Here is a 61,912-nt window from a genome sequence, read left to right as displayed (position 1 = left end):
TTAAAATTATGAAATTTTGGTAACACTTTTGGTTTCATTTGTTAATGTATATAACTAACCATGAGCAATATTGTTACAGTATTTAATCTTCAGTAGCCTAGTGAATAAAAATCCAGCAGTTCATTGTTTGTTCATGTTAGTTTGCATTGCTTTAGGCCTAACGAATGTTAACAAATACAACATTTCATTTGAATCATGTTTTAGTAAATGCTGAAATTACAATTGCTGAAATCAGCCTATAACATTACATGTATTTATTAGATTAATAAATGCTGTGGATTTGAAGTTCATCATTATTTCATGTTAACTAATGTATATGTCTATAAATCCATAATGAAACCTTATTGTAAAGTGTTACCGACATTTTATATGAAATTTAAATATATATCTTAAATTGAGGCCAAAATATTTTTGAGTCCTCATCAATTTCAGCAGTCCGTCAAAAAGGTGAAATTTTCATTTAGAATAAAACACTTTATTTGATTAAAGTAATACTACTAATCTCATTTCAAAGTTTGAAGAAATTGAAAGCTGGGGTCTAAAAGTGTGAGACCACTAGTGAAATGCAAAATTATAATGTTATAAGAAATAATAATATCAACATAACAGTTTGAATGCAGAGTTTACTGAAAAAAATATGTTTTATGTTTATTTTGAAGTGTAGGTTATATTAGATTTCGAATGCCAGATTTTTAGTGTGGATGTTTGAGGCACCGTATAACTGAAAAAGACACAAACATGTGACTTTAAATTTGAGGTGATGTTATCCTTATCCTTACCATTATTTTTTTAAGTAAAATTGGGATTCCTTCTGATGTGTTTTTAAAAAAAATCACTTTATATAAACTATTGGCACAATCATCAGAGATGAACCACTCGAAAGACGTTTCTAGGTGCATCCCTTATTGCATGTTTGTTTGTTTTTGTTGTGGATCACACGAGGGGCTACGGAAACTCTAAAGGGACATGATGAAGAGCGGAAAATATGAAATGGGAGGAAAAATGAATTTTAATGCTTTTGCGTTCTCTCGCAAATGTTTTGTGTTCCCGGGGGAACTTTGCATTCACTCTCAAAACAAGTTTTCTTTCTCTTCAAATAAAACACTTAAAGTGATATTGACTCTTCATATACTGTGAGTGTGACTCGATGGAACGGTTGTTCTTTACATAGCTGGCAGCCATTGTGAAATGTAACCCCATTTGGAGCACTGGTATTGCAGATTTGGTAATTACAAGATTAATCTGAAAAAGTGTGTATCTGGTTTAGGGTGATCCAATCCTATTTTTCCAACAGGTACTGTATTACCTGATCCTGGATAGCAAAACATGTGATTTCCAAATCTATATAGGCTATAGGCTATAGCCTAATTCTAAACAACTGAGCCCTGGTGTCAGATATGACACTTTATTTTAAAGTTGTTTTTGAAGTATAATGAGGAATGTTATTCCCCTAATAGGCCTACACACAAGAACCGGATCATACATGCTGACTCCAAAAACAACAGTTCACTAGTTCACACTTACAAATAAGTCAGATAGAAATAGATGCGTATTTGGCGTGCTGTCCGAGGAGAGGGCTCCGGGCTCGGTATTCGGCCCGAACCCAGAGTACTCCCCCCGTATTCCTGGCTGTAAAAGATTGAGCCAAGAGTGAGGAGTCGGGGTGGTGGAGGGATGCTGGAAAACTGTCACGGAATATTAGGTGAGTTGACAGAGTGGATATATATATAGGGTAAACGTACCTATTAAGCTCACCAAAATCTACATTGAGACATTTTTAGTGCACAAGATATTGGTTTTAGTACAAGAAGTTATTTTAAAATAAAATATTAATCTCTCACACTATAAAATTTCATTTTATTTTAAATGACAAAAGTATTTCAATTAAGATGTACATCATTAAATATAAAAAGTCTGGCTGTGCTTAATGGGTACGTTTTGTACCCTTTAAGCACACCCCTGTTCCCAATAAGCTCACAACAAGTTTTATTAAAAATTCTTGTTTATTTTAAACAACCTTTTTAAGGAATAATTGAAAAAAGTCAATCACAAAAAAAAACAGAACACTAAAATCAAGCAACAAGGCATTCAATTTGATCAGGTAGCCTATCCTATTCATAGTGACGTGTCATTCAAACTCAATGCAACATCTAGACTAGTCCACGTTCAGCTATGTAACACATATTGAAAAATCAAATAACAAAACAAACCAATGTGCTCCTTAAAGGGATACTCCACTTTTTTTGGAAATAGGCTCATTTTACAACTCCCCCAGAGTTAAACAGTTGAGTTTTACCGTTTTCGAATCCATTCAGCCGATCTCCGGGTCTGGCGGTACCACTTTTAGCATAGCTTAGCATAATGAATTGAACCGGACAAGACCATTAGCATCTCTCTCAAAAAAATGACCAAAGAGTTTCGATATTTTTCCTATTTAAAACTTGACTCTTCTGTAGTTACATCGTGTAATAAGACCGACGGAAAATGTAAAGTTGCAATTTTCTAGGCTGATATGGCTAGGAACTATACTCTCAAAATCGCACCTTTTCATTTTCCGTCGGTCTTAGTACACGATGTAACTACAGAAGAGTCAAGTTTTAAATAGGAAAAATATAGAAACTCTTTGGTCATTTTTTTGAGAGAGATGCTAATGGTCTTGTCCGATTCAATGATCTATGTTAAGCTATGCTAAAAGTGGTACCGCCAGACCCGGAGATCGGCTGAATGGATTCGAAAACGGTAAAACTCAACTGTTTAACTCTGGGGTAGTTGTAAAATGAGCTTATTTCCAAAAAAAGTGGAGTATCCCTTTAACTCTCTGGGTCAGAGCTTTCCTGTCTACTCCAAACTTCTTGGACAGATACGACAGGTTTCTGATGGCTCCTTCTTTGTATGACATGCCTCTTTCATCTTTGGGCATACACTATAGTTTCGTCTAGCTTTTGTCATCTTAAGACTGTGAAAATAAGTTTATTAATCATTTTTTTGAAGATTAACATAGTGACAACCATCAGTTAATATTTAAATTCTGATTATGAAGTATTTACATAGACGTTTAATGTGGGTGAGCTTAAAGGGAGCACACACTGTGCTTAATTGGAGCAAAAACAATTTTTGAATTAATAAATATTAAATTAAATTTAAAGGAAAATATTTAGCTAAATTAATAATCTAGGTAATGTATTACGTTTATACCAATTTTAATATGAACAACTAGTATTGACAATATCTATGAAATTATGCTTTTTCTAATTGATGTCACACTGAAGCTGTGTGATTGTCATAGTAGTGCACCCTTTAAGCTCACCTAACAATAATATGAATTCTTTAAAAATTACAGCAGTTTAAAACCACAGACTATCAATAAAATGTAAAATTATAATATTATGGATTTAAAAGTACAAGCCATTAATGCCTGTGAAGTAATATATTAGTGTAGCACACAATCTTATACAGCTAGTAAGCTAGCTATGTTCGTAGCATCTGGGCTATGTTGCTAAAACTATCTTTTAGATCTAACTGTAATTATTTCCCACATCCAGGTTCCAGGTTATAATATGCAAAAGTCTAAACATTAATCTCTTAATTTTGCAATAAGATGATGTACTTCTTCAAAATAAAGGCTTAAACATATAAAAAATGCACATTTGAGGGGCTCCTCTCCTGGTGAAAGTTTTCAGACAGCTTTGAAAATAGCCGCCAGACAGTGTGAACACATGAACACACATATCTCAGTGTGCAATGGTCTGATTGGTTTAAAATTACAGGAGGTATATAGTAACAAACACATCAATTGGTTAATACATCAAATAGGATAATACATTGCTGTTTCTTTTTATAATCTGAGCTCCAAGATGGTAGTGTGCTTAATGGGTACTTGAGCTTAATAGGTACGTTTACCCTACTTCTTGTCATGCTGATTAGGGTAGACATAATTGTTTGATGACGAGTAGATTGGATTGATTATTTGAATGTGCTCCTCCCGAACTTTGTTTATAAAACATCATTTAAGAAAAATGTCAGTCTCTGTGCCAATTTGAGCTTGAAAGCACAAGATGAGCTTATGTCATTTTAGATCTTTGTCTGAAAATAACTAACCGTGTTATTATGTTTTTCATGTTTTTGAAGCAGACCACATCAAGTATTTTCATAATGCTGAGAACTGCACAACTACTATAATGAGGTGCTCATCAGAAAATACATAACTGCCTTATTAAAATACTTGATTAAACAAAATGCGGAAAAAAGCTTGGCCTGGGTCTCTGTTGTGTTTAGATGCAAATCTGAAGAGGCTTGTTAAAGACCACAGCTATTAAGAGATGAAGTGTGCTGTAATAGGTGCCACTTGGGAGCAAAAAAAAAAAAAGAAGATAAAGGAAATTTCAAGCATCTAATCAATGAAACCTGCAAAGACACACACACACACACACACACACACACACACACACACACACACACACACACACACACACACACACACACACACACACACACACACACACACACACACACACACACACACACACACACACACACACACACACACTTATATCCCCTAATCCTACACCTACCCATTACAGAAAACTTTCTGCATTTTTACATTTTCAAAAAACACCACTTAGTATGATTTATAAGCTGTTTTCCTCAGACCAAAAAAAATAAATAAAAAAGAATGTGTCCCCACAAGGACAAGGATGAATAACATCTTTGTGGGGACATTTTGTTCCCATAACGTAGGGTTTACCTGAAACACACACGCACCAAGTAATCTTCGTGGAAACTGTGAGGGCACAATGCCCTGTGTAAACTCTTGAACTTAGACAAAAAGCTATTAGTTCAGCAATTTATTCATGGTGCAGTGCCATTTTTATTCAAGGTAATAACTGTGTGACGAGGAAGGATTTAGGAACCAGCACAAGGAGAAATAAAAAGCTATATCAAAAGTAATTGGTTGCTAAATTTCCCTTCACACAGTATAAGTAAATTGTCTATTTGCTGCGAGTGCATTTTGACCATGTCTTACAGTAACCCTTGAACATACGAATAAATCCAATTGAAGTGTTCACTCCAAGGTCCTTTTGGGCACAGAAAGTAGTAATTGTTTTATTGATTTCAAAGATTAATATGCATGCGGTTTGATGCCAGACATTGACACACACACACACACACACACACACACACACACACACACACACACACACACACACGCGCGCGCACACACACACACACACACACACACACACACACACACACACACACACACACACACACACACACACACACACACACACACACACACACACACACAACCGTTTAAAATATAGAATCTGTTTCGATGTGCACTTCAAACTGTCTTGAGTGATTTTCTGTAAGATAAACCTGCTACAGAAATTATTTTGTGTGTCAGCACGTACAGCTTTGAAAGCTACTATTATTTGTCCAAATGGCAGAAGATATGTAGGCTTCTTTTGTACTGGAAAAGCTTGAAAGCCTCTGAAATTGTTGAGCTGAAGTTATGTGAACAGCAAAGAGAGCAATCGAAAAGAAGACTTAATTTTTCTGTCTTTCAACATGAAACAAAAAATGCTTGTTTTGATTAAAAATCAGGTAAATATTAAAGCAGTGATGAGAAGTAAAGGTGTTTTTTTCCTCACACTTTCTGATTTACCTAATATGCAACATACATTTTCAAAAAAAAATAAATAATTATAGTATTATTAAAATGGTAACATTTTACAAATATCTGCAAGCAGCAATTATCGGTGTCAAGCGCAAATAAGACAAAAAGACATGCCAACATGTCTGGGTGTGTCAGACCAACTGCAACAATGAGAAATTAAAGACATTTAAAGATGATTTCAGGCAAAATGGCTGAAAAATCATATATACAGTAACTAAAATATGATTTAATAGATCATCAAGACACATACCGAGTTTTGTAAGGGTACACCAATGCATTCGTAAAAGTGTTGCATTTAATATCATGATATTATATTGTAATTAAAGGAGAACTCCGGCCAATTTTAACATTGAGCTCATTTTTTTGTACATTTGGAGTGCTGTCAATACAGAGAACAACGACAAAAATCGGTGTTGCCTACACCGTGTTATCCTCTTTTTAAAATTTGCACCCTGTTGACTTCAATGGGGCAAGTTTTAAAGCTGCTTTTAGCCTCTTAACATCCTTGATGTGTCATTACAAGTGCCCAGCTAATGTGAGTGATTCCTTCAGAGTGAACACGAGTGAATCTGACTGCAGTAGATGTGAAAGATATGAATAAAAATGATGTTTATTCAGCCAGCGCACATACCTGTATTTTCTTCCTGTTTTCGGTCGAAGTCCATAGTAATCGATTGCCGAGTTCACACGCATAGGTTTAGTTACCTGATCACGCGCGTGAACTCGACAATCGATTACTATGGACTTCGACCGAAAACAGGAAGAAAATACAGGTATGTGCGCTGGCTGAAATAACATCATTTTTATTCATATCTTTCACATCTACTGCAGTCAGATTCACTCGTGTTCACTCAGAAGGAATCACTCACATTTTCTGTGCACTTGTAATGACACATCAAGGATGTTAAGAGGCTAAAAGCAGCTTTAAAACTTGCCCCATTGAAGTCAACAGGGTGCAAATTTTAAAAAGAGGATAACACGGTGTAGGCAACACCGATTTTTGTCGGGAGTTCTCCTTTAATGGCAATGTCCTTGTTTTGTTCTATTATAGTGCCACCAAGTGGCTCAGTTCCAATGCTTTTTTTATGTGTTCTCAGAGTGAACCCATGTGTGTGTCAAATTTGGTGAAAATATCTCTTTTAGTTTTGCAGTTATAGACATTTATATGTACGAGAGCATAAAAATTACCCATGGGTGACTTTGATTGGATTTTTTTGCCACTTACTATAAACATTTTGACATTTGGGCATTTGCAAGTAGCCAACGACCTATGTTTCCAAACTTCCTATGGTGGTTATGTCTCAATCGTACTAACAACGGTTTCGAAGATATTGGCTAATGTTTTTTAAGCGTTAATTTACAATATTGCAAATGTTTGGTATTGTCAGGGGGGCAGGGTTTTCTATTATTTTGAAGGTACCCCCGGGCGCCGCCATTGATTAGCGGACCCCCACCTGCTGTTAGCATCCCATTGACTCCCATTCATTTTGGCGTCACTTTGACAGCGAATAACTTCACATCTGAGGCCTTTGAAGACTCCATTTGTCCATTATTTATTTCTAAAGAAACACGAAAATGTATAAAAGGCTCCATTACCTTGTATCTTACGTTATGGCCCCGTAGAAGCAATTTTTGTAAAATTAGGCTAACGATTGCATCATAACCACGCGACTCTCTGTCGCACAGTAGAGAATTACCGTATGGACAGGAGGAGAAGCTCGCGGGCAATCGCGGGGACGAGGAGGCAAAGTGACAAAATAATTAATCAGAATACTTAGCAAAAGTTTCTCCTGCTCCAAGATCATGGACAGCTCCTAATCACACTCTCCGTCTCTGCAAGTTTCGGAAGGGAATGATTCAGATTTCTCTTGGTACAGCTAGAAGACAGACGGTTTGCTTACGTGACATCTACGTCGTCAAGCTCAGTTTGAGTCTGCGCAGTACGCTCGACCCCCAGGAAGTAAGAGTTTCTAATTGACTTCACTTTGTCTCCGTTGAATCCAATGGGGTCGCTGTGTCCATTTCTTTTACTGTCTATGGGTATTGTTAGACTCGGCAAGGATTCAGGAATGTAAGGAGATGACTCCCGTGAAAATAAGTCAACCAAATCCAAAGTTATAAGCATGTAAACCATTTTTTCACCACTAGGTGGCGCTGGTACAAAACTTTCAGACTCTTTCAGAGCATCGTGCTGATGACCCATACCAAGTTTTGTAACAATACGTTCATGCGTTCATAAAATACAGCATTTTAGTACAAAATTCAAAATGGCCGACGCAAAAAAAATGGCCAAAATGGAAAACTCAGTCAACTCGGCATGACGCCCTGAATCTAACGAGACTACTTTTATGTTTTTTGGACTGTTCAGAAGTTATAACCAAAAATAGCCAGTAATAGCCGAAACGCAGCATGTAGCCTCAAGTCATGTCTGAATACGATAAAGCGTTGCGGAGATAAAGCCTTATGTCTGTTTTTGCAAGCGCTACGTAAAATTAGTTTGCGCTGTATTCAAGAATGCTTTGACGAATCAACTTTTTGTCGCCATGGTCTGAAGATGATCTGATTCAATTTTCGTAAAAATCGGATCAAACGTCTTGGACGAGTTCGAAAAAGTACGTTTTTAAAAAAATCCAAAATGGCGGAAGGATTTTCATGATGGAAAATAACGTCATATGATGCAATCGAATCGTCTAGAGCCAAGGAATCAGTGGGAAACTGAATTTTGTTCAAAAGTTATTAGCATAAACATGAGTGAAACTTTGGACAGTTGGTGGCGCTAGAAGGATTGAGTTAGAGACTCCACATTTGCTATGGTGACTGTTCAGACTGTCCTCTATTAGTGTGCCAAATTACCTAACTTTTCCACAAGCGTTCTGCCATAGACTTCCATATAGAAGAAGAAGACGAAGAATAGGAACGCCAACGATTTCAAGAGGTGCCTACGCAACGTTCAGTGCTTGGCCCCTAATAATATTTCATTTGTTAACACAAGTTTAGCGTTTAGCATTTATTAATCTTAGTTCATGTTAATTTTAACATTCACTAATAATACATTCAAATCCAAAATAGCATTTGTTAATTTAATGGAACTGAGCTACCATGAACTATGAACAGCTGTATTTTTATTAACTAAATTCAACAAAATAACAAATGTATGTTCATTGTTAATGCATTAACTGATGTTAATGGAAACCTATTGTAAAATGTTGCTTTTCAAATTAATTGCAGATTCTAAACTTATTACAATTATGTTAGATCATATCCCTCAACATCTGTTTATGCATTAGCCCTGTTGTACTATAACTAGTATTCACATTATAGCAAACAAAAACAATATAATTTATTATCATTGTAAAGAATGACACAAACAAGTTATTTTAAACTGCAGTGCACAGTGTGTTTGAGTTGTTTTGTCAGAGCACTCTCTCTCATCTGTCCAACAGCAGGTCTATAATGGATTTAAAAGTGCATCACGATCCCTAATATAGCGGCAAAATTGGAACAGTGATGCATCTACACTTCATAATCACCCTTAATGTTATTATTCTTATGAATGGTGTAAATACAACGTAACAGAATATAAAAGGTTAAAGCCTCTAATACTAGAACTCTTTGCCAAATGAGGACGTGCTCAGGGAATTTCAGTAGCAGATGCATTACTATTATTCCGTCCAGACTCAATGGAAAACACCCCATGGCATGAATCATAGGAAAAAATAATGATTTATGCAGTTATGCAGACATTCAGTTTCATTATTCAGAATGTATAGCAGTTACGTTGATTTCTTTTCATTATAACATCCCTTATGAATTTAACAATATTTAAAGTGTTTTTTGGCCAGTAGGTAGCAAACTCTGTCAGGACGATGTGGCAAAGGCACATACAGAATTTGGTTTGATATCTTCAGCAAGTTTGTCAAGATTTTTCTGGAGAATGGTGTTGAACATCAACAATCCAATGTGCAACCTTTATGAAGCTTGGTCTCAATGTGAACAGAGGAAATTATATATATATACACACAGCACCAGTCAAAAGTTTGGAAAATAACTCTGTTTTTAATGTTTTTGAAAGAAGTTTCTTATGTTCATCAAGCCTGCATTTATGTGATCATAAATACAGAAAAAACAATAGGCTAATATTGTGAAATGTTGTTATTTTAATATAATGGTTTTCTATTTTAATATACTTTAAAAAAAATGAATGACCCCAAACTTCTGAACGGTAATGTATTTTGTTGCTAATATATACAGTATATATATTTTAAATAAATGCTGAAAAAAATATCACATGTTATAAAAAATATTAAGCAGCACAACTGTTTACAACATTCATAATAAATCATGATATTAGAATGATTTCAGAAGGATCATGTGACACTGAAAAACAGAGTAATGATGCTGAAAATTCAGCTTTGAATCACAAATTATATTTTGAAGTATATATTCAAATAGATAACCATTATTTTAAATTGTAATATTTCACAGTATTACTGTTTATACTCTCTTTTTGATCAAATAAATGCAGGCTTGAAGAGCTAAAGAGACTTCTTTCAAAAACATTAAAAATAGTAATGTTTCCAATCCTTTTGACTGGTAGCCTATTAGGCTACCAGTCAAAAGGAGTGGAAGCCTATATATTCAACCAAAATTTCCATGGGTAGCCTATAGAGTTCAGATGCAAAAGCCTCTAAGTGCCATCTGAAATTTTCTTACAGAATGATAATTTTTATTAAGCCCGTATATTTAAGTTCAGTAATTTCACTTAAATGACAATTAATAGGTAATTTTCAATGCCATGTAAGTGAAATTGCTGAACTTAAATATACAAGCTTGATAAAAATGATCATTCTAGAAGAAAATTACAGACGGCAAGAGGCTTTTGCATCTGAACTCTTCATATATAAATATAGAGATCAAAACCATTAATAAACTCCAAAAATGTTTCAATCAATTTTGTTTCTGGGTCTATGTGTAACGATCACTGTAAAAAAAAATTACATCCCCAAGTCAAAAATTCCAAGTGACCGATAACATCTAAATTTTTCAATTAGTCTGACGTATTATTTCTCATTGAGCCAATGTGAACAGACTATTGCAACAAGAATTTCACTTGGGCCAATTGAAAAATTTAGATGTTACCGGTCACTTGAAATTTTTGATTTGGGAGGGTTCGAATTTTTTTACAGTGATGCATGCTGGGAAGCTGGAGACAGAAGACTCTCAGAAAAAGGTTCTCAGAAAACACTGATAAGTTTAATTCTTACTCAAAAAGCAAGCAAACAGGCAGTGCAAAAACATCCAAACACAACAGAGACTAGACCAAGAGTGAAGGCAAGGGTGAGGCTTAAATGACAAACTGAAACGAGCTAATAAATGACACAGCTAAAACCAATGACCTAATAATGACGGTAACCATGGAAACTGAACAAAGGCGGGAAACTGAACAAAGGAACAAGTGAAACTCAGACATGAACAAAACAGGGAAACAGATTAAAAAAAAACCCTGACATTATGTTCAAGTAATTATGAATTACTTCATAATCGCATTATGTGCAGTTAATTGTTGGTGCCGCTAGAGTGTGGGGAATATGAAGACGCTCCCCAGTCAGTGTTCCAAACTTCACGACATACATTATGTGTTCTAAGGTTCTGCAAAATATGCTATGCAATGCTTTTGTGCATGAGCCATATAAGTGAAGACTCATCTGAAGCAATTATTTATTCCATGTGTCCTTTCATAAAATATGACCAGCACTGAAATATAATTCTGTTAAAAAAACATATAATGAAAATAGAGCCCTTCTCCTTTCCTGTATATCAGAATGTCTGCAGTCAAAAAGTGCAGAGAAATGTGCGGTACCTTTGACCTTTTAAACACATGAGCAGGTATTGTATTCTCTGAGCCGTGCGACTTATTTACCCAAAACATGACATCTCCTCCAAAACATGTCAGAAGATATGCAAATGAGAAAAAAATAAATCAAAGGTCAGGTCAATAGATGATGTGTATGGAAGATTTTAACACTGCCATAAGGAACATATGCCAGTGGAAGCAAACTGAGCACCAAGAATATGCTTAAAATTCATTCCCACACAGTAAAGGAGGCATGCTTGTTAAAAAAAACATGCCACTTCCTCCTCTCAAAGGTCAAGAAGAACTGGAGCTGTACATGCACAGTGCAAAATTCACAACTACAGATTGCCAGGGAGAATATCAAGAACATGTTCACGTCATTTATATATACAACTAAGCATCACCATGCGAAATCTGTTCTCACTACTGTAAGATTGAAAAAAATTATTAGTACTTACATTTTCGAAGCATTTGTACATAATGATAGTATTTGTTGTACAGTTTTTAATTAAATAATCTGATGCTGAACATTTCCTTTCACTTTTCACAATACTGGATAATAGAACACACCTGATGCACACTGGGAAGTATTTTTATTTTGATCAGGTCAGGATTTTCTTCTGCCCTGTCTTTCTTTCTCCTTCCCACTGCATTTTTTTGCATGCAAATGAACCTCAGGTGCTGTTACCTGAATTCTAATCATTGTTTAAATCAAGTGTATTATTGGAATATATATCAAAAGTTTCTTTTAGACTTGGGAATGACACAGGGTGACTTTATCATCGTCCTGTGATGAATGCCTGTGTAGAATATCTGTTTCCCAGCATATAGTACAAAAGTATCACAGAATGACCCCGTGTGAAACATGGTGTATATACCAAGTGTTCTGGGGGTATAGGGTTTGGTAAAGAACAAAACGAAATTTAAAGTAGTATTTAATGAAAATCCTGACCTTGACCATTGGTCTTCTGTGCTCAACTTTCTTTTCTTTCTTTTTTTGATAGCCACCACTATGACTTGTTTTTAAAAAGAGCTGCTTAAAAAACAATCGGGTAACACTTATATTAATGTGTCGTTGTTACCAATGCTACATGTATTTACTTAGCCTATACTTACTTAATCCTCTTCATCCCCACTGGGACATAAGGCTGCTATCATCTGCCTCTACATGTTATTTAATTACACAAAACTAACCCTAAACCAAACCCTAATCCTACTCTAACCCTATAGTAAGTACATGTAGTTAATTATTATTACTCAGTTCTTAAAGTCCCCCTGTAGTCAATAACTATATCCCTTGACCATTAATATTTGATCACCAAAATTACATATTTAACCGTTTTTTCCTTGTAAAAAGCCTTAAAATAGCTTGAATGTAACTAAACCATTGCCTCATTTAGTATAATGCGGTTCTATGAATATGCAAATTAGCCCCGCCCCCATACATTCGCACCAGTTCAGGGATTCACTTGTTGACCATTGGTTGAAGTTAGTTTGTGATGTCAGAAACACCAGCGATTTCAAACTGCGTTTTTGAGAATATCTTTAGTTCACTGCAGTTTTAAGGAGAACGTACTCAGCATTGGTGCTGACTTATGAATTTGCACATGGTTTGTCTAAAAGCATATTAAAAACACCACATAGATGTCACGATCCACTCACAGGAAAAGAGGAGAAGATCCAATAGCGGTAAGTAATATTTATTGGGGAAATCCGTACTCACAAACAGTCCAAGGTGTCAAAACCAAAAAGGCAATCCAAAACATAAAACAATACAAAACAGGCAACAAAGCAGAACTCGGAAGTGGTGTGATAATAGACAAGGACTCCATGACAAACACTGAAACAACCAGGGTATATATACACACAGAACTAACAATGAAACAGGGAACAGCTGGGAACAATGATGACGGGGAACAGCTGAGTGCAATGAACAGTGATTGGTACAGACAAGGATTGTGGGGAATGCAGTTCATAATGTGACAGACACTGTGGGGAAGGAGGACATCTAGTGGTAACCAGGGAACACAAACCAGACACTGTGACAATAGACATATAAACAGCATTAAAGGGGTGGTTGATTATGATTTCACTTTTCTAACTTTAGTTAGTGTGTAATGTTGCTGTTTGAGCAAACAACATCTGCAAAGTTACAACGCTCAAAGTTCAAAGCAAAGGAAGATATTTTGCTTTTAAAAGAAATTGTTTTTTAAGGACTACAACAAACTAATAAGGGACTACATGACATTCCTCTCGGTTAGTGACATCACCAAGCCTAAAATGTACATAAACCCCGCCCCATGTTGAGAAGAGGAAGAGTTGTTATAGCAGAGCACATTTGTGAGTCTGCTCAAGCTGTCGCATCCGTCTTTTCACAAGCAATACAGTACGTAACAGAAATGCAATAGCATGTCACTCTGTAGGCATCTTACAACAGTTCCCACACGAGCGATTTTATAGATTATCATGACAGAAAATGCTAATTGAAGATAGTTAACTCCACATCAGCAACATAAATTCATCAATTAACCATTCAGAAACGTCTTGTTGCATTCTACATGTTGTCACTTCTTCTTGAGTCTCTCCGTCATTGTCCGACTCCAGTTTAAACATAAAAGGCAGAACAGTTTCTGACATTTTAGTGCTTGTCTGTGTGAGGTAATTGGAGCTGCTAACACACACACACACACACACACACACACACACACACACACACACACACACACACACACACACACACACACACACACACACACACACACACACACACACACACGTCTGGTTCACTATCTTTGTGGGGACTCTCCGTAGACGTAATGGTTTTTATACCGTACAAACTGTACATTCTGTCCCCTTACACTAACCCTACCCCTAAACCTACCCATCACAGGAAACATTCTGCATTTTTACTTTCTCAAAACAACTCATCCTGTGTGATTTATAAGCCTTTTGAAAAGTGGGGACCGCTGGCTTGTCCCCACAATGTAGGTGATCTCAGGTTTGACTATTCTTATGGGGACATTTGGTCCCCACAATGTAATATAAACAAGGGCACACACACACACACACACACACACACACACACACACACACACACACACACACACACACACTCTTGAAGCTACATCCTCTGTGCCAGGAACAGCAGCTCATTTACATTTAAAGGAACACACACGAAAGTACACGTTTTTACTGACCCTCAAAAAGGGACATCTTTAACATGCTATAAAAAAATTATCTGTGGGGTATTTTGAGCTAAAACTTCACATACACACTCTGGGGACATCAGAGACTTATTTTACATATTGTGAAAAGGGGCATAATACCACCCCTTTAAAAGCTTGATTTTCACCACAGGGGGACTTTAAATGTATAATTACACTGTAACAGGGACACATGAAAATAAAGTTTTACCAAAATTCTCTTTTGTGTTCCACAAAAAAAAAAAAAAAAAAAAAAAAAAAACAACAGCATACAGGTTTGAAACGACTTGAGGGTTAATTAATCATAGTCTGTAATACTAAAACATTGGTTTATTGCTTCACTGTTGAGGAGTGTGCCTAACAGAAACCCGCACATGTTAATCCATATAACAAAAGGGTTTCAAGACAGCAGCAGAGTTCCCTCGTCTCATCAGTAAGTCAGAGGATTGTATACCTTTATTCCGTTCCCACATTTGCATGTCAACGGGACTCGCCCAGAAGCAGTTCACGGAAGGGGACTCAGGATCCTTTGGGAAGACTGATAACAGTGATGAAATGACACTCACAGATGCTTGCTGATCCCTTGTGGGCCACATGGCAACACACATCCCAATTAGTTACATACTCCTACCTAACACTCCCTAAAAAATGCGATTATATAAGAGAAAAGAACAAAACAAGATGTGGAAGGGTGGAAGTTTAGCTGAAAATACCAACTGGAGCTGTGCTGCAGATTTGAGAAGTCAGATGATGTCTCACAGCATGCGACAAGTCACAAAGAGTACCAGGGTGAATCTAAAGAACATATTCAAGTCATTTTTCAAAATAAATAAATAAGTAAATAAATAAAAATCTTACATGTTTGTCCATGTATGCTCAATTTTATATAGCAGTTTTTTAAGTGCTCATCTGATCTGTCAATGCCATGTGTCTTACAGTAGCAGACAGGAAAAAAAAATCCATTTCATGCAATAAAAATGAACAAAACATGTACTATACTTTAATTACGTACATATTTGGGATTTATTTGTTAGTTAGGGTCACTGTTCAGTCACCTTAAAAGATCCATCTGCCCATGCATTAGAATCAGTCATTTTCCCCCTAAATATAAACATGTGTCAGCTAGACGGACGCCTTTGACTGTTGCATCGTTTGACTGTTTTATCAATGTCTTGTTTTAAGTTGGGAGTTTAAAGTCATGAAATGGAAAAAAAAAGTGTCATACGGTAGATGGAAAAACTTCTATAGTGGTGAACGATGACTACAAATATATATATATATTTTATTCCCATTTGCTACAATAGCAAAAGAAAACGCTCATGATAGTTTCCACGGTTTTCAAGGAAAGAGGAAAAAAAATAAAGAGATTGGTTACCTTGGTCAGAAGAGAGAAATATGTCAAATTTGCCATCGCTCCCTCAGCAATTTTATTAGAAACATTTGGAGCAGTGTTAAATTATTTTTTTGTTGTTGTTTTTTGGCAGTTACTGGCAAGGTAATATAACACAAAGTATAGGATTATAAATGTGTATTAATAGAAAAAGAATTGTAATATGAAAAACTTGACTAGATTGCAATGTTGATAACTATGGAAACGCATAACACTCTGTAAAGAGGGGCAATTGGTCTTATTGTGAACAATTTTGTCCTTGTAATGTTTAGTCACCATGAAATCAAAACTGACAGTTTTTTATGGAATATGGAGTATTCATTATAAAAAAATTTTCCGTGGACATCATTTTTTTAAATTATAAATTCATGTGCCCTCATAATCTTTAATCAAAATAACTTCCCCTCCCTCTTACAGCAACATCTCTTCTCTTCTCTGATGACATGTTTACTGGCGTGAGGGCGGGGCAACCTGTTACTCACATGAGATCGACCAATAGCAAACTAGAAAACCATCCAATCAATTCCAGATGGACAAAATCAAGTCCCGCCTACATTTGTTCTTTTGCGAGAAGCCGCTTCTCAGCTTCACACCATCACAGCAGAGTTGTGGCCTAATGGTTAGAGTCAGATTTGTGACCCAAAGGTCGCAGGTTAGACTCTCAATACTGGCAGGAAACAACTGAGGTGTCCTTGAGCAAGGCACCCAAACCCCAATCACTCCCCAGGCGCCGCAGTGAAGAGCTGCAGAGTGTGTTCACTACTCACTGCTCCTAATGTGTGTGCACTTACTTGGATGGGTTAAATGCAGAGGACAAATTCCATGTATGGTTACTTGTTCGCTTCATACCGACTTCAATCAAAATGTCACATCTGGACCTTTCCGAACAAAAGAAAACGCAGGACTGAGAGAAGAAGATAAATACAGAGACAGAGAGAGAGACGTGGCTTCAATAGCCTTCTTTGTATTCATATTGCTATCTGAAGGGGTGAGGACACTAGAGGATTTCATTTGTCTGTGTAACCAACACTCTAATAGCTATACATCAAACGCGCGGGCTGACTGTCTAACTAGCATATGCATATATGCACACTGATTATTCCTATAAAGAAATAAACCATGCTTGTAATATTACATATTTATTTCAGTGAACCGAATAAGTTTCCATTAGCAGTAGAGACGAATCCATCCATCAACAGTCTGAATGTGGTGTGCTGTCAGAAGCATTCGACTGGAATGACAAAGAGAAAGGAACACACAGACACACACACACACACACACACTTGGAGGTCACATATGAAATGCCAGCGTCCTGCTTCATGGTTCGTCTCCACTCTCTATGGTACATGATGGGAAGGGACAGCAAAAGAATTTCTTAGGATCCTCAATGCCATGTCTTTTTCTTCAGGGCAAATCAATAGACGCTTTCCAACATTTGTTGCCTAGAAAAGAAAAATGCATTTTGGTTGCATGAAGCCAGGTCAGTCATCTATCTTAGTTAGCTAGCTGTGGAAAACAAAGGTTTTATCTGACACTATGAGAGAAAATGAATAGGCCTACACACACACACACGCACACACATACACAATTGAAATGGGAAACCATTAAGATTTGTAAAGGTTTCTGAAAGAGATGTTTTTTACACACCAAGGCTGCATTTCTTCGATCACAAATACAATACACAGACATATTGTGAAATATTATTTCAATTTAAAATAACTGTTTTATTAATGTATTGTAAAATGCTATTTATTCCTGTGATGGCAAAGCTGAAGGTTCAGCATCATTACTCCAGTCTTTTTTGCTTCTCAATTATTATAAATGATTACATGTGCTCAAATACTAATAATGGTTATTATTATTATGTTATAACAATGTTTAAAACAGTCTGCTTAATATTTTTGTGGAAACCGAGATGCATTTTTCCAGGATCCTCTGACGAATAGAAAATTAAAAAGTTAAAAATCTTTTGATCAATTTAATGCATCTTTGCTGAATAAAAGTATTAAGTTCTTTCTCTTTTTTTACCCCAAACTTTTGAATGGTAGAGTATCATGGTTTCCACAAAAGTATTAAGCATCAAAAACTGGTTTCAACATTGATAATAATAAGAAATGTTTCTTGAGCAGCAAATCATCATATTAGAATGATTTCTGAAGGATCATGTGACACTGAAGACTGGAGTAATGATGCTGAAAATTCAGCTTTGATCACAGGAATACATTTAAAAATTTGACATATTAGATTGTAATAATATTTTACAATGTTACTCTTTTTAGTGCATTTTTGTTCAAATAAATGCAGCCTTCGCAGGCATTAGAGACTTCTTATGTCAGTTTTCTATAGGAGCAATAAAGAATGTGTTTTGAGCGGCAGTAGCAGCACTGGCACATTTCAGGCTTATTGACTGTCCAGACGGTTAGATGGATAGCTTGGCAGCCCTGCTATTCTGTTATATGTCCTTGACCTTGAGTGAATAATATGAGCATTGTGATAGTCCGACAGCTTCAGAAAACTTTTGGACTGAATACTGTCAACAGCCTGACACATGCCACTGCACACAATCTGCACACATTCAGTTATTAAATTCCAAAATATTATGAGACAAACAAAAAGGCCAATGTAATAAATGGCACATTCCATAAATATGTCATATATATATCTTTTTTTTTTTAATTGGGAACTTTAAGATAATTATATGACATAATAACAACAATAATAAAAAGTAATTATGTTATATCATTATCTAAAAGTTCTCAATTAAAAAAAAGAAAAAAGATATGACATTTATGGAATGTGTCTTATTCTTTCAAAAGCATTCAACTTCTGCAGCACAAAAGTAAATCATTTGTGTGAACCTGTCCTGAAATGCATATTATGTAACGTCACTAAAACAGGCATCTATCTTTCTCTCTTTCATGATGAATTCAGATTTTTTTTTTTTTTTTTTTTTCAAGCAGCTAGCTTGCTAATAGATGCAGATATTCACATGGGTTAGCAACCGGTTTTCCTGAGCTAATGTAGTTGTTATTGCATTTGCAAAGTGCAATACTTACAGTCTGAAGCAAGGGAGTTTAAACAAAACACGACAACAGTCTAAAGGCCACAAGGAACGGAAGTTGCGATAGTCTTTTCTGGTTTCTCGAACAAGAAAAAATGTAGGGCGGGACTTTTTGAGCCTCGTGCTGTGATGTCATCTGAGTGACAGGTTGCCACGCACTCGTTTCCGTAAACACAAAAGAAGTGAAGAGATGTCGCTGCAAATTATTTTATAACTTAATGAAAATGTGAACGGATAATCATTTATAAAAACAAAACAAGCATTGTCCATATTTATGACAATATATCATGGAAGAAATCCTAACAAAGACTGGTAGCTAAAAAAATCATTTATGTTATCATAGTTTCTGTAGTTTTTCATTCGTTTTTACATTAGAGTAGAGATTGGAGCTTGCATTTAACTCAAACTTTGCACTAAAAGGCAAAATCATGCAATTCTTTGAAGTATCTTTTTAAATATAATTTACCATGTAAATGCCTTGGTACATTACACTAGGTTTAAAGTTTTGGCTTTTCAGTTTCACCCAAACTAAAGCACAATAGTGCCTCCTGTTGGTCATTTGATAGTTTCACAAATGACTGCTGCACTGAGATGGATGAACAGGTTCACTTTGTGGGATAATAACGACAGAAACAATACCAGAGGTTGATAAAAAGCGTCTCTTTATTTGGTCGTACTGTTGTTGACGCCGTTGTTTGTAGGACATAGTAACACATCATTAACATGACATTACATGAGGAAAAACTGACATGTTCAGGCACAACAGGGTAGCCTACAAATACTTCTGAACTAAAAAAAAAAAAAAAAAAAAAAAAAGCATCTTCATATCAAAATCCAGAAACACTTCGTTCAAGCACCCAATATGTTGCAGACTGAGAATGAAGCAAATATTAAGTTGTCTTGTTATACAGTTCAGCAATTAAACACTTGCATCAATATGGGACATCCTGTGGGATGACAGTGTCTTTTTGAAAGTTAAATTCATACTTTTTTTGGAGAGCAACAATACTGTCAAGAAGACATTTCTAGATTATTTTATATTTGGATTAAGTCTCATCCTGTTCTGCCAAATAATCTTTATCTTGAATACTAGATGCTTTTCAATTGGTCTGATCCGTCAGAAAAATCCCTGTACTCACCTTGTGTAAAACTGCAGGATAGTGGCAAACATTTACATCTCAGGCATAGATCTCTTATGATACCAACATCGATAAATTAATTAGTACAAAACATATACATTTGTCTTTGCAAAATAAATAAGTAAACTTTGTGATGGATGAGGAAAGGAAATGCAACTTTTGTAACCAGTGTTAGTGACTGAACTGGTGAGGCCAGTTTGTCGGACATTTCATTAATAAGTTGCTGTAAATGAGATAAAAGCAGACAGCTGTAGGAAGAGAATAACGTTATACATTGTATAAAAATTGCATGCAGTAAACAAGCAGTTTCTCTTGTCTGAGACGGAAAGACCCGTGTGTTAATCTGTAGAACCGTCCGGTTTGATGATCTGGTATGTGATCAAATATTCCGGATAAGCCTTGGGATGCAAAATGACAAATGTAGTTTTAGTTTCACATGATAGAATCTGTCAATATACAATATAAATATATATATATATATAGCAATTATATTTCACAGCAATTAGTTGTATTCAATTAGAAAGCATTATATTGATCCAAAGTGACAGTAAATAGATTTAGTGTAACAAAAAAAAAATCTATTTCAAATAAATGCTCTACTTTTGCACTTCCTATTCACCAATAGTCATTTATTCACCTATGCATCATCGTTTCCACAAAATTATTAAGCAGCAAAAACTGTTTTCAACATTGATAATAACCAGAAATATTTCTTGAGCAGCAAATCCGCATATTATAATGATTTCTGAAGGATCATGTGACACTGAAGACTGGAGTAATGATGCTGAAAATACAGCTTTGCATCACATGAATAAATTACATTTTAAAATATATTCAAATAGAAAATAGGTATTTTAAATTGAGAAAAATATTTCACAGTATCACTCTTTTTACTGTATTTTTGATCAAATAAATACAGCCCTGGTGAGCAGACCCAAACTTTTGAACGGAAGTGTACACATCGCCCAATGACATAAATATGGGAAACTTTAGTTTATTTTTGTAGAAATATTTGCAGTATTAATCAGAAAAATAGACTTTTACATTTTATGAAGAAATTGTGAATGATTCTTGCTTTATTCTAATATGAAACACTCAGTTTCGCGATCCGAGTAAAATGCAAAAATAAAATAAAAAAATCTAGCCTATACTTTTTGTCTCAGAATTAAAATGGGTTGAGAATGCCATTTCACGTTGACTATAGATAGATAATTCTGTATTACCTGCTCTCCTCTGTAGATGACGTACTCAGCCAGAGCAAGACCGTTGACACTGGGCCGGCCAGTGACTGAGTGGTGTCCTGGTGGCGAGTGGGCCATCTTCATAGCGCTGAACTGCAGGAAGGACTTTCCCAAAGTCACGCGGCAGAACAGAAGATGCCTGGGATGGGTAGACAGAGACAAAATCAAGAGCATGAGCACTTTAGAAAGAAAATAGGAAATCAATTTCACCTCAAGGTTTTGGAAAAGAACACGTTGCTGAAAAAACACTTAGATCGGCACATAGTGCTGGGAAACGTGAAGCCGCTTAAATGAGAGCCCTGGCCTCCATTCGCTGTAACGGGATCTCATCTCACCTCTGACACGCGTAACATGACCTGTCCTTGTGAAGAGGGCAGCCTGTCCCTCCTCCTATTCCGTAAACATACTGGTTGCTTTTGGAAGAGTTTTCCGCAAAATAGATCCCGGCCCCGAACATTCCCCCAATGTACGCGTGCCTCTCATCGAAGCCCTTGTGAATGATGGCGTTTACGAACGGTGAACCTGGGAAAGCAGAAATGTCTCTTCAAGGTTTGATTGATCAGAATTGGGCTGCAACTAACGATTATTTTGATAATCGATTAATCAGTCGATTATTTCTTCAGTTAAAGGAGAACTCCGGCCAATTTTAACATTGAGCTCATTTTTTTATACATTTGGAGTGCTGTCAATACAGAGAACAACGACAAAAATCGGTGTTGCCTACACCGAGTTATTCTATTTTTAAAATTTGCACCCTGTTGACTTCAATGGGGCAAGTACTAAACCTGCTTTTAGGCTCTTAACATCCTTGATGTGTCATTACAAGTGCACAGAAAATGTGAGTGATTCCTTCAGAGTGATCACGGGTGAATCTGACTGCAGTAGATGTGAAAGATATGTATAAAAATGATGTTATTTAAGCCAGCGCAAATACCTGTGTTTACATCCTGTTTTTCGGTTGAAGTCCAAAGTAGTTGATTGCCGAGTTCACGCGCATTGGTTTAGTACCTATGATCACGCGCGTGAACTCTGCAATCGACTACTTTGGACTTCAACCGAAAAACAGGATGTAAACACAGGTATTTGCGCTGGCTGAAATAACATCATTTTTATACATATCTTTCACATCTACTGCAGTCAGATTCACTCGTGTTCACTCTGAAGGAATCACTCACATTAGCTGGGCACTTGTAATGACACATCAAGGATGTTAAGAGGCTAAAAGCAGGTTTAGTACTTGCCCCATTGAAGTCAACAGGGTGCAAATTTTAAAAATAGAATAACTCGGTGTAGGCAACACCGATTTTTGTCGTTGTTCTCTGTACTGACAGCACTCCAAATGTACAAAAAAATGAGCTCAATGTTAAAATTGACCGGAGTTCTCCTTTAATCGATTAAACAAATGGAGGGGAGGGGGGGAATCCAAAAAAATATTATTTGATTAAATTATTGGTCACAATTCGTACTATTAACTAACTAATAACTATGAATTTTGGCTCAAAAAAGTCTGATTATTTTTGATTATTTTAATTATCAATTAGTTGTTACAGCCCTACTGAGAATAGCAGTGAATGAATGAGTCATTTACACCAGGCCTTGGATGGATAGACAGATCACACACCATGGAATAGCATGCGTTCATTGGAATGGTTGTGGTTCTCCTCAGAAACCTCCTTCCTGCGATGAGTGTATCTCTCCCACAGCTTCTTGTTGCACACCTTCTGGATCTGGGACCAAAAAGAAAAGATTTTAGTGGCACTTTTTAATTTGATAACATTAGTTAACGCATTAGGCATGAACTACTGAACTAAACGACACAAACTAGCAACAATAAACCATTTTTTACACATATATGAATCTAGGTTAATGTTAATTTATAAATATATAATTGTTCATTTTAAAATAATGTCTGTTGATAATATTAATTGATGATAATTTAGATAACTTGAAATGTTAAAAATGTAGAAATTGAAATTAACCTGGATTAATAAATGTTGTAAAAGTATTGTTTCTTGTTAGTTCACGATGCCTTATGCATTAACAAATGTTAACAAAATATTATAACGTGTTTTCTTTATTATACCAAGAGTTTCTTGGCCAGGGGCATTGTGACACCACATTTTTTGGTTTGATATGGAAAAAGAGAGACTTTTTGAAGAACACGATACACACATAAGTTTTACTTCACCTGAATAAAAGAACAAGGAAATATTTTGGAACAGCACAACTAAAAAAATTGACATTTAAACGAGACTAAGATTTGCATTTATCCAAAGATTGCACTCAAGGTATATACAATTTTATAAAATTTACATGACTTTTTCCAGCTCAGGAAAATCAATTCTCAAACATTTCTGGGCTTTCCATGACTGTTTGAAACCCTGGAAGTAATGCAATGTGAAAAGACACATGCAGAGGCAGGGAAGCTGTGTGGAAACAAAGCAGCAAACAGTTTAAGAACAGCCTAATATAAAAAATAAGAGAAAAACTATGAAGACATCCAAATCTCTTACTTTAACAATGTTGTATCTGTTGAAAATCCCACCCGCATGGCCGCCATCCCTGTGTTCCCTTATTGTGCTTTGCATCTGTTCAGAGACACAAGAGAACCAAAGTAAACAAAGTACGTCCTCTGTGTTTTAATAATTATTCTACACATTCTATCCAAGGATACTTATTAGATATGGCTTCATAAGCCACTTGAACGTGTACATGCCCTATTACTGGATTCCCCTAGTACACTTATGGATAACAAGATTGCGATTATGTTAAACAAATATTTCTAAGGGGCTGCGGCAGATGCTGATCAAAGTGAGAAATGATAAACATATGAACAAAACTCTACCTCCTCCTCAACAGACTGAAACTCCTTGTCGTCTGGAGACAGATCTATCAGTATTGTTCCACTGTTGGTCGTGTTCAGGGTAGAGTAAGGGTTTAAACCTGGGATGGGGATATAAATATTTAAGTGCAAATTAATCTGCAAAACAAAAGCTTCAGCTACGATCTTAAAGGGTCATATGAGTAATCAAAGTAAAAAGGGGGGGAAATAATTACATTTACTTACTGTACAGTTACTTTGTATTAGAGCTTTCAATAAAAAAAATGATATATTAGGGATGCACGATATATTGATCACCATACTGGTATATGTTCATTCTGAATGTTATCCTTATCGGCCCAATAAAAAAATCTGGCAGATATATTAAAGCCGATAAATAATGAATTATTTCCTTAGGCTGAGACACTTCAGATGCGCAGTTCAACATGATGGTTTTGAATTGTTTGAAATTTGATTGGAATCACTTCAAAAAAGGATAAGTACAGTGCATGTAGGCTACGTCATGTAGGCTACATGAAATTATAATGAGAACATCATTATAATTGTGTGCTTGGGACATTTTAACGGTGAGACTTTTGTTTTTGTAATCACTCAGGCTCTCAAAAAATATATAAAAACTCGGATTTAGATTTATCGGCCAATATATCGGTTATCGGCTTTCAAATATAAAGAATCATTGGTTATCATATCGGGCAAAAATATCATATTGGTGCATCCCTAAAATACATGCTAATCAATTTATTGAATTAATTGCAATCAATCACATATATTAATATTTGCTAAAACATAAATGCGTGTGAGAGTGAGAGTAAGAATCTTTAAAAAACATCACATTTAACTGTAATGCTGATAGAGGGGATGTAAAATGAAATACTTTTTGACAGTATAACTTTGTTTAACATTAAAAGTTGACTTCAGGATAAGTAAATAAACGTATGCTTAAAATGACCCCACTAAAAAAGCAGCTTGACCTGAAAAAAAGATCCAACAGCAGAGTTCTCAGTGGAAACAGATCAAAGTGATCTTTAAAGCCTCTCTCTAATTAAGCATTCTCTCAAATGAACTGTTCTAGATGAAAGAAGAGGCTCTTACTCTGAGGTCCACTCATAAGTCTCTCCACTCCTTTGATGATCTTGTGTCTGTGACCGTAAGCGGTGATACCGATCTCCTTCAGCTCTTTGTGTCCCATTTCCACCAGGACGTCCAGAGTTATCTAACGACACAAACCAGGCATGTGACTAATGTGTTAATCCACTGATCAGTATCTATAATCATATTTCATATATTTCAGTCAGTTCTGAAGCTGAAACATATTTTGGGGGGAATTAATTCAAGATTAACAGATTACAAATATACAAGTCTAAGATTTTACCACAGGTTGAACAGTAGTAAATTGGTTCATCCTACAACATTCTCTCTCACATGCCACTTTTGAAAGTCTGATTCATTTTAGTGAATCGGTTCATCCCATGTGGTACTCTCTCACATAAGTGGCGCTCTACTGAACCGGTGCATCCTAAATGGTTCTCTCTCTCATGTGTCACTTTGGAAAGTGATTCATTCTAGTAAATTGGTTCATCGTAAAGAGTTCTCTCTCACATAAGTGGCATTAGAAAGTCTGATTCATTCTAGTGAATTGATTCATCATAAACGGTTCTCTCTCACACATGTAGCATTGAAAAGTCAGTTTAATTCTAGTGAATCAGTTCATCCTAAAATGTTATCTGTCCCATTTGTTGCACAGTAAAGGCAGGTTAATTCTAGTGAACGGGTTCATCCTAAATGGTTCTCTCTCACATATGTAGCATTGGAAAGTCTCATTCATTCTAATCAATGGTTTCTTTCGGACAGTTAATATAAATCAAAAGATTCACAAAAATAATTTAGATACAGATAAATTAGGGTGTTATTGTTGTATTTAGCTAAATTTACCTGTTCAGGTTTGATATTGTGATCTTGTTCATTGATTCAAAACCCGTTCAGTGTTTTGCTTTTATCTTAACAAGCTAAAGTTTCAAAGTAGCTTTGCCAGTGTTGTAGTCTTACTCCGACTCTAAAACTCAAGGTCTTGTTGTGAACTCTGTCTTGACTCATACTCAAAGTTGGACTTGAAAGAGCTGGTTTTGACTGCAACACTATAATATATAAACATTGAAACATTAGCAATTACCTGCTCTCTGTCAAAGATCTCCAGCAAATGTTCCAGGCCCAGGTTGCGAAGGAACTGGCTGATACTCAACTCCATAGCTAGACCTGAAAAACCAACAGGTTATTTACAGAAAGCTTTCAGTAGTCACCAAATAATTGCTACAAGCTTGAATCTTGAATTAACCCACCCCCTTCTTTCGTCTGTATGCCTACGGCCCCTTCGGCTCCAGAAGACGACAGAAGTGTGGTCATCTCGGGGAAGGTCCCGGACTGGCCGTCCACACTGGAGTTTGAAGAGAGAATGGGACTCGAGCTGAGAGTGGATGGCACGACTCCCACAGACGTCGAGACGCTGATAACCTGGGGCTTATAGCACGCTGGCAGTGCTGAAGGAGGCATGGCTGCCGTGAGGAGGGCTCGCACATCGTCCGTCTAGAGAGAGAGATGAGCAACATCAGAAAGTCCCAAACAATTAAGTAACGACCGATTTCTTGAGACAGACAAGACTGCAGGTCTCCCAAACTGACTCACATTTAGTCACAAACTTATTTGAGTGTCAGTCAGATCTCAAGCATGTAGACCGTGAGTTCAGCAACAAAAATGCAAATAAGGAAGCATTTGTATACAAGACCAGTGAAAATGCTAATTTCATTTAAGCAAGCTGTTGGCGTGCATCCTTGGTTAAAGGGATAGTTGACACAAAAATGAAGATTTTGTCATCATTTACTCACCCCAGTGTTATTTTAGTATCATTGATATACTATTACAGTTTTGTTAATATTTTGAACTAGATTTTATATTTTCTTTTTCAACTTATATTTTATGTTGGGAAGTATTTTTATGGGAAAATATTGAAAAAAAGAAGAAGAAAATTCATGGCAAAAGATTCAGTTATTATTTATTGGTAAGTTAAACAAAGGATTAATTAACTAATCATAAAATATTTGATAGATTTATCGGGGAAAAATAATCATTAGATTAATTGGCTAATCGTTAGTTGCAGCCTTAGTTTAAGGAATGTTCAAGCTGCTCCTTTCAAAACTTGAATGTCATGAGGCGGCATTTATGATGACAGAATTTTAATTTTTGGTTGATCTATCCCTTTAAATATCTTCCTCCAGGCATCAGACAGGCATATTTTCCCACTCCAGACGTTACTGCATGTGCAAATGTGGAGTATTTTCAGGCAATGTTGAATGGAATGATCAGTAAGCCTCCTCAAGCACTGAATACACAAAAAGAAAAGTACCAACCCTATAAAACAGACATATTTATGACATAAAAAACTAAGAGATAATTCTCCCAGGCATGATTAAAAGAAGTTTGGCTTGAGAAGGCTTAACTGTATCAGACGTGCAGAAAATGAACAGAACGGTAGATAAGCGGTTGGGGACGAGGAGAAAGATCTTCTTTCCCTGATGTGGCTTGTCCAATAAGCACACAGAAAGAGTGAATACCGTCACGAGGTCCAGCGGCGACTGGCCTTCCTGGTTGCGGAGCGTGGGGTCGGCCCCGTGAGCTAGAAGCAGTGCACACAACTGGGTCCTGCCTTTCTGCGCCGCCTCGTGCAAAGGGGTGAACGCCCACTTATCTGTGGCACTGACGCATGCGTTGTACTTGATGAGCAAAGCGGCCACATCCACATGCTGCAATGAAACACATGGAGCGGTCGTGCTCTCGGGTTGGTGTCTCTTTCACTTCTTGACGAAAGTTGCTGCATGAATATGTCTATGCATGGCTGCCAAACGGCACCGCACCTTTTTCCCTTCCCCAACAGGTTATTATTAAATATGAGGAGGTGAACAACACCTGCACAACTATAAACTGTCATTCCAAACATGTATGACTGACCATTTTTGGTGCCAAATTTGAAAATGCGATTGAAATGAGATTTGAGAGCTGTGCACAGCCTAAACCTTTTTGACTTTCTCTCTTTGTGTAAATCAACTACGGGTTCAGAGTATTTATTTTTACTCACATTAATTTCACATGTCTAGTACAATTATGTGGTTTTATTTCATTAAAGGAATGGTTCGGAGTAAAATCAACCTAGGCTCCTTTGCACCATGACCTCGAGCCAAACACCCCCCAGAAGAAGCCTTTTTTCCCTAGGCCGAACATTATTAAAGGGGGGGTGAAATGCTATTTCATGCATACTGAGTTTTTTACACTGGTAAAGAGTTGGATTCCCATGCTAAACATGGACAAAGTTTCAAAAACTAAGTTGTACGTTTGAAGGAGTATTTTTGTTCCAAAAATACTCCTTCCGGTTTGTCACAAGTTTCGGAAAGTTTTTTTCGAGTATGGCTCTGTCTTACATAAGATAGAGCGGAATTTCCTAATATGGGTCCTAAGGGCACTTCTCCGGTAAGATCGCGGGCGCGCGCGCACTCGTAGACCAGAGCAAGAGAGCGAAAGCAGTTCGCCATCAAAGCGCCCTGCCCGGCTTTTGAGAAGTCAGTGTCACCAAAGAAGTGTGTTTTTGGTTGCCAGGGCAAGACAACCCTGCACAGATTGCCAAATAACCCGGCGTTAAGGCACCCGTGGATGGAGTTTGTTTTCCTGAGCATAAACGGAGTTGTGTAAGACTGTTGTTTCCTGCATTTCGACGATGATTGTTTTATAAACAAAGCCCAGAGCAACGGATTTGCAGATCGTCTAATGCTTAAGGATCGAGCAGTCACAATGATAAAGGTTCGCGGTCGTGCGTTGGAACGGTGAGTAAAACTGTTGAACAAATGTCTCTGTGTGTTGTTAGCTCGGCGCGTTAGCACAGCTAAGCTTCGCCCACACGGCCCGCCCCCAGCCGCTCGTTTTTTTCCGGAAAGACTCGGTACAGCCAATCTTTCAATTAAAAATATAATAAAACAAAAGACTTTTTGGAGATATGAAGGATGCAATATTACTCTATAGGTACTCAAGATTAACAGGAGATTGAGTGAAAATGAGCATTTCACCCCCCCTTTAAAGTTAGAGCTTATTTCGAGATATCAGCCGAATGGCTTAGTGCAGGCGCTAATGGATCCAAGGATGTATCTCGTAAATTACCCCACTAATAATGCCCAGAATGGTACCAAACTTCTACAGTAGTACAAATAGGTTCTGTACTCATAAAACGAGGCATTGGAAAGTTTGTAAGTACATCAGGAGTTTATTTAAATAACACCTGCCTGATGGCTTAGGCTACTGTTAACCCGGACGTCAAGGTCACTTCCGTGATTTGGGAAAAGCACGTAAAAGTCCTGGCAGTGAGTCCTGCTCACCCCTATATTGGAATCTTATGGATTACTTTTATGGTGCTTATCTGTCATTTTTGGAACAAAAAATGTGATTCTTTAAAAAAAAAGTCCCTTTCTGTGTTCCATGGAGGAAAGAAAGCCAAACTGGTTTGGGAAGACATATTGGTGAAAAATTTCTTGACTGAACTATTCCTTTAAGAAATGTTTATAAGATTGCAGATATCTGGGAAAAGGGAAAAGGTTGAGAAAGGGAAACTGATTTTTACCAAAACAAATTCAGACTTTTGATAGACTGCTGCAGTGATGAGATATTTTGGAAGTTAGCATCACACTGGTTCCCTCGACAAAAACCCAATTTTTCCTTTGCCTTTTAAACTATTGCAAAAAATAAGCTCTGTGATCAACAAAAGTTTATGATACTTGCATGTTTTGTTCATCAAGATAATTTTCTAAAATGAACACAACTTTTTTCAACTTTGAAGCCTAAAAACAATTACCAGAAATGAAAAGCTAACCTTAGGCCATAAACAAACTACACCACGGTCGCTCAACTTCAACGTCACAACCAATAAGCTTCCAACAACTCTTTCAGACTTTAATGATAAAAAAAAAAAAAAATTCCATTTGCGATTATAAACTCAACAGGGCTCTGAAAGAGAGTAGATGAGTTTACCTGTTCAGGTGATGACGTTTAATGTCCTCGACAACCTTTGTAGCAACATTTTGCCACTTGTTGTTAGCAACTACATTTTCAAGACACGTAAAAGCTTTAAACATCACGAGTGGGGTATTACTGGTGTGTTTTATGTCGTAGAATAAAATGTGAAAATAACTCATCATGTTAGGTGTCCGCAGTACTCACCCCGTAAGATGCAGCGTTGTGTAGGGGAATGAGACCACCTTTATCCTGAGAGTTCACCTCTGCCCCGTGCTGCAGCAGATATTCAGCCACCTCCAGATTATTATAGCCAGCTAATCATACAGAAAACAAACACCACCAACATGAAAATATACTTTTTCAATTTTTTCATATTTCAGCTATTTTATTCATTTATTTGAGCACGTTTTGTAAAGTTCACTAAAGTCAATTTTTTAATGACTATTTGCACTTAGCCATAAACTGATTCCAAATGCAAGTGTGACAGGCGTTACAAATATTTAAAAAGGTCTCCAGGTTCTGGTTTTGTCTTTAAATCAACTGTGCATCTTAGATTCCGACCCATTCAACATGTGCTGTATGCATAATTAGTGTTTTAATTTGAGAGAATGCAATTCTCAGTGCGCTCTGTAATCTAGTAAATCTGTTTACTCTCTTTATTATTTATACATTTTTAAAAATGTCTTTATTTGTGTATAAATCTGTAGTTTAGTACCTGCTGTTTTAACAGATTACTTGTATATATTAAGTTCACCTTTTTCAAATTGATAAATATTTCAGTAAATATAATAGTTTTATTGCAAAAAACGTTGTGCGTGTTATTTACAATTTTTAAAATAAATTGTGTGATAACATTTTTAATGTATATATCGGCCGGATATCTGCATCAGCATCAGCAAACCTTATTGGTCAAACACATTCATGTCAAGAGTGAAACTCAAGTAAAGTATTATATGAAAGCATCCTACTTTGACCCACACCTACCAGCAAGGTGCAGCGGAGTGGAGTGACGTCCCTGCGTGTCTCGACAGTTCACGTTGTCTGGAGTGCAGAGCTTTTTAACGCGAGTTAAGCAGCCTTTCTTAGCGGCGTCCAGCAGCGCTGCGTCCCCCCTGAGCAGATCCTGAATGTCTGTATCCTCATCCTTCACCAAGTCCAGAGGGGTGTTTCCATCGCGATTCTTTTTGGTCGGGTCGGCACCATGCTGTGTCAAGGAATTACTTTGTTATACTGTAATGAACATAGCACTGAACACAGTGCTTCCTCCATCACTTTGCTGCCATTGATAATAGAAAGGATTTCAATTCAAAGCCTGAGAAATTGATTTCAGTCGGAGCTCTTCAATACCTGAAGCAGCAGTTTGCAGATCTCATATTTGCCCTTGGCGGCCGCCTCGTGCAGTGGGGTGAACTTCCACAGGTCGGCCACGTTAACCACAGCACCGTGAATGACGAGGAGCTCAGCGACCTCGTAATGCCCATAGGAACAGGCGTTGTGCAAGGGGACCAGGCCACTATGCAGCACAAAACAGAGACATCATCTTACTTAAACCAATGGGTCGTTTTCACATTTCTCATAAGCAGAAGTCGTCATAGTTGGGTGTGGTGAACAGGAGATAACAAATATCATTTTTGTATTCCCATTAAATAATAGCGAAAAAACAAAACAAAACATGATAGCATTTCCACAACTTTCCAAAAGAGGGGAAAAATATGGAGAGAATGATGTGAAATTTGTCGTCACTCCCTCAGCCGTTGTATCAGAAACACCCTTGCAGCAGTTATTACGCTTTTTTGTAATTTACTGCCAAGGCAATATAAAACAAAGTATACCGTTATAAATGTATATAAAAATTTGTTTATGAAATTCGTTGAAAAACTTTACTAGATTAGTAAAAAAAACTATTTCTGTTTAATCAGAAAAAACATGTACATGTATACTTCAAAACATTTCATGTTTGTTTATTTTTTATTTATTTTTTATTATTATTTGAATGCTGCAACATTGCGAGGTACTAAAACAATCTGTATAATAATGACAATAAAGAGCTTGATTTAACCTTTTCATAAAGTGATTCAGACGTTAATTCAACCTCCTGATTCATTAACTTGTAAATCATTTTGACTGATTCATTAAAGAGGACCTATTACACCCTTGTTCAAAGTCTTGATTTTGTTTTTGGGATCTACTTGAATAGGTCATGCTTAAATGTTCAAAAATCACTTTATCTCATTTTTTGACATATTTGACATTGTTGCAGCTCCTCTCTTCCCAGTCTGTCAGTAACGCTCTATTTAGTTCCCGTCTCAATGAAGGCCCTCCTTCTGAAAAGCTCAATGTGCTCTGATTGGTTGGCTGGATCAGTATGTTGTGATTGGTCAACCGCTTCCAGCATGTTTTGGAAATGTCACGCCCCTTACACTAACTGCATTAGATCTGGGGTGGAAAAAACAGTGTCTCTTTGACATGCGACAACACACTACTAACGCAACTCAACCAGCCAACCCCCCCCCCCCCCCCCTTCCCTTTTGTCATCTCACCCCTTGTCTTTAGCGTGCACATCAGCTCCGTGCAGCAGCAGATACTCCACCACAGCTACACGGTTGTAGCCCGCTGCAAAGTGCAGGGGTGTGGACTGCCTTCCCTCCACGTCTCTACAGTTCACGTTCTGAAGAGTACAGAGCTTCTACATGGAGAGGTAAAAAAAAAAAACTATTTATCAGTCCTAACATGGGAATCTGGTATAATCGACTTCATAATGATTTCACAACTACATGGGGGGAAAATTGATCATCTCACACTGTTTGGTGTATTTTTAGTCCTCACCTTCACCACTTCCAGATCTCCTGATTTGGAGGCTTCTAACAGCTGCCTGTCTGTGACTGAGTTGCCTGTAAATGTTCCCTCTAGGAATAAAAAAACAATAAGGAAGGTAAAAAAAAAGAAGAAGAATGCTTTTAAGGTTATGTGCTTTGTGTTTATTTTAAAGTGCCCCGATTATGTTATTTTAAAGGTCTCCTACAATAGGTTTACATGCATTCAAGGTCAAAAAAACACTGACATTTTCTCATAATATACATTGCAGCATCAGCTCTTTTCTCACAGTGCCTGAAACAGTTCAATAAAGGATTTAGTTTCTCTAATTGCCTCCTTTCCGAGAGCCTACTCTGCTCTTATTGGTCTAATGGCCCAGTCTGACCATTATACTGCTTGTGTGTGTCGGAAATGAAACGCCCATTACACTGAATAATATATCTGAATTTCAGCTCCGAAGGCTTCCTCAGCACTTCTGCGCACAGTGATACGAACAGTAAAAATGGCATCAGTTTTACCGTATCAATTTGAGCCCGAGTCCGGTAATGAAAGAAGATTGGAAGAAGTAGCTGAGAGGATTTGCTTTTGCAGAGCAGAAAACAGCTTCTTCTCGACATGTCGATAACACTAATCAAACTCCTCCAGTCTCAGCTACAACTACAGTGTTTGAGGGCGGGTCAAAGCAGATGTTGTTCGCAGGCAGCCGCCACATTTGTGGTGAAGAGAATTAAAAAATTGATGTAACAATTTACTGACGTGTTTCGGCTTAAAAGCCTTCCTCAGGGTCTCAAAGGAGGCAGCAAATGATGACGAACAGGCTGGCATTATGCAAATGATGCAAATTAGATACAAATCTACTTTGTTCGTGCAGAAAGAAAGACTGGAATTACTGACGACTCGTTTCAGTTCTTTCGTTTGGAAAGCAGTAATTACATTTGTCATGCACTTTGATCTTTTACATTCACAAGCAGCGATATTACACACTACATGAAAGGTAATTTCTGAAATAATGCATAATGGGGCACTTTAAACGATTAGTTTAAACATTTTTTTAGCATTCTTATTCCAATCCTGTATTCCTTTATACAATTGTAAACAAAACACAAATTCATGCTGATCATGCTGCTAAATTTCTTTTTTTGTGTCCCACAGAAGAAACATACAGATTTGGAACGACATGAGGTCACCTTGCAGTATCTCCTGAATGCTTTGACTGGCGATCTGAGAGGGTGAGAAGCCCTGCAGGGAAGTGATGAGCGGGTCACATCCAGCACTCAGGAGCATGTGACAGGTCTGCAGATGACCACAGTGAGCTGCACGGTGAAGCGCTGTCTGACCCAGGTTATCTACCGCATTCACCTGCACATCACAACAACACATTCACGGGAAAGCACTTTTTCAGTTTTGCATTACTGTTTTTTTTTTGTTTTTACAAACTGAGGGGCATATCAAAATAATTGATGTATTGATGTAAATAAATGATGTATTTACGATTGAAACAGGATATTCAACAAGACAAAACATGTAGGGGTTGAGATATGGGAAGTCACTGGTTGAGTCACTGGTTTGTGTACTGATGAAATCTGTATTATTATTATAAAAATGGATTTTGATTTCATGTGCAATCACAAGTCAAGTAAAATGTATGTGTATTGCGCTTTTCACAATACACATTGTTTCAATGCAGCTTTACAGATAATCTGCAGATTAGAGCTGGGGTAAAATATAGTTTACACTTTGCAACGGTACATGCAATCAAGCAGTTGAGATTTGCCATATACAGTATATATATATGAAGAGTTCAGATGCAAAAGCCTCTAAGTACCATCTGAAATTTTCTTCTAGAATGATAATTTTTATCAAGCTAGTATATTTAAGTTCAGTAATTTCACTTAAATGGCAATGCAAATTACCTATAAAGTGAAATTACTTAACTTAAATATACAAGCTTTATAAAAAATGATCATTCTAGAAGAAAATTTCAGATGGCACTTAGAGGCTTTTGCATCTGAACTCTTCATATATATATGTATATCTTTTTTTTTTAGACTTAGGCTAGTATACTGTATGCATACGGATAAAGTTGGACATACTTATTTAGTGAATGTTACATAAAGAGCTGTGCCATAGTATAGCTACATTTTTGCAACACAATAAGTCAAGCGTTTGTGATTTGCTATATATCACTGTATATATCACCCTATGTGAGTATACTGTATGTATGTAAAATATATATATATATATTTATATATACAATTTTATAAAGAGAGCTCTGCGATAATACAGTTTACCTTTTACGAAGATATGAAGATATTAATCACGCAGCCGAGATTTGCTGTATAATATATTTTGCTTTACGTGAGCATATTGTATGTATGCAGGTAAAGCAGGATGTACTATATTTAACTTTTTATATATTGCAGGGCGATTAAATAGTTTACATTTTTTGATGATATAACAATTAAGGAGTTGCTATATAGTATAGAATAGCATGTAAATGTGAGTGTACTGTTTGTAAGGGTGGATATACCTATAGTAGTTGAATAGTTTGTATTAATTATTAATTTGTTAGTTCATTCGAGTTATTAATTCGTTATGTGTTGAATCACAGATTCAAGTATTTTCATCCTGATTGCATAAGTAAAGGCTGACAGAATAACTGTGATGCTAAAATAACATTTGTGGAGCCCATGTTTAATTCTGAATGTTTTACTGCAGCTGAAAAATCTCATTTACTTTCGCCTGGTGTTTCACCAACACCTCGATGATGTCATTGTGGGACTTCTCCGCGGCAAGATGCAGAGATGTGAGGAAGCTGTGTGAAAGACAGAGATCCAGAAGCCATTACTGAATATGATACACGATCATTAAGACACCCTCTTCAAACCCGAACAATGCGAATGACTCACTCTTTGTTCTTCTCATTGACGTTGGCTCCTTTTCTGAGCAGCAATTCACAGATCTGTTTCCTCTTGGGATAGGGCGACGTGGAGGCACAGTGCTATCAAAGACAATCACAGAAACCTCTTTTATTCACTTGAAGATCTATAAAAATCTCTATTCTTTAGAAGGTTTGTGTTAAATTGTAGCATTCACAGGTGTGTGCATATCAGCTATGTTTTGAACCTCTTCAATCGTGGCTCATTCAATAGGATTTAATAGTTGTAAATATGCTTTTTATAGTCATTGTGTTGAGTCTTTTAAAAAAAGTGATTATAAATAAGAAAATATTTCCAGAAAAAAAGGCCTTACCTTGAATGGAATTAATACTTTTATTTAACAAGGGTGCATTCACTTGACAGTAAAGACATTATACCATTATACGTATAATGTATATATATATATATATATATATATATATATATATGTATATATATATATATATATATATATATATATATATGTATATATATATATATATATATATATATATATATATATAATGTTATAATGTAAAATATTTCTATTTCAAATAAATCCTGTTCTTTTGGACAAAATAATTCTTTTATTTATTCTATTTAATAAAAGAATCCTAAAATAAATGTATCATGGTTTCCACAAAAATATAAAGGAGCACAATTTTTATCACTGATAATAATAAGAAATGTTTCTTGAGCAACAAATCAGCATTTTAGAAAGATTTCCGTGACACTGAAAACAGAAAAGTAATTGCTGCTGAAAATTTAGCTTTTACATTTACATTTATTTATATTTAAATAGAAAACAGTTATTTTAGAATGTTTACTGTATTTTTGATCAAATAAATGAAAACTTGGAAAGCAAAAGATACTTTTTTCAAAAACATTAAAAAAATCTTACCTTGAAAATGTTATAAAAAATGTTTTATTTATTTATATATAATACATATAATAAAAAAGAGAAAACTAGCCTTACTAGAGCTGTCTCTTGGGTTAGAGGGTGTTTGAAGTTGATGGTCTCGAGAGAGAGGTGTTTTTTAAAGCAGGCCATGTCCGCCTCACGTGCCGCCCGCAGCAAAGCGTGACCTCTGAACTCGTCTGCAACAGAGAGAGACAACCCCATCAGTCATTTATACAGCAAACAAAACATTAGCTGCTCTTAGTAGCAGTCACACGCTTACACGCCAGGCGCTCTTTCAGCAGGGTGTTCGGGGCCAGGTCCATCGCGCTCCTGTTGTGGCAGTTGAGGAAGGTGGGGTCGGCCCCGTAGCTGAGCAGGAGAGAACAGACCTCCGCTCGGTTTTTTGAGGCTGCCTCGTGCAAAGGTGTGAACTGCCACAGGTCCATAGCGTTGACGCAGGCTCCATGCTGCGGAATGAAGGAAAAGATGGAGTGTAGTTACCACGTCAACTAAAATGAAAGAACTCAGAACAAGAAAGCAGACAAAAAACGTGTGAATACCTTTACAAGCAACTCAGCTACCTCATAGTGACCGTATGAACAGGCGTTATGAAGAGGCACAAGATCACTGTAAACACAAGGCCAAGTGTAAGATAGTGTAGGTAGTATATTGGTCAAATCCACTATCAGTCGACCTCCAACTTAAATGTTGAGCAAGCAATCTCACTGGCTGTAGAATCAGCAGAGGCCATTATGGTTCTGTGCATCTCTATAAAGGTGGTAAAGCCAGTAAGAAGAGACTGGAATTATGCCTGTGGAGCGTCTTACGTCCATTTTAAGTGCATTACTGTAAACAGAAGTTTTATTTGTTTGTTTTTTTACAAACTGAAGGCAATCTATTTCTGTGCTAACTGACAGCATAGAGCTTAACTTGTACGGCACTTTAAGCCACACTCAACACAGACATCGCACCCTTTATCTTTAGCGTGCACGTCGGCTCCATGCTGCAACAACAGCTGCACTGTCTTCACACGATTATAGCCCGCGGCCAGATGCAGAGGGGTGGACTGCAACCAACAAACAATCCATTCAGAAACACATATGCAAAGTATTATTTAAATGAAGATGCATGTAGAACCTAGAACTATTACATGCTGTATGAAATGTCTGGCTACATTACGTTTTATTTGAGTGGCTCGGTAATGTTGAGAACATTTGAAGATGGTTTTACATTAACAATCCCACTGTCAAACAGATGGCAAAATTTGAGGCAACACTTGATTAAAAATAAATTAACTATAATTTAATAAATCACCTTCCTTCCGTCACTAGCGTGACAGTTCACATTTAATGGTGTGAGGAGGCTCATCAGTTTTTCTTCATTTCCACTTCTGTATAAAAGCAATGAGCGGCAAGTCAATTAAAAGAACAATGCGAGTCACGACAGCAATTTAGCTTAGCAATATTCATCTCTCCTCAGGTCTCCCGAACAATATTGAGCTTAAATTGTTATTACCTTGCGCTCTCGAGGAGTTCATCCTTTCTATATTCACCTAGATTTAAGAAAGAATTAAGTATATTAACATTAATGGCAATCTCGTTTGAGCACAAATGAAAAGCCAAGCCACCAGGAGAACATACCAGCCTTGAGTAAATTGGCAATTACTAAACACAGTCTTAAAAACAAATAGAGGAAAAACAAACGAAATTGTGGGAATAACTAAATTATCGTAAATACAAGTTTCCTAGTTAAAAATTGGGCACGAACGCCTCTCAAGTTGTACTAGGAAGCACTAGGATAATTTTGATAGCTAAGTTCCAGAGTTGGGCGGGCCATAAACTTTAAACATGGCGGAGGAACTTTAAACACAACAGCTCCATCGCCTTGTCTTGTCGTTAAAGTAGTGCATGTTTACATTATGAATAACCATTTGAAGCATATTGTGTGTTTTATACTGTACACAGTGCAAACAGCCTGTATTTGAGCGAAATTCCAGAATTGTCAGCAAACTGACTATCTAGATAGTGTGGTGATGTTTGTCAATGAATGGGACACTAAATATAATTTTGGCTTTAATGAGATTTTCCCAATAAATATTCAAGAATAAACCTGGTTTTCTCATTTCTGTTCTCTCCGACAACAAAGCACTTGGAGCTCGACAAGCTCGTAATCACAACTTCAGAAATGGAAAAGTAGGACATTTTCAATAGTACGTGAAGGCAGCATAAGAATCAAGTATTCCAGAAAGACATGTAATAAAAAACACTAAAAAACACATGTAGTGCTGCAACTAACAAATATTTTGATCATCGATGAATCTGTTGATTATTTTTCCAATTAATCCTTTAAACAGATGGAGAAAAAATCCCCAAATGATTCATTAAAACAATTTAAATATTGATTTAAAAGTGAATTCATTTGAATCCATTATTTACCAAAATTTTATTCCACATGCTGGCCAATGATGTCCTCCATAAAATGTGCTTTTAAAGGCAATGAAAACAAATATCGTGAACTTATATAGCCTACAGTATGTAGGCTAAGCTATATTACTGTTCGCACTGTACAATGAGGCTTAAGTTTGTATCATTTCCCAGCAGCCAGTCTTCCTCTCTCATCACATTGAATCAGACTGTGGACTAGAGCTTTAAGAGGTTCAAGAGCTCACTCACCGGTCAGCACAGCTTTGGTGGAAGCTTCAGCCAAGTCAAGTGCTGTCCTTCCATCAGTGTTTCGGATGGTTGGCTCAGCACCATGTTGTAGTAAAACTACCAGTGACAAACATGACACAAACAGCATTATACATTCTACATACAAATGAGATCCACGTTTGACGTACTTTTCTCATCAAAACAAGTTAATATGAATGCATGTGCATTATAGTGTAATCTTTGTTACTAGAAGGTCTGAGAGGCACCAGGTTTTACCAATGCAGACGTCGATCTTGCCCTTGATGGCAGCCTCGTGGAGTGGGGTGTAATTCCAGTTGTCTCTGGAGTTGGCATCGGCCCCGTGTTTCAGAAGCAGGTTGACGACCTCAGCGTGACCAAAAGAGCAGGCGTTGTGCAGCGAGATAAGACCACCATCATCGCAGGCGTGCACGTTAGCACCGTTTAGAAGGAGGTAGTCCACAACATCTCTACGGCCAAAACCTGCCACAGAACAGTCCATCGCTTTATATGATGAACATATTTAATTTAGTCTTTTATTCACATATTAACATTGATCAGCGAACATAAACAGAAGCTCAACCGAACTTGCTTGACGTGCGATAACAAACGTCTTTAGTTCTTGCTGAAGCTCAACCGTGCTGCGTAACACAAGAATGAACCTCACTGGTTCTCGCATGTGAAGCGAACATGTTTGAGCTTCTGTTTACCACAACTGATGTGTGAGTTGATGAATGAATATGTGAATAAAAGCCTAAATTCAATCTGTTAGTCATATAAAGTGATCGAGTCTCTCTAATCCAAAAGAAAATTTGGATTAAACCGCTCAATTCATATTGATTAGTTTTACGATCTCTTTATTAACTTTTTGAACCATCAAAGTGGTAGTTGTGAAGCTGTCAATAGAGGGACAATATCTTTAAATCACTCCAATTTTATAATCTGTGTATCATTCGTTCAGTCGTTTTTTGATTTAATGGCAGTTCATGCGTGAACTTAACGTTCTAGTAATAGGGCTTAACACCTATTATATAGGCTAGTCAATGCATTATTCTTTCCTTTTTGTATTAGTGTTTAAAATATATAATTTAAATGTACAATTAATTATATATTTTTTATTTATTTACTGGGCGAGGGAGATCATGCTAACGGCCGTCATTTACCAACTGATGCAAAGCGTTGGTGAATTTATATCTACACAGAAGAAGTTGTGTCGAGCCATTCATTAGTCTGGTTGTTTGATGAGAAAACGATGAAATGTAGTTGCAAAAACCAGATAAGAATCATAGACAGTAAAAGAAATGGACACAGCGAGCCCATTGGATTCAACGGTCAATTAGAAGCACTCACTTCCTGATGGCTGAGCGTACTGCGCAGACTCAAACTGAGCTTGATCACGTAGATGTGACGTGAGCAACCCGTCTGTCTTCTAGTAGCTGAACCAAGAGAAATCTGAATCATTCCCTTCCGAAACTTGCAGAGACGGAGAGTGTGAGTAGGAGGTGGCCATGAGCTAGGAGCAGGAGAAACTTTTGCAAATTTTGACGTCCCCCCGATTGCCTTCGAGCTTCTCTTCCTGTCCATACGGTAATTTCTCTGCTGTGCGACAGAGAGTCGCGTGGTTATGACGCAATCGTTAGCCTATTTTTACAAAAACTGCTTCTACGGGGCCATAACGTAAGATCGTAAGAAGATAAGGTAATGGAGCCTTTTATACATTTTACTGTTTCTTTAGAAATAAATAATGGACAAATGGAGTCTTTAAACGCCTCAGATGTAAAGTTGTTCGCTGTCAAATTGACGCCAAAATGAGTCAATGGAATGCTAACAGCAGGTGATGGTCTGCTAATCAATGGCGGCCCCAGGGGAAGCTTCAGTTTTTTCTGAAAGATTACCCCCTTGATAAGAATCCGCACATCAGCTGCAGCAGCGGAGGACTTTTATTCTGCTGTGCAGAACTGAGGAAGAACTGAAGACGGAGCAGTTTGATCTTCGGCTGACAAATCAGAGGAAAGGAGTGTTTCATTCCCGCCCACGTGTAGAAATCGAATATTCAAGCTGTTTAGCCTATTCTTTTTTCTACCTCAGAACAAAAAACGAAAAATCAAGCTGAATTCTTGTTTTTCGTAGCCTGGCTAACGTCAGACCTCTTTCTCATTGAGACGTGGTCTGGGAACCATATGTTCATTTTCTCGTATTTGAGGCGTGGTTTACGAATGCCCAGAGCCGTTTATTGGGCGCTACGAATGTCTATCAAATGCGCCTGTACGTAGCTCATAGCCAATCGCTTCAATTATACCAGATGACGTATGTAGAGCGACAGAAATTCGACGAGGAAGAAGACGAAATAAACTTGCGTTCTAAACTACTTAGAACACTATCTAAGGCTGCATCGAAAGGTAAATTCGCGTCTGATGCCATGTTGGATCCATAGATATAAACAAACTGCTTCGGTGTGTCGCATAGACGTCGTCATCGTCTTGCAGCTCCCTCCCCGTTCTGTGATTGGTTCCCTTTTTGAGGGGAAAATCTGGTCCATGGTATCCAGGCTGCCTAGCAGCGGGAATAAAATCGCGCTGCGTGCAAGGCAGCATGGGGAAACCCAGGCTATGTTTTTCGTTGTTTTTGGAAAAAACGAAAAAGGAACTGTTTTCTCATTTTTCTATTTTCAATATTAAATAAAAAAATGACTGAACGAATGACACAGATTATGAAATCTGAGAGATTTCTGTCCCTATATACCAGGGATGTCCAATCCTGCTCCTGGAGGGCCACTGTCCTGCAGAGTTTAGCTCCAACCCCAATTAAACACACCTGAACCAGATGATCAAGGTCTTACTAGGCATTCTAGAAACTTCCAGGTAGGTGTGTTGAGGCAGGCTAGAGCTAAACTCTGCAGGACAGTGGCCCTCCAGGACTGAGTTTGGACACCCCTGCTCTATACATACAGACGGTTGGTCTGGGAACGCCCCCGGGAACACCCCGTCACGTGATGTGAATTTAGCCCTTGGGGGAAAACATTGCCTTGGCGCTAATTGAAATACATGGGAAAATCATGCCGAAGAGTTGCTGTGTCGTTTTCTGTACCGCCAATAAACAAACAAATTATGAATTGAAGTTCTACATCCTTCCTAATAACACACAGAACCGGAGAGGAGGACAAAATGGCTTTTGAGCTTTCTTTTTTGAGATTACTGTGTGAGTAGATCCCTGTGTGATATAGTAGTGGGTGTTAAACTCGTATTAGGCAGTGGGCCAGATTTGTCTACATCCCTTACGAAAAAGAACTATAGTAATCCTATAAGATTTCTATAGTAGTGTATAATACTTCTGTGATGTTCTGTAATACCTCTATAGTACTTCTATAGTATCCCAAAATACTATAGTATTCCTATAGGATTACTATAATATTTTGTCCCAAAATACGTCAAGATTCCTACAGTTGTTTTTCATAAGGGATGTCTCATTCAAATTAGCGTTATCAGCTGAAGGCTCGCTTGATAGGCCGATCGTGAACCGATGGAGTAGTTCGAGGTCTACACTCAATACAGACTGCAGTCTGTGAGTTAGGGATAACTGTCAGCACAGTCCTTCGGCAACTTCGTACTACTGATCACCGTTTTACAAAAGGATTAATAGTTTTGGAGTGAAGCATACGTACAATTGGTAAGTGACAAGGTTTTACGGAGTTATAGTATGCAAGATATACGAAAGTTGATTGAGTTATACCGCTACAGCTACCGCGTCCGCGATGTCTTACCAGGAGATTCAACCAGATAACAAAATATGTCTGGAAACGACACCTCTGGCCATTTGGTTGGGTCATTGACCCCGTTTTTAATTAAATAAGTGCAATCATAACCTATTGCAGTTAACTTTGCAATGTACCATTGCCGGTCGGCAGGCGTCAATGACTCGCAATACGACATTTTTGTCATTCAAATACACATGATGTTCGTGTATGGCAAGCCGTTTTAGCTTAAATTGTACCCCGCGTTACTCGTCGTAATTGCATTTTTACTAGTAAGAATTCAATTAAAGAGCTCTACAATTCAATTCTTACTAGTAGCAATTACAATTAGAGAGCTCTCTAATTCAATTACTACTAGTAAGAATTACAATTACAGAGCTCTCTAATTCAGTTCCTACTAGTAACAATTCCAGTTAGAGAGCTCTACAAATTAATTTTTACAAGTCATATGTCTCCATTGACTTCCATTCATTTTTAATTACGGAGCTGTACAATTGAATTGTTACTAGTAAGAATTACAATTAGAGAGCTCTACAATTGAATTGTTACTAGTAAGAATGCAATTGCAGAGCTCTTTAATTCAATTCTTACTAGTAACAATTTAAATAGAGAACTCTCTAATCCAATTATTACTAGTAACAATTCCAATTAGAGAGCTCTCTAATTCAGTTGTTACTAGTAAGAATGTAATTGCAGAGCTCTTTAATTCAATTACAGAGCTCTGCAATTATACATATCTTTAATTCATATTTTTACAAGTAAAAATTCAATTAGAGAGCTCTGTAATTGCATTCTTACTAGTAAGAATTTAATTAGAGAGCTCTCTAATTGTAATTGTTACTAGTAATAATTGAATTAGAGAGCTCTCTAATTGTAATTCTTACTAGTAACAATTCAATTGTAGAGCTCTCTAATTGTAAATCTTACTAGTAACAATTCAATTGTAGAGCTCCATAATTAAAAATGAATGGAAGTCAATAGAGACATATGACTAGTAAAAATTCATTTGTAGAGCTGTCTAATTGTAATTCTTACTAGTAATAATTGAATCAGAGAGCTCTGTAATTGTAATTCTTACTAGTAGTAATTGAATTAGAGAGCTCTCTAATTGTAATTGCTACTAGTAAGAATTTAATTGTAGAGCTCTCTAATTGAATTCTTACTAGTAAAAATGCAATTACGACGAGTAACGCTGGGTACAATTTAAGCTAAAACGGCTTGCCATAGTTCGTGGTGTTTTCCCCCACGCCGACTCCACCCTCGCCACGCCCCCAACTATGATAGATGCCGACTGTATGTATTGACAGCTACGCAACTGAACGAATGATACACGGATTTTTCATCAAAAATATCTTCACCTGTGTTTAGAAGATGAATGAAAATTACATGTTTGGAACGACATGAGGGTGAGTAATTAATGACAGAATTTTAATAATAATAATAATAATGATGATAATAATAATAATACTATAAAGTATAAACAATAAACCATAATAAACTATATATTAACTACATTAGTTACCTGAACTAACAGTGAAAAATACTATAATTTCACAACTAATACATTATTAAAATCATTTGATATTATTTAATAGACCAGAACTAACATGAACAAATAATGAATCAATGTTACTTAGCAAAGACAAATAAATACTGTAACAAATTGTTAGTTCATTGTTAGTTAATGTTAACCTTAACTAGTACTGGGACCTTATTTTAAAGTGTTAAAGTGTTACCTGTATTAGTAGTTTAGTGAATATATATATATATATATTAACAGTGTATATGCACATATAATAAATAATTACAATGACAATAACGATGACAATATGTGATTTCAAAGTGTTCCAGAAATAACATAAGCACATGGTGTTCTTAGTAGCCAACTTAATTTAACACTAACATCAAAAAAATAAAATAAAATAATAATAATAAAAAAAAATAAAATAAATCAGTAGCCTAATCTAAAAAAAAACTATATAAATTAGGCTAATAAGCTTTTGTCCTTTTTAGTTGATTAATTATTAATGATGATATGCAAATACAATTGTACTGGAGAAATAATACAAACTGTACAGTAATACAATATATTATTGACGATGATACAAATAGCATTGAATCATAAAACAGAACAGAAAATAAATGAATAGACTAGAATACAGTAAGAAATAGAAAACATAATATTGTTTTAGAAAATAAAACGCATAGAAATAGAATAGAATAGAATAGAATAGAATAGAATAGAATAGAATAGAATAGAATAGAATAGAATAGAATAAATTACACAGTGGTACTCACCAGCAGCGAAGTGCAGCGGTGTGGATTTCCTGCCCGCCGTGTCTCTGCTGTTCACATTCTCCGGGCACACGAGCTTCTTCACCCGCTCCAGGTCTCCGCTCCGGCAGGCCTCGAACAACTCCCTGCTCGGCTCGGCAGACCCGGAGCTCTCCGTGAGCCCCGAAAAGCGCCGGAGCGACATGGACAAGCTAGGGGCAGAGAGTGGGAAATGTGGAATACACACTATTCCCAAGGCTTGACATGAAGGCAGGAAAGAGGCGCGGATCTCCACAGTTAAAACCTTTCTGTAACATCCATTAGAAGAGAAGAAATGATTCAGGGTGACTTTGGTTGTTAATGTACAGAACTGTGTCTCAAAATCACAGAAATGTTAGAAACGGATAGCATGTCAATTCACGAGAACGTGGGTCTTGGAATAGGCGGGGCTTTGTGGTTCAAAACTGGTCTCTTATTGGTCACGTATGAGTCAGAATAATAATAGTGCAATGCATTTATTTATTATCTATGAATGCAACAACTGCACCCCTACAGTTTTCAGTGGCCTTCGTTCTTGGAAAATACTCTCCCATACTCTCCTTGAATTTTCCCCATTAAGATTAAAAAAAAAAAAAAATGAACCAAACCAAACAGGGCTGTGTTTCCCTAAAACATGCTATTGGATCGTTGGCCAACTATGATCGCAATTTCCATTGAACTCTATTGGTAACGACGGAACTTGCGACCATAGTTGGCTTTGGGAAAGACAAAAGACAAAGATAGGCTACAAGACGAGGGAAAGAACTACAATGACAACCATGATGCATTGCAAATGACACAATCAAAATGCAAATGACAGTTAGGCCTATAAATATTGTTTTAAAGTTTGAGAGGTTATCCACCTTATTTTTCAGTTAAGAATAGGCGCGGCCATTTGAAATTTTATTGTGTCTGGCTTCCAGTGTGTCATTCGCTTCCAGTAATCTTTAGCTTTAAGCTATAGCCTACAACACAGCTCGTTATGCTGCTTGATATTGCAAACTGGTATTACTTACCATATTATTTTAATGTATTGGCTTAATTATAAACATGCTGGTTTAGCGCAAACAGTTTTACAGTTTAATGAACTTTTATATTATTTCCCATAATAAATCGGAAGTCTCGCACATTCACCGAAAACACCTTACTTCCGCGTTAAAAAATGGTAGATAGGGAGATTTATTCTTGGTGTTTTATTTTGAACTATTGATTGGTGGAGACTTTTTGCAGAATCATGGGTAATGTAGTTTTGTCCACCAGGAATCCGGTTGATAAACACAATTCATTTAAAAAAAAAATACTGAAATAATGCGGGCTTTTGGCTTCAACAGAAGCATAGCCACCGATTAACCTCGTTGTGCACAGTTTTTACCCCTGGAATATGACAGGTATTCTGCTATTTCAACTCCAGTGTATTTCCAAATGAATTCCACTTAGTTTGTCCGTATAATTATTGAAAGAGCACTAAAACAGCGTTGTCATGGTGTGACTTTTCTCAGAGTTGTTCACGACGGACAAAATACAGTGGTTTGTGATCACTATTTGACTAAACACAATGTTCAGAGATTGTAATAGCTCAATGTAGTATCTGAGCCGACAGGCGGCCTCTGTAGGAATCTAAGCTGACTCGTCGCGCATGATGATGCCCTAAAAATATGTTTAGGAAGGCACCTCAATTGGTTTTGAGAGGTACTGTATCTCTACGCAATGACAGACCAACAGAGGTGGACAGTAACAAAGTACATTTACTTGAGTACTGTACTTAATAGGCCTATACTTTTTGAGTATCTGCACTTTACCTGAGTATTATTTTTTTCTGGAAACTTCACTACATTTGAAAGACAAATAGCTATCATACTTTTTACTCCACTAAATTCCTGTCAAGGTCCTTGAGGAGAAAGTAGTAACGTCAGTCAAGGGACGATCTTTGTTGCAGGGGTTGCATTTTGGTTGGAAATGAAAGTCGGGTTGAAGTCAGAACCCGTCGTTGGATTGACGTCAGAACTCGACTGATGTTGGTTTCTGACGTCAACCTGATTTTCATTTTCAACCACAATACAACGTCTGTCCAACGTTGGAGATTATCGTCAGTCTGACATTGGATTCTGACCTCAACCTGATTTTCATTTTAAATGTTGGGCTTGGTCTTCTAAATGCGAATTTTGTCGTTGTTTTGGAGCACACTAGCTTATAGATAACAGTAAGGCAAAAATATTCATACTAAAAGCCGAAAAACTTTAATAGGGCACTATTTGAGGGAACAGCCATTTGGGTGTCCGAAACCATAGACGTTATTGAGTGCACTTATTCAATCTCACATTCAATCCCACTACTGGAACTGTGTTCTAGAAATAAATTTGATATTGATATGAGGGTAGGCATGCAGGCATAGATTCTGAGGCATAAAGTACTGTAAGTATTACAACAATAATAAAACAACGCATTGACATTTACTTTTTTTACTTTTGATAGGCCTACTTAAGTACTTTTAAAAACGAGTAGCCTACTTCTGTACTTTTACTAAAGTAAAAATCTTGTAACGGAGTAATATTTGACCAGTAGGCTATCTGTAGGCTACTTTCAATCAAGGAAGATTTCTTACTTTGTCCACCTCTGCAGAGCAATAGCCTAATAGACAGGGGAAAATATTATAATGTCATGTCACAACTTTCATCATAATGAATGCGTTCGTTGTGAATTTAATGCTCTTCCTGCACTGAACACCGAATTCACTTATAATGTATAAATAATGTAAAGACTGTGCTGCCACCTTCAGTGCAGTGCCTATTTTGTTTTCATTTCCATAAAATTGTTGCATGGACAACAGCAGCTTTGATATGAATTTTTTTAGGGCTGTCAAACGATTAATCGCGATTAATCGCATCCAAAATAAAAGTTTGTGTTTACATAATTTATGTGTGTGTACGGTGTATAATTATTTTCTATATATAAATACACACACATGCATGTATATATTTAAGAAATATTTGCATGTATATACTGTGTATATATATTTATATTATATATAATTTATATTATATATAAATATTTTATGTATAAATAACACATTTTCTTATATATATGCATGTGTGTGTATTTATATATAGAAAATAATTATACTCCGTACACAGACATAAATTATGTAAACACAAACTTTTATTTTGGATGCGATTAATCGCGATTAATCGTTTGACAGCCCTAATTTAAAAAAAAACATTTAATCACAGAATAAAATAAATGTAGAATTATATCATATGTAGAAATATATCAATAAATCTAGAAATATATCATAAAAAGAATAAGAAAAAGTCTTATATTACACACTTTAATATGCTTTATACAAAACAACATTGCCTTAATTTAATGTTTTATAAACATTTATGTTTATAACATGTATTCATGTAACATTTATAAAGAAAATATCATAATATGTAATTTAAAAGCATACAAAAATATGATCCTATCAAATGTTATAGTCTTTTGCATAAAACAAAGCATAAAATTAACATTGAAATTCAACATTCAAAATGGAGGAGGTGGAGGAGGAGGTGGTGGAACAAATTTTCCTCCTGTATTAGGAGGAGGAGGGAGCGGTGGTGGCATGGAGGCATTTTGGGGAGGTGGAGGTGGTGGTGGTGGAGGTATAGAAGATCCACTGTAGGCAGAGCTAGGAGGAGGAGGAGGAGGTGGTGGAGGAGGAACAGCTGTCTTGCCCTGAAGAGGAGGTGGTGGTGGAGGAGGTGGACCAGCCATGTTACCTGGGGGAGGAGGAGGTGGTGGTGGAGGATTTGCTGACGTCATTGAGGTATTTTGGCCAGTTGGAGGTGGTGGAGGAGGAAGCAAAGATCCTCCATACTCAGGATTAGGTGGAGGTGGAGAGGGAGGAGGGGGTGGAGGTGGAGCGTCTCCCATCTCATCATCTAGGAGAGGTGGAGGAGGCAGCATGGACAGGTCGGGATAGGCATATGGAGGTGTAGACGGGGAGCGGTCAGACTTGAGTGAAGGAGACGGTGAAGCTGGAGAGAGACCAGGAGGAGCTGTGAAACTAGAGCCCACCCAGTCGGGCACTGATGGAGGAGGAACTGCGATACCCAAGAAAGACCTGAAACCACAGCAAATACATCAGAGTTCATTGAAAACATTTGTAACCAAATCAGTAAAAGCCATTGTGTATACATACCAGTTGAAGGTGCTGGTCTCCTGTGTGCCAAGTTGTTTTAAAGAGTCCTCATTGTCTGTTTCTGATTTTGGCTCTTCCTTCGATGTCACAGATCAGCATAATAATTTGAAATAAATAAATCAGTTCATCAATAGGGGTTTTAAAAATGCTGCGCAAATGATTGAATAAAATATTTAAATATTTAAAATTCCATTACAAATACGATACCTTATAATTAATGATGAAAAAACATAAAAAGGATGTGTACATTCGCAAATAGTTTGGTTTTATTTTGGTTCCAATGAATCTATGACTCTTTAAAAAAATAGTAAAAAAAAAAATAGATTAAATAAATGCAGTTAAACCCCCTTTTTTAAGAGGCAAGTACGTCATTCACATGCTATATACAGTGAGGAAAATAAGTATTTGAACACCCTGCTATTTTGCAAGTTCTCCCACTTGGAAATCATGGAGGGGTCTGAAATTGTCATCGTAGGTGCATGTCCACTGTGAGAGGCATAATCTAAAAAAAAAAAAATCCAGAAATCACAATGTATGATTTTTTAACTATTTATTTGTGTGATACAGCTGCGAATAAGTATTTGAACACCTGAGAAAATCAATGTTAATATTTGGTACAGTAGCCTTTGTTTGCAATTACAGAGGTCAAACGTTTCCTGTAGTTTTTCACCAGGTTTGCACACACTGCAGGAGGGATTTTGGCCCACTCCTCCACATAGATCTTCTCTAGATCAGTCAGGTTTCTGGGCTGTCGCTGAGAAACACGGAGTTTGAGCTCCCTCCAAAGATTCTCTATTGGGTTTAGGTCTGGAGACTGGCTAGGCCACGCCAGAACCTTGATATGCTTCTTACAGAGCCACTCCTTGGTTATCCTGGCTGTGTGCTTCGGGTCATTGTCATGTTGGAAGACCCAGCCTCAACCCATCTTCAGTGCTCTAACTGAGGGAAGGAGGTTGTTCCCCAAAATCTCGCAATACATGGCCCCGGTCATCCTCTCCTTAATACAGTGCAGTCACCCTGTCCCATGTGCAGAAAAACACCCCCAAAGCATGATGCTACCACCCCCATGCTTCACAGTAGGGATGGTGTTCTTGGGATGGTACTCATCATTCTTCTTCCTCCAAACACGTTTAGTGGAATTATGACCAAAAAGTTATATTTTGGTCTCATCTGACCACATGACTTTCTCCCATGACTCCTCTGGATCATTCAAATGGTCATTGCCAAACTTAAGACGGGCCTTGACATGTGCTGGTTTAAGCAGGGGAACCTTCCGTGCCATGCATGATTTCAGACCATGACGTCTTAGTGTATTACCAACAGTAACCTTGGAAGGTCATTGACCAGCTCCTCCCGTGTAGTTCTGGGCTGATTTCTCACCTTTCTTAGGATCATTGAGACCCCACGAGGTGAGATCTTGCATGGAGCCCCAGTCCGAGGGAGATTGACAGTCAGGTTTAGCTTCTTCCATTTTCTAATGATTGCTCCAACAGTGGACCTTTTTTCACCAAGCTGCTTGGCAATTTCCCCGTAGCCCTTTCCAACCTTGTGGAGGTGTACAATTTTGTCTCTAGTGTCTTTGGACAGCTCTTTGGTCTTAGCCATGTTAGTAGTTGGATTCTTACTGATTGTATGGGGTGGACAGGTGTCTTTATGCAGCTAACGACCTCAAACAGGTGCATCTAATTTAGGATAATAAATGGAGTGGAGGTGGACATTTTAAAGGCAGACTAACAGGTCTTTGAGGGTCAGAATTCTAGCTGATAGACAGGTGTTCAAATACTTATTTGCAGCTGTATCATACAAATAAATAGTTAAAAAATCATATATTTTGATTTCTGGATTTTTTTTTTAGATTATGTCTCTCACAGTGGACATGCACCTACGATGACAATTTCAGACCCCTCCATGATTTCTAAGTGGGAGAACTTGCAAAATAGCACGGTGTTCAAATACTTATTTTCCTCACTGTATACAGTATATATATATATATATATATATATATATATATATATATATATATATATATATATATATATTGAAATATTATTATCTAAAAAATACATTATATCAATAAATACTATAAATAAATCAAAAAATACTATTACATACACCACCTTTCAAATGTTTTCTGTAGTGCTACTGAAAGAAGTCTCTTATGCTGACCAAGGCTGGATTTACAGTATTTGATTAAAAATACAGTAATATTGTGAAATATTATTACAACTTAAAATACCTGTTTTTTATTTTAATATATTTTTAAAATGTGATGCAAAGCTGAATTTTCAGCATTATTACTTCAGTCTTCAGTGTCACACGATCCTTCAGAAATCATTCTGATGATTTGCTGCTTTTCTGATTTTCATTGTTGAAACTTTTGTGGAAATTTTCATCCCCTCAATTGTTTGATGAATAGAAAGTGCAAACTAACAGTATTTTTTTAAAACAGGTTTTTTGCAAACATGTGAATGTCTTTAGTGTCATTTTTGATAAATGAAATGCACTGTTGATGAATACAAATATTAATTTATTTAAAAAAATAAAAAAATCTGACTGATCCCAAACTATTAAACGTTAGTAAGGTTATATAACCTAATAATATATAGACAACAGAATTCTATATTTTAGACCTGATTCATACATTAGATCACATATTATTTATATTATATAATTTATAACATTAAAACATATCTAAATTTTCTTTTAATTCAATCACAAGTAAAAAAAAACAACAACAGCAATGTAAGTAAAAAGTATTATGTTTGGATATATATTTGCTCACATTGTTGCTGGCTTCCCAGTGGCTGTGGCCCAGTTTGTCCAGGCGGGTGTAGGATATGGGAACACGTCTGTACGCACGAAACGGCTCCCGTCCTCCTGCTGGGGGAACCAGCTTCTGAGTCCGGGGAACTTTGGACTGTTTGGTCAGCACTCCGATCTCTCTCCGGGCAATTTTCTCCTTGTACATGCCAACTGTCTGAGTGTGAACACGGACATTAAGAGGCTATTTTTGCCATATGCAACTTTGACAAGATTACTATTCATGTCTATTAACCAGGAGCAAACACTATAGTGTTTCATATTATAGCATTGTCCTGACTTGCCCTTAGTTATGACTGGCATTGTATTTCATGAGAATCTGGTGCTTTCCGTTGAGTGATAACAGGAGCTCACCAGAGTCAGCATGTTGACGGAGGACTCCAACTGTTTGAGCTGAACCGTCTGCACATCTAAAATCTTCAGCACAGATACGGCCAGGTTGTTGATCTGGTACGAGACGCTGGCCAGGGCCTGCGCGGTGAGAGCTTTGGACTCTTCAATGACACTTTTGGTGTCCTCCACCTAAAGGTAAATAATCATTTTCAATAGGCCTATTCAAACTCTTCCATGTTTTAAAAAAAAAAATATTTTTTTTATTAGGCCTATGAATAACAGCAGATTGAAAGAACCCCAGATGTTCTACGACATCTGAAACATGTAATCAAGGACTTACATTTATAGTTCGAATGAATATTACAGAAACGTTGCGCTCTGGAGAACATCAAATGTTTCTATTTACAATGTGCTTTTGCAGAGATGAGAAATGTAGCCAATCACAGACATGTTTGATGACCTCTTGATCCGGTCAATCTCATTTACAAAGTGTAGACTCAATGCAAGTAAGAGATTCACTGTGCAGTGTAGACATCACTGATTATAACGGAACTTTGTGAGATCGTGATGAACTGAGGTGAATGACAGCATTTTAGTGATTATAACCTGAGCAGTCTTTCAATATAATATTACGGTTCCTCTTCATTTTGATGGTCCCTTTAACAAATTCTGTTGACTAAGCAACTTTCCACCTACATGTCTACTAACTCTCATTCATTAGAGTGTTAGAAGATTATCAGTAGACTGGTAGGGTTAGGGTTAGAATAAGCTGACGTACTTGCAAAGTTACTTATAGTCAGTAGAATGATTTCTTGGGGACCATCACAATAAATAGTGAGCAGAAATTAAACAGACAGTCTACTGATACTCTAAAGAGAGTTAGTTGACATGTTGCAAAGTTACTTACAGTCAACATAATGTTCAAAAGGGAACATCAAAATTAAGTGTTAGTTAGCCTACCATTATTAAATATTATCCTTATTATTAAAGACCTGCAAATGATATCATATGAATATGAAAGGCATTTGCAAAATTATTGCTTTCAATATAACAGACCTCCAGGATACAGATATGGATTCCTAGATAAACATGTTAAGAACAGTTTTCATGGAGTTCTAGGAATACATACCACAGCCTTGTTTAGGCATGTACGCCCTCGGTGCAAACAGCACGAAGCTGAAGACTCCAAAAGAGTCCAGACTTAAGAAAGGTTTTTCAGTAATCCATGTGAATAATTAATAGCAATGGAGCTTTGAAACAAATTCCACTTTTAGTGAGATACTCGTATATTTTGCAAATGTAATAAAATCCAGTTATTAAATTCACGTGCATTAAAAAAATACTAGACTACTTATCAGTGAGTGTAAATGTCGCACAGCATTTTTAAATCAGTACATACTATATATTTTTAGGCCTAATGTAAACATAATATCAAGTAAAATCTCTAAAATACTCTATTTATGAGAATTTATATATATATATATACATATATAAACAAATCAAATCTTATTAATGCAAATGTGATGTATAGAAAAACAATGAAATAAATGTCTCACGTTGAGGTATTTGTTCTGGCAGTAATCGGCCACTTTGTGTAGGTTGCTGTGGTTGTCTAGAAGAGCTTTTCTTGCCGTCGGAGCCTCTTGAAGGATTTTGTCTATGCATTCTTTACAGTTGTTGTCTCTCATTGTGCAGATCTGCAGTATAATGTACTGTATGCTACTGGTTATGGCTCCTCTCTACTGACTCTGGTAAGATAAAACTTAAGGTGAACTAGTGAGCGACTGAAGTGAAGATGACAGGCACAGACATGTTGGAAGAGTGGGTGTGTTTATAAAGCAGTTCTGCACACACTTTCAGATCTCACAATAATCTTTAGTGCAGACACGCTACAGAGTGTATTATCTATCTATCTATCTATCTATCTATCTATCTATCTATCTATCTATCTATCTATCTATCTATCTATCTATCTATCTATCTATCTATCTATCTATAGGAAAGAACAATGTCAACATTTTTCAGTAAATTATGACAGGATTCAATTATTTTACACTATCCCTAAAAGAGAGAGAGAAAATAATGCATGTCTTTGTGTGACCACAAGAGGCCACAATACAGCTATCAAAGTGCATTAGGTCCTTTATTTCAGTTCAGTTAGTGTGGATCTCTATTTCCCTTTTTTCACTCGTTGTGAAGTGTATTAAATGCATTTTGGTCTGTTAATAGCTAATTTAACAATGCTCTAGTGAGTCTTACATCTAAGTTTGTTCAGAAAACGAAATATTAAATATTTAACCATGCTATTAAACAGTGATCTATTCCATGACCATAACACTCTGGCAATTCGTCAGTAAACTGACTTTTATCACCAATACAACAACACAGAGATAAAAACTGTTGATTGGGTACTTTTAAAGTTATTATATTGCTGTTAATGCCCCGTCACTGCGAGCTGTGCATTTTAATGATGTGTCTGATAGGCATGGCTATTGCTATTATGAACTGAGGCCTTATAGATTAGCCATCATATTTTGCCCATGTGATTGATATTTCATGAGCAAAGTGTGTGTGCAGCTGGGGTTCAATGATAATTGGTTATCATTATCGCTTATCTGCATGCCAGTTACGTGCATCACGTTAGATAAATATTGTCATTTTCTTATATGCATGCAAAGCACTTTCATGCTGTATAAAGAGCATATCAGCTCCCGTCTGCATATTCACTATATACAAAATAATATATTTATAATGTGTTACAATTATGCGAAAACATTAAGGCTGAAACATTTCATGCTATTAACTGCTCCCATGCCAACAGCGTTGAAGATCTTTGTGACTAATAACAATAGTGCGTTCCAGGAGAGGGGAAATCTTTTCCACGGGAGCATATAGAGCTGGAGTTCAATGAAAAAAAGAAATCCATCATGAAACAATATTGCCTTTGTTCGGGAAAGGCCCTTCAAGGGTGCTGCAAAATGATACGTCTGACCTTTATATGCAATTACATTTGGTCCTTTTTGGTCCTATTTTGACCTTTCTTCATTGAGGGACATTAAACACTGTCACGTGTCAGTGTTTGTTTGTATTTTCAGTAGTCACATGTCTTCCTTTGTTCTTTTCCCGCCACTCATTTAGTTCATTTGTGTCACCTGTGTTTAGTTAATCATCATCATGTGTATCACCTGTGTCCTGTTAATCAATGTTCATCTGTGTTTGTATTTAGTTCCATTCTGTTCAGTCGTTATCCAATCCCTGTTGTATTAAGTGTGTGTGCGTGCGTGCGTGCGTGTGTGTGTGCGTGCGTGCGTGCGTGCGTGCGTGTGTGCGCGCGCGTGTGTGCGTGTGTGCGTGTGCGTGTGCGTGTGTGTGTGTGTGTGTACACACACACACCTGCTGGCTGTCTGGATAAGACTGTTGTAAAAGTTTGCATTGGAACTTTTGATTCTTCCTCTTCTTCTGCCTGCACCACACAGTGACAAACACCACTTTTTTTTCTTTTTTTTTTTTACAAGCAGCATTGTAAATGTTTCAATTTATATTAACTAAATATTGGAGGCTCTTAAAAGGTTTGTGTTGTCTTGCTGCTCAAGATAGTCAGTAGTGAAGAGAGGGCTATTCGTTCTTGTGGTGCCATCAGTCAGTCAGTGTCCTCATGATGTTGTTTTCCAGTTGATTAATCACATGGCCTTTACAGCTCAGGTGATTGGCTCAAAAAGGTTTCACTCAGTGGGTCCTCTCCCAGCCCAGCAACTGCAGTTGTGATGAATAATCTGCCAAGGGTCTTCTTTAAAATGAGACCAAACTTAAGTCTGTGCTCCCAAGCTTCACATTTTTATGACAGTTTTTTGACACAGACATTTTTGTCCACTATGTACCTATGTGTAACTTTTTTTAATTGATGCACAAGAGTTAATAATGATGACGTTGAGGTGCGCTAGTTTGAGTTGTAGATATTTACATTTACATTTACATTTATGCATTTGGCAGACACTTTTATCCAAAGCGACTTACATTGCATTTCAAGATACACATTTACATTCTTATCAGTTCTTATCAGACATAGGTCACGACCAAATGTTAGCGATTGGTTATGGCAGATCCAGAGTGGCTCTGGGCAGATCCAATAGTTTTAAACTTCAACAGAGTACCCGCCTTCAAGGAAGTTAACGCTTGTCAATGGAGAGTGGCCAGACTCTCTGTACAAATGAAATGTAAATGACCAGGCTAACTGGCCCCTCCCACGACTGAAGGAATCTGCAGCCATGTGATAAACAATCGAAATGTTCTGTTGGTGGTGTAGTAGACAGATATTGACTGTTGGGCTCGGGTGAATGTGATTTGCTGTTTTACAAGTACAACATGTGATTTACAAGTACAACATGCTCCTGGATCAACATCTTTGTTGATCCTGGAACAACATTCCAATCAACCAATCAGATTTGAGGGACAAGTTTAGAGTTTATGTCAAGTTGCTTACAACCAGGGTTTGGTGCTTCTACATCAGTGATATTCACCTATCATTTCCCTCTAATCCTTTAGTGATAACTTATGGGTAGGGTTAGGTTTAGGGATAGGGTTAATATTACATTTTTGGACAGGAATGTTGTTCCAGGATCAACAAAATATGTTGATCCAGGAACGTGTTGCACTCGCGTCTGTACAGCGTCTCGCGCAGGAAACGGCATTCTAAAAACACAGCGCTCAACGCATCTCGACACCTTGCGTTTTCCACTGCCCGCGTCTCGCATTTTCAGATGTAAAGATGTGCTGTGTGTGAATGGCCCCGAATGGGAGAAAAAAGCAAAGTCCGTCTAGCGTGTGTTTACATAAAAAAGAATGGAAAAGCAGCACAGTGGAATGCAAAAATGCGTTCTGTGGAAACGGCCCCATACTATTTCTCCTGTTTTATTGTTGCTGGAGCATGAGCTTCGTTCACGCCATGCCGTAATTACCGTAATTTTGAGATGACAACAGGTGACGTTCTATTGGATTGGAAATTATGCATTTTTTATCGCGAGACTATCAACAACCTAAATGAATCAGCATTAGACAGGTAGTACAGCAGTAACCAACTCTCCGAAAATTCCCAGGTTACAAGTAGTAATTACGAGTTCTATGAGGACGCGAGTGCTTTTCACAAGTTGGAATCTCGTAATTACGGTAATTGTGACATGGCATGAACACACCTAAGGCACAGCCCACTTCTGGATAGGGGGGCGGGGAAAAGCAGCTCATTTGCATTTAAAGATACACACACAAAAACAGCGTGTTTTTGCTTCCACCCAAAAAGGGGCATTTTAGGTATAATAAATGATCTGCCGTGTATTTTGAGCTGAAACTTCACAGACACATTCTGGGGACACCTAAGACTTATATTACATCTTGTAAAAAGGGACATAATAGGTCCTCTTTAAATGTTCATACAACATTCAAAAGTAATGTTTTTATAACTTAATGGGATCGTTAGCAACACCTTCCACCCTTTTAGCTGGGTGTTACATTAGTGGTATTGCCTATTGCTGAAGTTGAGAACCTCTGTTATAAATAGCTTTGTGGTTACATGTTGATCGATGCAAATGAGAAACAGGGCTGCACATTAAAGTCATATCATTGCAGTCACCCCCCTTCTGGCTTAATATTCATTTGGTGGACATTTCTCGTAATGTCAGTGAGAACCCTGCTGTTTTATGATTTTAACATACTAGAAAACCCTGATGCACATGAGCCAACAATTGCTCTGAGATTACTTCATTTAACAGGAACATGTACAGGATAAATTCGTGCCAGCCTGGGGGTTTCCAAAAATACTCTGGGAAGAAGAAATGAACATTTCTGTTTTCACTCAAGAGAGCTGTTACTGCAGTTTCTATGGTCACTTCACTAAAATCAACTTAATGCGTCCTAAACGAACCTCAGCCTTTATACCTGGATTCACATAGATATACACACACTCCTGATTGTTAGTAATTATTTACATAACCAGGAGACTCCCATGCAAGAAAAAATCATGTCTTGCTCATATTGTTTGTCCTAGACAATAACAAGATTAAATGGAGAGCAGTCGGAGACTAATGATATGTATCCTGATAATGATATGTATTTTTTCTCACAATTGCCAGTTAATATCTCACATTTCTGACTTTCTTCTCGCAATTCTGAGTTTATAACTGCAGTTCTGTGTTATTTTTCTCTGAGTTGTAGCTCGCAATAACATGAAAAAAGTCAGAATTGTAAGATTCTGACGTTTTCCTCAGAATTTAGAGTTTATATCTTGCTATTCTGAGTTTATACTGTAACTCAGTATGTTTATACTGTGAGATAAACCTGCAATTTTGAGAAAGAAAAATTAGAATTGTGAGATAAAAAGCCTCAATTACCTTTTTATTTTTTATTCTGTGGTCGGAAACAAGCTTCCATATGTCTCTCCTCTAAAGTTTTACTGAAAAGATCTCAAAGAGATTTCTTTTCTGAAAAAAATTGCCAAGATATCTGAAGTCAAATAAGATATTTGACTGTACACAACAATATACAGTCTCATTTCTGCCTAGTTTTAATGTCTCCGAATCATTCTGAGGAAGTAGACACTTAACTGAGAACACCAAGTCTCTTGAGTTATGAAAAAGCACTTTGAGCGATAAAATCATCTGGGCTGTGCCAATAAGCACTAAAGAGCATCAAGGGAGACATTGGAAGAAGACAATAAAACAAACTGAAGAAATCAGCCAGAGATGTTCTCCACGTTGGAGCAGGTTTTTATAATGCCGATCAGATGAACCCTGTGGGTTTCCCCTGGCTCAGTCAAAGCTATAGCTCTTCCCTTATCTCTGCAGATTGGATGTTGTGAACAATCATAGCTCTGACACACTTCACAGAGTTCCATTACGGCCCCAGAATTGAATTACCAGCAGAAGTCATTGGGAGCTGGTGGATGTGTTTGTGGATAGCGCTTCAGTGTAAAGTTCATTCATTTCACATGCTCAGGTACCTGCAACTTTAGCTTTATTTCAAAGTCAGCTAGATGATCAACAGATTTACAGAAGGACTTGCAGGTAAAGTCAACATGAAATGCAGTTCGGAACCATTTCCCTAAAGGGAAAGTTCACCCAGAATACTGTCATGGTGTTCCAAACCCATTAGAGGTTTGTTCATCTTCAGAACACAAATGAAGATATTTGTCTCATCATTTTTGTCTATCCATTGAAACTCCACACAACCACAACGTTCATGCGTCAAAAAGTGGACTTTAAAGGGATGGACAAAAAATATGAGAGAAAATCTTGATTTGTGTTCTGAAGATGAACAAAGGTCAATTTATTAGTCAAGTCAAGTCAAGTCAAGTATATTTGTATAGGCCCAGCGCTTTTCACAATACAGATTGTATCAAAGCAGCTTCACAGTATTAAATTAAAATAATACAACAAGGTTTGTTTCTAGTGAAAGTTATTGATTGATCAAATTAAATTAAATATTCCCAAAATATCCCCAACTGAGCAAGCCAAAGGCAACAGTGGCAAGGAACCGAAAAAACTCCATCAGGTGACCTAATGGAGAAAAAAAAACTTTGGGAGAACCCAGGCTCAGTCGGGGGCCAGTTCTCCTCTGGCGTTTATGAACTAGAGGCCGGATTTAACTGTAAGATTAAAAATATTTATATGAATGCCTGGCTGAAGAGATGCGTCTTTAATCTAGTTTTAAACTGGGAGAGCGAGTCTGAGCAACAAACAGTATCAGGAAGACTATTCCAGAGTTTTGGAGCTAAATGTGAAAATGCTCTCCCTCCTTTGGTGGATCTGGATATCCTAGGTATGACCAAAAGCCTCGAATTTAGTGATCTTAAGGAGCGCGATGGATTATATGGCGATAGAAGATCCGGAGCTAATAGACTGGAGCTAAGCCGTTTAGGGCTTTATAAGTCATTAGCAATACCTTGTAATTAATACGGAACTTTATAGGTAACCAATGTAGTGATGATAAAATCGGTGTTATATGATCATATTTTCTTGATCTAGTAAGAACTCTAGCAGCGGCATTTTGGACTAACTGTAGCTTGTTTATTGAGGATGCAGGACAACCAGCTAATAAAGCATTACAGTTATCTAGTCTCGAGGTCATGAATGCATGAACTAACTTTTCTGCATCAGAAACTGATAGCATGTTACGTAGCTTAGCAATGTTTCTAAAGGGGGGAAAAGGCTGTTTTTGTAACATATGAAATATGATTTTCAGAAGACAGGTTGCAATCTAATATAACACCCAGGTCTTTTACTGTAGAGGATAAAGTAACAGGACATCCTACTATGTTAAAGTTGTATTGTGAGAGGTTTTGTGGGCGGTTTTTTGAACCAATAAGTAGTACATCTGTCTTGTCTGGATTTAATAAAAGAAAATTACGCGTCATCAAATCTTTTATGTCTTTAATACACTTTGTCAATTTGGATAATTTAGCGTCTTCATCCGGCCGTGATGAAATATATATTTGAGTGTCATCAGCATAACAATGGAAACTAATTCCATGTTTCCTTATAATATTTCCAAGTGGCATCATAGATAAACCATTAGGTAAACTTTATTAGGTAAACTTTCCCTTTAATAAGATTCATTTCTGAGTGAAACATGATATTCAACAATAAAGACTTGATGTTATCAGGAGTAAACTATTCAAATCAGATTTTACAATTAGGTTTTACTATATTTACTGTTATACACTCACCTAAAGGATTATTAGGAACACCTGTTCAATTTCTCATTAATGCAA

The 61,912-nt window shown here is 36.9% G+C and overlaps 2 protein-coding genes across 4 annotated transcripts; both read right to left on the bottom strand.

Annotated features, from left to right (window-relative positions):
* Positions 1-19,835: 19,835 nt before the first annotated feature.
* Positions 19,836-46,214, bottom strand: LOC308706592 (poly [ADP-ribose] polymerase tankyrase-2). 3 transcript variants are annotated; one of them, XM_081392342.1, is made up of 27 exons: positions 45,807-46,214; positions 40,016-40,240; positions 39,761-39,856; positions 38,604-38,640; positions 38,403-38,478; positions 38,060-38,154; positions 37,649-37,715; positions 37,369-37,555; positions 37,164-37,285; positions 36,179-36,270; positions 36,006-36,084; positions 34,457-34,628; positions 33,282-33,361; positions 32,996-33,141; positions 31,803-31,968; positions 31,440-31,659; positions 30,660-30,769; positions 28,016-28,204; positions 26,747-26,990; positions 26,581-26,663; positions 25,503-25,623; positions 24,414-24,511; positions 24,082-24,156; positions 23,190-23,295; positions 21,904-22,090; positions 21,551-21,707; positions 19,836-20,725 (listed from the first exon to the last, which is right to left on the bottom strand). In XM_081392342.1, exons 1-27 carry the CDS (start codon positions 45,985-45,987, stop codon positions 20,666-20,668), a joined length of 3,471 nt encoding a protein of 1,156 aa, XP_081248468.1. In that variant the 5' UTR covers positions 45,988-46,214; the 3' UTR covers positions 19,836-20,665. The 3 variants fall into 3 exon arrangements, with proteins under 3 accessions (XP_081248468.1, XP_081248466.1, XP_081248467.1); XM_081392340.1 differs by lacking the exon at positions 28,016-28,204; XM_081392341.1 differs by lacking the exons at positions 19,836-20,725; positions 21,551-21,707; positions 28,016-28,204 and having other exon boundaries at positions 22,037-22,090; positions 23,157-23,295.
* A 3,129-nt stretch (positions 46,215-49,343) lies between these two features.
* Positions 49,344-54,892, bottom strand: abi3b (ABI family, member 3b; the record flags this gene model as incomplete). The annotated part of the gene is made up of 5 exons (XM_081391962.1): positions 54,711-54,892; positions 53,176-53,343; positions 52,784-52,978; positions 50,002-50,078; positions 49,344-49,923 (listed from the first exon to the last, which is right to left on the bottom strand). Exons 1-5 carry the CDS (start codon positions 54,840-54,842, stop codon positions 49,344-49,346), a joined length of 1,152 nt encoding a protein of 383 aa, XP_081248088.1. The 5' UTR covers positions 54,843-54,892.
* Positions 54,893-61,912: the final 7,020 nt, after the last annotated feature.

This window comes from Scardinius erythrophthalmus (genome assembly GCF_964197995.2).
Source record: "Scardinius erythrophthalmus genome assembly, chromosome: 18".
In the NCBI taxonomy this organism is placed as follows: Eukaryota; Metazoa; Chordata; class Actinopteri; order Cypriniformes; family Leuciscidae; genus Scardinius; species Scardinius erythrophthalmus.
Note: the sequence above shows the minus strand (reverse complement) of the source record. Positions and strands in the feature narration are given on the sequence as shown.

What these genes read in the sequence shown, in the direction of transcription:
- LOC308706592 (XM_081392342.1), bottom strand. Translation starts at nt 45,987, where the DNA reads ATGTCGCTCCGGCGCTTTTCGGGGCTCACGGAGAGCTCCGGGTCTGCC. An exon ending in GCTGAAAGAGCGCCTGGCGT is followed by an intron (nt 37,286 to 37,368) that starts GTAAGCGTGTGA and finishes TCTCTGTTGCAG; the next exon opens with ACGAGTTCAGAGGTCACGCT. An exon ending in TAACCCAAGAGACAGCTCTA is followed by an intron (nt 36,271 to 37,163) that starts GTAAGGCTAGTT and finishes TGTCTTTGATAG; the next exon opens with CACTGTGCCTCCACGTCGCC.